The sequence below is a fragment of the Vigna unguiculata genome, chromosome 9 (genome assembly GCF_037176805.1).
Source record: "Vigna unguiculata cultivar grain cowpea cultivar isolate G323 ecotype 2 chromosome 9, ASM3717680v1, whole genome shotgun sequence".
Lineage (NCBI taxonomy): Eukaryota > Viridiplantae > Streptophyta > Magnoliopsida > Fabales > Fabaceae > Vigna > Vigna unguiculata.
In genome coordinates, this window is record NC_140800.1 from 27,852,477 (window position 1) to 27,924,565 (window position 72,089).

Below are 72,089 nucleotides of genomic sequence, written 5' to 3' on the forward strand. Positions count from 1 at the left end.
GGAGTTGACACGTGGCACGTACTGTTCAAAAACGTTAACTATTTAAACACCGTTAGTGAAAAGGACCAAATTGACCACAATTTGACAAAAATGAGGACCTAATTGAACATAAAACGAAAATAGGGACCAAATTGAATAAAATTAACAAAAATAGGAACCAAATGTAAATTTAAGCCTTTTTATAAAAAGAGAGCACTAAAAATATTTTAATAATAAAAGGTTTAATCTATAAAAATATTTTTATTAACGAAATTTCATTTTTATAAAATCACACCTTTCTAATCCTTTTCTCCAGGTTTTCTCTCTACCTTCTCTTCTCAATTCTGACCTTAATCTTCATTTGTTTCAAAATCAGAGACCGTAGGATCAGTCCTAGTGAGGAGCTCTACATAACCATTCGATCAAAGACATGAATAGAGAAAGTTTTTATTTTGCTCTCTTTCAAGAATTTTAGCTCTTGGATTGCATGTGGGTCCTAGGGTGATGCATGTGACTTAAGGTTGCTCTTAGTGAATCTTTATTTCTCTATGATCATAATGCTATGTTTAGTTTTCTAATCGGGGTTCTGATTGGTTGTTTAGGTGACCATGTGTGGTATAGAGCTCTAAGGAGTAGTAGTGTGAGAAAAGGCATTTTTCTCATGTGAGGAAAGTTAATTTTGGCTTTTCACGTCAATTTTCATTCCTAATTGTTGGTTGTGTACTGAGATTGTGATTTTGAACCTGGATTTTTAACTATCTCTTGATTTTAGTTGTTTAGACTAATATAAAACTCGTTGATTGTGAAATCAATCAAATACGTCAAAATTTGGTAATGTGATGTTCCTTATGATATGAAACTGTGGAATTCGTCCTTTTGGTTGAGATTGGTGCTTCTACTTGTGATTGATGTGCTATTGAATTGTTTGAAGCATGAAGTGAACATTTGGTTTAGTTAGCACTACCAGATTGTAAAATTTTGTGTATGTATTATGCAAACTCACTGGGTGAGTCCTATTCTTATTGGCCAACTACCCAAAATGATTTTGATAAAGAGTTAGGGGACTTGCTCGCTAGGTGAGTAGACTCTCGCTTAGGGTACGCCAAACTTGAGTTTTGTAGTGAGTCAAGGAAAAGGGACTCGCTAAGCAAGTATGTTCTCGTTGGACGAATTATCCTGCAACTAGTTCTAGTGTTGGACTCATTAGGCGAGACATTCAATCGTTGAGTGAGAGAACCTTCAAGGCCTACTGATTGAGCGAATGAGTGATTTCGTTGTACAAGTCTATAAATTTCAAAGGTGCTCTATTTGCAAGAAAATTATTTGGAGATAAAGTATGTGAATGATTCAAGGAGGTATTCCAAGGTCAATGAAATGTGATATAATGACTTAATGTTATAATTTAATTATATGGTCATATCATAAGCAGGAAGAGTTTGGAAAGTGAGTCTAAAATTATGCATTTGCTAAGGACACTCATTTGGAAGCTATCCTTATACTCTACTAGACTCTTAGACTCATATAGAGGAGAAAGTCTAGGTGGTGAAGAGGGAAGGAGGTTTCTATAGCTAGTTCTAAGGTTGTGGATTCATTTTCTTTCAGGTTATAACTGAACTCACCTTGTCATGAGAGAGGGGAACCAAGTACCATTATTGTCAAAAGGTTATAGATTGAATATTAAAAAGGTTATTATTGTATTATCTTTACTTGTGTGAATAGAAGGTTATGGTGTGTAGGCCACCAACCCCTCCACCTTCGCTCTCTTCAAACATGCCTAGTTTGGTAAGGGCATTATAGACCATGGCTACAACTCCATAACAATAAAGTGCATCTATGGCACAACAACATCATATTGCCCTTTTATAGATCGAAGTTGCAAGGTTGGTAGATGAGGCCTTCATTTGGCTGCATTGCAATAGTTGAAAACCACTAGGGCAACAATTGAGGTTTCTCAACCATGAAATTCTCAATTAGTTGAATGGAGTTTGGAAAACTTTTTGAAGCATAGGCCAAAGAATTTTGATCGGAAGATGAGCCTAGATGAAACAAATCAGTGGATGAAGGATTTGGAAAGAGTCTTTGATGCTAAGCAATGCTCGTGGGAGAGTAGGTTATGTTATAAAATGTACACGCTATCTAGAGAGGGAAAAAACTAACGGGCCAAACATGATGCTCATAATGGGTGAAAAAGGGGAACTTGTTACCTATCAAAGTCTATTTAATATGTTTACCTTTACAATATCTTGATATAATCTTAGGAATGATGGACTTTAATAATATATATGAATTCCTTGCATGATTTATAAGTCTAAATGGTGATTGTTTGGGGATTTCTACAATTGCATATATGAAATTGCTATCATGTGGTGTGTTCAATTTTGAATGGGGATGTGGTGCATTTGAATTAAATTGCATTATGAGTACTCTGATGTTGGTATAATATTATGCATAATTGGTCTGCTGGATTATATGATCATGTATTCCATGTATAGGTTGGACTACACTTAAGTGAGGTTATATTTCCCAAGTTGAATGCATGAATGACTAGGTTTGATTGATGGGTAGAATATGTGATAATGCAAATTGTGGTATGTTTGACTGCGACAATATGTAAGAAGTATCCTAGATGAGTAAATGTGATGTTTGATGCGTTAGAGTCCACTGTGTAGTGCATAAACTTGTAATAACCTAATTTACTGATGTGGCATATGGCGACGAGAATGTTTCCACCAGGCGATAAGCCACAAATAGAGGGGCCACTAGGAGTGTGGCGCCTAGCGGCAAGGAGTTACCGTCAGGCAGTTTGGAGCACGTTTTTGCCTGGCGGTGCTTAGGCAGCGCCAAGCGATAGTGCAGGGGCAGGGGTCCGTTGCAGATGGATTTGCATGGATGATCTTGATGGCTTGGTCAAGGATATGTTGGATTAGTTATGAGCTGGGAGGTTCGTAATGGAGATGCGAGATGCGTGATTGATGCGGGCGGGGATGTTCGTATCTATTGTACTCTTGTGTGGGGATACGAGCGAGGAGGTTTGTATCTTCCGTGCTCACACTTGAGGCTACTATGAGCGGGGAGGTTCATAGTAGGTGTTCACGCATGTTGGACTACGAGCAGGTAGGTTCGTAGAGCTGGACTACGGGTGGGGAGGTCCGTAGAGTTGGACCACGAGCGGTAGGTTTGTGGGAGCATGATATTCCCTAAAGACTAAGGTGGTGAATGGATCTTTCTCATATAGGTTATGAGATTGGGGTGGAATGTTATAAAGAAGTCAATAAACTAAAATTGGCTAAGATAGATTGGGTGATGATTAATTCTTATATTTATTGATTGTAATGTTTTTCTTTCTCAACTCATGTTTTTTATTTGTGTTTGGCAATGATCGCGTGAATTGTCACGCGGCAACAGATGTGGATCAAGGTGAGCACGCTTATGCATAAGACAGTGCAGGGCAGACTATGGGGGATTTTTCTCTATGTTTTATTTTCAGGCATTTTAGAATTAGTTTTTTATGATGCTTTGCCCTACTATGAACTTGTAATAAAGATGGAGCAGTGTAATTGAACAACAACGATATAAGTTTTAAATTTTCCCCGCACTTGGGAACTTTATATATATTATTCTAATTCCAAAAGAAAATATATGATATATGCTTTGTCTAGTAATATCAACCTAGGGTGTTACATTTATAGTTAAGCACACCCTCCCACACTACTTTGATAGAAAATTTTCAACTTTGCCTTTTCCTCTTCATAGAGTTCCCACAGTTCATGCCTCAATGTATTACGGGATGGGACTTCAAATCGTGTTTGTAAGGACCATACAAAGTCATTGAAGTCCTCATCTTCCATAAATCGAAAAGAAAGCTTTGACTTCATAAACATCTTCACCAACTTCATTCGAGATGCATTTTAGTCAAATTTAGAAATAATTGGTGAAGGGCCAACACTAAGCCCTTCTGTAGTTGATGATGAGAGTTTTTGCCTTTTGAATGCTTCTCTATTAGGATTTTATTTGCATCTCATCAAATGACTCCTCATCCTAATTGTTGCAGCCTAATATTTAATTAAATCACAACAATAATTGCATTTAGGCTTCTTCTCAGAATAAGGCTTTTGTTTAGTAAAATATCCCCACACATCTTACCGATTTTTACTATGCTCAATTGATGATGTAAGGATACAAGGAGGTAAAGGATCAATTCCAGAAGTAGTTGGTGTTAGAGTTTCTATAGTTTCTAGCAATGTAGAATCCATCTGATTCATCAAATGATAACTGAGAGTATGGGAACTATGTTAACAATATCAAGTAAAAAGAAAAGGAAACATCAATTTAAAAGGGATATAAAGTAGCAGTAGCAAAACATCATAAAGCATGTTAAGCACAGGTGAAAAAAATCAAGTCTGAATCTTGGACAAAATAAAAACTACTAAAAGAAAAAATAATGTGCAACACTATGAAATCTTCCTTTTCACTGAAAAAACCAAATTCTCTTTAACAAATATAATAGTAATTTAAACAAGATGAGAATAATAGATCTATCTCTCTTACACACTTGAATTTTCATTATAAATAAGATACATGGAAACCTACAACAAGAACTTTTCATCCACAATTTTATCATAATATAGTATGATATAATGTGCTTTCAATAAAATTGCATTCAATACTAACAATAGCCAGTGTGCTACCAAATTCAGATAAATTACCATCAGGACGCCACAAATTCCATTTGAAGTTGACAAGTCAAAAACTCAGCATCTAAGTCCAACTTTTAGAAATGCAATACACTTATCAGATTTTAATACCAAAGTTACACAATAAGGGTACAAACATCACTATCCATACGGGCTGAAGATAACTGAAGAATGCCATTTAGATAATATGATGAAGGATTATCTTGATCCTTTTAGAAGATTAATGAATATGGTGATGACTGATTAAGAAAACCAAGGAAATCCCCACTGGACATTAAGATAGCAAGCTATCTAGATGTGAAGGTTCCTTTCCAAGGTTATAGAGAAGAGAAGAATGGATTGATTCAAAACAAATAAGAGTGGACAACACATAAAAAGATTTAAACCCAAGTCACACACACATAGGAAGAAGAAAGTATAAAATGGAAAGGAAAGGAATGATGAAAATGTGAGAAGCACGCCACTACAAGGATAGGCTAGAAGAAGCCATGGCAACCTTGAAGATGAGTGGATGTGTGTCGCCACTTGAATCAATATTCAAGATAAGGCTTAAAAGCATTCATTCCCTAGGGAGGAAGACTCCCACAATAGTTGATACACAAAGGTGTTTAATTTCTTCAAAATGTTCAATCCTTGTACAAGTGTTAGAGGTCCCCTTAAATAGAAGTGTCTATGGGCCTCTTAGCAAAAACAATTAAGCTAAAAAGGATTACAATGCAAATAACAAAACCTAGAGTCTAGAAAGTAGGTCAACAAAGGAGCACATGGACACATTCTAGAAGCCTTCTTGGCCAAGGCAAGGTGGATGCTCTTTCTAGATATTTCTAGACTTCTTGGAGGCCAAGGCATGTGGTCATCCTTCTAGATGTTTTTAAAAAGTTTTGCTCCTTCTCTTTCCTCCACATGTGCTCTCCAAAAGCCATCTAAATGGGCCACTTGTCCTTCCTTGTCCCACCTTTTAATGAACCTACAAAACAAGTTAATTTTGAATTAGCATGTTGGCTTTAGGTTAAGCTAATCTTTTGAGTCAACAAGTCAACCCAAAGCCATGGTCAACAAGTCAACTTAAAAATAGTCAACCAAGCCAACTTAATAGAATTTTAAACTAAAGAAAATAAAAGCAAAGGAAGAGATCAAGGAACTCCCTTTCTTCTAAGCATGTGCCATGGGCCATCATCCTTGGTAGGGATCAATCCTTTATCATAATAACAACCTTTAAAAGGTTTAGCTCCACAATGATTGAATATTTTCACATTAATGAAGAAAATAACTAATGTGTAGACTTTTGTACGTCTATACTTACTACAAAATGTAGGCATTTACATATAGTGAGAAGGACTTTCTTTGTTTCTTTTTCTGCTCTAGCATGGGTTGCTAAAGCATGATCCAAGCATTATTAAATCACTCAGAAGTGAAAATCATACCAAAAGAAGAGGAACACTAATAAGAATAAGATAACACCTTTTCATCAAATTGATGGACAACAACAAGTAAAGGCATAAGAACTTCTTTAGATATAAGCTCCAACTATGGCGGTATTGGCTCCTTAGCAACTTTAGGATTCAAAACACACTACAAGATGAAGGAGTGAATTTAACATGAGACAAAGCAACCAAAGTCCACCAATTATCTTCTACATTTAATCCTAAAGTTATTATAAAATGTTATTATAGAAAGAAGTACAATCCTAAAGTTCAGAATGTGGCTAACCAAGACACAAATGCACATGAGAATAAAATTCTTCCTAACAGTAAAGACATGTTAAAAATAAAATGTTTCAGAAAACAAAATTGGCAAAGATTCCAACTATTTTAGAGAAAAAATTGGCAAAGACATTTAAAATATTTTTCCAATTGCTAAAGAAGATAGTGGAGGGTGGAAAGGGATACATGTGATTGTAAAGTTGCCTGGTAAAAAAGTTTCAATTTTTAAAATATTTTCTAGTTGATATCTTTTTTAAATGTTCAGATATATGATCCTAATAATTTAGCCTTAATTTTGATTACCACACAATAGAAAGGTCAACACTGAGAACAACCAAGAGAAAGCAAAATGGCTTCTTCAATGGCACATGTTAAAATGGGAAGAAAAAGACTTTAGGAATCATTTAGAGGTCTCATTAGGAATCATTAAGAGGTCTCATTAGGAATCATTGTAATTCTAGTAGAATCACATTCAACAACATAAATGTGCAAATATCATGAACTACTATGGTATACAAGAGAGATCATGAAACAAAGCAAAAATGTCACTTTAGCTAGTTATAGTTCCTTAGTTAACTATGTTTCACATCTAGTTTTGTTACTTTTCTTTAAAGGTTCAATTTTCAATCCGAGTAGTGCTTATTTACCATTATTGGTGTTCTTTTGTCTTACCATTTTACTAACCATTTTACTTGGTATGCTATTGGTGTTAGTTGTTGTGGTATTGTTCTTCAGACTAAAAGGGGCTATGTAAATTAGTGCATGCTTCCTTTACTGCATGCATACAATAGTTTATCTTTAGGATATTATGAGATGTTTGTTTCCTATTTTTGGTTTTGCTTCATTGATTTTACATTTCAAAAACCTATATTAATGATTGTACATCATATACAACTAAGATACATATTTTGTTTCTTTCAAATTAATATTAAAGCACCTAATCTTGGGAGCTGGATTTTCATAACCACTAGGAAAATAAATTACATGTTTAATGTAACAAATAATTGAGTGGGACAAAATGTAAATGTTAACCTTAATCGACTTAAAGTCAAAGGAAACACTAGTGCATTTTGGGCTTTCTAACTTGGACTTTATGTCTTGGTTATAGTGAAAACGAGGCATATAAACACGTGGTGGCAATTTTGAAATATATCAATGTTTTATGACTCGATTACTAGTATAGTTGATGCATAACTTAATCTTCTGCCTTGGTGTTGAGAGACTTGAGGCCTAATGTCTCTCCAAATTTTCCCTTTTCTCGCTACTCTGAATTTTTAAATTTAAAACAAAAGGTTTATGCCTCGATTGTGACTTACTTGAGGCACAATAGCATATATGCCTCGATTTCTAATTGAACCGAGGCAGAAGGTGGGTTAAAAAACCCAAAAATTAGAATCAGTTGCATCTACTCTAGTGCGGGAACATGAAGAAGAACGTCTCTGTTTCTCCATTCCCTGTTTTCTCCCTCTCTATCTATTTTTGCATTTTCGCAATTAGGTTTGTTCTTTCATTGTTTTCGCTTCTTCTCCTCGTTCTTTCTCTTCTTCTGTGTTTTTTTTTTTCATTTACTTTTTTGTTGCCACAGATTTTTAATTGAGACAAAAGAAGAAAACGAAGAAGAAATTGGAGGGGGTGTGTGATCGGGTCCTTAGGTGAAGATATGCCTCCACCGTTAGTTTCTTTCTCCTTTCTCTTTTTCGCATTTCAAACGTTAACTTTGGGGTCTAGGTGATTGTTCAGTTCCACTAATTGAAGAAATTCAATTACATTTTCCTTGCCATCTGCATTTCGGGAAGTGATGGGACATGTTTCATAAGCCAACAAATGGTATTTTGTAAAATTATAGTGGTTCCTTGATTATGAAGTTTGGTTAGCAAACTAATATTATTGTATCTGTGTTTTTTGGAAGAGACAAACATTTAATGTCTATTTTTTCACCTTGTTCATTTTATGTCATTTATTGTCATAAGAGACAAGCAGTTTTATTGTCATTTATTTTAAGAATACTACAAGGTTTATGTATGGCCGCTAATCTATGGATCATGTGTATACTAAAGAATTGTTTCATTTTATAAAAAATGGATGATGAAATGAATGTATTGGTTTCATTTTCAATGGATTCTAGAGTTGAAGCATTATGGACATAGTGTCCCCATAATTTTGGTTAGCACAAAGCTTGGTATCTTTGTTTGTGTATACTTTGATACTAGTATTGTCATTCATTAGATGCTCCCATTTGGCTTATCTATGATTATTTATTGATTTCATTTATTTTGGTTTTATTACAATGAAATATATAAACTTAACCCAATGGATTTCCTGTCTGATAAATATTGACTCTAGATACCCATACAACATCTTTGATATTCATCTTAGAAAAATGGTGCAACCATACTTTATTTAATTTTATATTTAAAGTATTAAGTATAAGCATGAAAAAAAAAGTAATAGAAATTGAAACACCATAATATGAAAATTGGGTACGTAACCCGACCTAAGCTTTAGGTTAGTAGGAGGAGATTATATTTTATAAAGGATAAAACCTAATAATATTTATAAAACAAACACTTTCAAAAGTAATAGCTTGCTTCGTCGTGAACATTTGTCCCGGTGGAGATTAAATCTCCACTTACCATTTCATCCACTAATATACAACATTGGAGTATCTTCACTTGAACGACACAACGTAAGGGATTTGAAATCGGAGAATGTGCAAACAATGCAAATTGGAGAATCGTGATTCATGCATCCGTTAACCAACAATCTCATAAGTTCTATGATGGGAAAGGCATTTGGATCAAATTTTTGTTGATGTCTCTGATAGGTTTTTAGTTTTAGTTTTATTCATGCATTGTATACTTTTATAGGCATGCCCTGCCTCTAAATATATGTATTACAATTTTCAAATGAAGCAAGGAGAAAGCAGGGAATGAAAAAACCTTATAATATTTATAAAACAAACACTTTCAAAACTAATAGATTGCTTCGTCGTGAACATTTGTCTTGGTGGAGATTAAATCTCACTTACCATTTCATCCTCTAATATGTAACATTGGAGTATCTTCACTTGAACGACACAATGTAAGGGATTTGAAATCGGAGAATGTGCAAACAATGCAAATTGGAGAATCACGATTCATGCATCCGCTAACCAACAATCTCATAAGTTTTGCGATAGGAAAGGCATTTGGATCAAATTTTTGTTGATGTCTCTGATAGGTTGTTAGTTTTAGTTTTATTCATGCATTGTATACTTTTATAGGCATGCCCTGCCTCTAAATATATGTATTACAATTTTCAAATGAAGCAAGGAGAAAGCAGGGAATGAAAAAATATCGTATTAAAAACAATTGAGGCACAAAGATTATTCGTATTTTGTTTTTTAATTTTAATCACTTTAGGCCTCGGTTATTTCATAATTGAGGCAGTACGTGACACTTTTCTAATTTTTTTAATGCATATTAGGCCTCAATTGCCCTAGGAACCGAGGTAGTAGCAGTTGGATATGCCTCGGTTTTCAACCGAAGCAAAAAGGCAACCCTTTTTTTCCTTGGCTACATATGCCTGAATTCTAAAACTATAGCCAAATGGCCAAAGTAACCGCAGTCAAAACCTTTTCCTACACTGGTGAAAGCACCATACCACCAATCTTTGTTATTCCCTGTTAATTTTGAGATGAAGTAATTAGTGAAGCAAAGAAGTATCATGGTGCTGATGCCGACAAAGAGCAGTGGCAGATAGCATGGTGGACAACAACATATAGCACGACGGACAATGGCAGATAGCGCGATGGACAAAGTAGTGGACAGTGGATAACACGAGACGTGAACCAATTTTGAATTGGGCAGTTTCTATTATTGGACAGAAAAATAAAAGAGTGGTTTTAATTATGAACAATTAACTGAACTTAATTTTTATGGGTTCAGTTTTTTTAAATTGAACTATATATGTGGTTCATTTATTATAGTATAATTTAGTACTGAACTTTGGCAAGAGGATTTTGGTTTCCATAATGTACATTCTTCTTCTTTGGTCAATGTATAGATCTATAAAAAATCATATCAATCTTTCATTTGCTTCTAGTGGAGGATAGTATTGATCTATAAAACAATAATAAGGAAAACCAAGAGAAGTAAATAAAATTACAAGGCCATATTCCTTAGCATCCCAATTCCTTAATAGAATTATTCTTCAAGGTCTCCCCCATTTTTTCTAAAGCTTCACTAGCCTTTGGGCTACCTGATTTCATCAGATACATCACTTGTTCCACCAAATTTCCACACACCAATTTGAACCTTATTAAGGACATTATAGAGGATGATCCCATTTTTGAAACCATGCCTAAATTCTTCCTCAAAGAGCTCTACTGAAAATCTTTAGCTGCAATAACTCAGCCACTTTGCTGCTTCATACCTTCAGAATGCTGCATTTCAAATAATTTTTATCTCAGAATAACTATTTCAAAAGAAACTAGCATGATAACTCATTAACCATCGGTAAAAGCATATTATTAGCAAAAAAGGATTATAATTAAACACATTCATGGAAAAACATGACAACTAGACCTGGAACAGAAAATACTACATCGAAAAGCAACGGATCTAGATTTCAAAACTTAAATTTTGACAAAAATATCATAAAAAAATAACATAAAATTACCAGCTTCTTATGCTTTTATAGATTCCATATACAGATCTTCGAGGCAAGTACAATGTTGTTGAAGCACATCTTTCACCACGGATGCCATTGAAAAAGACAATGTCGCTATAAGAAACAATATCACACACCAACCGAAGCTTAAGCTAACATTTTTATCCCCCACCACATATTATGCTCAATAATTCAACTCATCAACATTGTCCTCACCAAAAGTTGGATTCCACCAAACCTGAAAAGAAAAAAAGAAAAAAATTAATAAGTAACCACGATGTTTCAATCCCAATCCTAACAATTTTTAAATTATAATTAATGATGAATTTCCACCAACACAGAGAGCATCAAACATAGAATCACGTCCGAAGCATAATTAATGAACAAAATTGAGAGAGGGAAAGTGAATCTAGAGCGAAGGAATGGGATTTATTAGACATGAAAGATGAGTAAGAAGGGAACGTTGGGGAGTCATCACAATTTAGAATAACCCTAATAATGTAGTCATCACAATTTGCAATAACACTAATAATGTAGTCATCACAATAATAATAGAGGGATGTAGAATAAAACAGAGGATTAATACCTAGATGAGAGCATCGATGGTGAGCACATATTTGGAATTTCAACACAATCACAACAATCTTGAAAGAACCATGAACCCAAGCACAAATCAGGAATCACAAATCGAGGAGAAGAATGACAAGTTAAGAAACTTAACACCGGAAAAAGAGTTTATAAAACCCTAGCCTAAACTAGAAGAAAAGTGGAGTAGAGAGGGATGGTTAGTTACCATATAAGAAGCTTAAGGTAGAAGGGGTTTGGGACAATGCAAATGACGCAAACAAAGTAGACGACACAGACAACACGGACGATGGAGCTACACGAACATCATAGACAAAGTAGACGACGACAAACCCCTAGCTTGCAATGCGAGTGAAGTTGAGATGTGGGTGAGAGTACAGAGTGAATTTAGCAGCTTAGGAGGGAGGCTTGTCTCAATGGAATAAATTCTCAATGGAGGAAATTTCTTATTTTCATTTTACACACAATTTTAGATTCAAGAAGGAGGGTTTTAGGCCAGGCTATGGTTTTTAATTTTAGCTTACACTTTTTAAAGACAACATCTAAATAAATGTGGCATAAAAGATCTACGTTTTAAAATTGTGGTCTTTGACTGTTCTTAAAACACATCCATAAAAGCGTGGCCTATTCTATGTTTAAGCTACGATTTTTATATCCGGGCAAGTTAAGTGTGGTCTAAGGCCAAAAATGTTGTAGTGAATATTGAAATGCTATACTTTCTTCTCTTATATTCAGTTTGCAAATTGTTTTAAGAAGCTTTATTCTCATTCCTCTCCTCTTTTCTTATTATTCCTCTCCTCCTTTCTTCTCGTTCCTTCATTCTCCTTTTTTTAGAGGCTTTCTTTCTATTGTAGAAGATGTTTTCACGTTTTCAGCAATAACTCGGTATAAAAGTGGTATTTTCGCTCTTTTGTCATTTTTCTTTTGAGATGTCATAGTTTTGAAGATGTTCTTGTAAAATAGGTTATGGCTGCCTTATTTTTTTTATTTTTTTAAAATAAATTGGATTCATATGATTGTTAGGTTTTTCTTCAGTGTCCCGACGTGTCAACTAATAGAGTCGTGTCATCTTTGTCGTGTCTGGAACATAGTCGTGTCTCGCCTTAGGATTTCGTGCATGCCTACATTGTGTGTCTCCATCTATGATGTGTGTCTAACATGAAAAGCTTTTTTGTCGTGTCTGTTGATGCTGGTTTTGATGCATCAATAAATTACCTCTCAAATGGATACATCCATCGATATTGAATAGGACCTCCTATTCTTGCTTCATAAGGTAAATGAATAGGTACATGTTCCATTGAGTTGAAAAATGCAGGCGGAAAGAATTTTCCGAATTTACACAATGTAATGACAATATTTTGTTCCATTAGTGACTTTTCAAGAGATGCCACATTCACGTTAAATTTGATTCGGCTATTGTTGATGCAGGGCAGATTGGATCCAAATAGTGTGCAAATTGGGAAGTGGAATTTGATTTGGTGCAGTGGCAATAGCCAAGTACATGTCCTCACCACAAGGTCTCTTTAGTATTCTCGGTGGCAATTTTGTGGCAACAATTAGTTTGTCCCTTTGGAGCAGTAAAGCAGTGCAAAGTGAATGTGCAACCATAATTCTAGATCTGTTTTGGTCCAATTCTTGAAACAACAAACCAAGCCATATTTGATTTAAGCATTTTGGCAACAGCTGGTCCATTTTTGGAGCAACCAAATCTATTTTTACGTGTTGCATTTCATGGTGATAGTTGAGTGTTTGGTGAGAGTTAGAAGCTGCAACATTCTATTTCAACCTTCAATGTCTGGTGCAGCAGAAACACAATTTATTTGTCACATATTCACTCTCTTTGGTTTAACCCTTTCTTGCTTTTGGTGCTTTTTAGTTTGTCTTTAAATTTCACTGGCTTTGTCTTAGAGTTTTCCTTTCCTTGGCCTCCTGAGTTGAGCTTAGATTCGTTACATCTTTCACTTTGATGTTGAATTCTTGATGGGTTGATTGGAGGTTCTTTGAAGAACTGAACAGGAACTTGAGCGTGAGTGAATACACTTTGAGAGTGAAACATGAGTGGAATTGAGTGTAAACACGTAAAGAGTGGTGAGGCCCATTTGATAATTTTATCTACATTACTTTTGCTAATCACTTACTATGTTTTATGTCAGTTTTGGTTTCCTCTCCTTCATTGCAGGAATTAGCAATTTTGAGCACTCCACAATGTTCCATACACGTTCGACCTTGATAGAGGATATCAATTTCATTGTGTCCAGAATCATCAAGCTGAATAGCAAACTTGTGGAACATAGAAAGGAGCACAAACATTATAGAGGATCATTGCCAAGCAATAAAACAAGTGCTATTAGGTGCACCAAGTATGAAGGATATGGACACGAAAATTATCAATGTCCTAATTGGAATGCAAAGTACATGACTCTTCAAGAACTCTAAGATTACATTGTATACTTGAAAGAGGTGAAGAGGAGTGTTAGAAAAAAGCTCGAAGTCAAACAAGCGCAACAAGCAAAAAGGGAACGTGAAAAGGCGGAAAGAACACTAAAGGAAATGTGGGAAAAGGCAAGACAAGAGAGAGAATAAAAAGAGAACGAGCTAAGAGAGAAAAAGAAGAACGAGCGACAAGAGAAAGAAATCCTTAAAGTGGGATTGTAATGTTCTAATTGTTGTTCCCATTCACATCATGATTTTTCATTTTCATTCGGAACACTTACTCACCCATCTCTTTTTGTCTTAATGCCTAGGGAAGACTTACACATTAAGGAGCAATGGCATAAGCAATGGGGTGAAGAAAAGATGATAGAAAATGTACCCACAACATGAGCAAAACATGAACCTGACTTTAATCATATGCTTGTGTGTTTGTCCTATCATGAAAATCCTAAGGGATTTCAGGGACACTCTTTTTCTATTTTGATTACTAGGGGTTGTTTTCCTTTTTGTTTCGTTGTGGATAGTATAGTTGTGTTGAAACTCTTTGATGTTTTCTGCAGGTTTATCTTTGATTCTGAAGGACAATCTCCAAGCACCTTGATAATAAGAGTCGTAAAGCACCAAAATTTGAGGTCGAATTTTCTCCAACCCGGAGGCGATGATGGAGGCATGATTCGGGATCGTCACATGGATTTCAGAGCAGTTGATGGGATCATGCCCAATACCTTCAAAGAGATCTCGGATTAGCTTCAAATCTTAGAATAGGAACTCTTATAATTTTTTTTTGTAATGTTTTTGTTTGGGCTTTACGAGACCTTTAGTTTTGTTGGGCCTTTTGGTGTTTGGGCCCATAGTATATAAGCCCTTGTGAGACACATTTGTATTCAGATTTGAGTTTTATGAAACAGTGAGTTTTCTCTCAAGTCTCAAGGTTCTCCTCAGAACTACCGATCCTTATCTTTGAATCTCCGATTCAAAGTGGTGAATCTTCCTCACTTATCTTGGAATCTCCTCCAAGTGGCGTGAATTCCTCCCATTCTGAAAACCCCCAAATCGACGTCCTCCATTTTCCCCATTCGTTCTAGGGTTCATACCCATTTTCGTTCTAGACGAATCTCACCGCCAAATCCGAGACAATTCTTTATCAGTTGCAAAACAAAAGAATCAAGCTAAATATCTAAGTATAAACAAACATGATCAAGTCACTCAAGAAAAAATAGGAATGACACATGGCGGTCCATCCTTTGCATTAAGGCTCAGGAATGACACATGCTAAGGAATATTACTAATATTTAATAATTAAAATAAGAAATAAAAAAAATGCCTCATTTAATATAATACCATTTCCCAGAAACTCGGGAAATTTAAAACAAAAATAGTAACCGTAACATAGTTCACTATCGTTCTATACAAAAGTCAATAAAGTCCAGCATAATTAAAGTTACATCAAAATCCAAAATTAAAAATGCTTTCAAAAGCCCAAGTAGCCCCTGCTCTCCGTCTCTATGCATCTCGTGGCCCACCTGTCACATTATCTGCTCCCGGATAACGAGTTATCCGATCATCGCCATACACACACAGAAAGGGTGAGCTATGCACAATAGATAAAAACACACATGAAATAAATATGTTACCCATCCCAAAATAGCATAATTAAATACCTCATTGTTTTCAAATTACCCATCCATGATCTCATAGTCCTTCATGAGTCATATACATGAACTAGGTATTGGGACTTCACTATGCTCCCATGAAACTAACTCATTCGTGGTCCAACCCTATGAGTTTATCCCGCTCATAGTCCTGCCCTACAAACTCTTCGTCTGTAGTAAATCATCCAAGCCTCGTAACTTGGACCCTGGCACGCACGCAATCACCATACTATGGACTCCTCACCCAATAGTAGCCGACGGGAACATAATAGTTCCTTGCCCATCGTGCAACCGACACATGTAATCACCATACAAGGACTCCTCACCCATTAGTAGTCGACGGGAACTCAACCAGTTCCATGCCCATCATGTGTCCAACCATCAAGCACATCCCATACCCCTATTGGACTTAGTCCTTCAAGCCCAACATCACACCACATGCATATACTTCCTATACTTAGGAAAAAGTAGCCAAATCACACACACACAAGCACACACAAACATGGAAATTCGCATAAACTTGCTTAAGCCAGAGACTCTCGCCCAATCTAAGCCCTCAGCCTCGCTTAGGCTAGTTCACCTCGCTTGAGCGAGTTTAAAGCAGTGGCATCATCACGTTATCTCGCTTAGGCGAGATCCTCTCGCCTGGGCGAGTCACACCTTCGCTCAAAACAACACACATACCTCGCCTAGACGAGTATTCGACAAAAAAATCACCAATGCACTTCGAGAACTCGCTTAGGGGAGCCACTCTCGCCTAGGCGAGAGTGTCCATCGCTCAGAACTCAAAACCTCTCGCCTGGGCGAGATATCACGCTCAAAACCCCAGGTTTCCTCACAATCTCACTTAGGCGAGTGCCTCTCGCCTGAGCGAGAGACCATGTCGCTCAACCCTTTTCCTGGTCGCTTAGGCGAGAACCACGAACCAGAACCCAATGTGAGACTCTGCAACTCTCGCTTAGGTGAGGTGGACCCGCTTGGGCAAGACTTGCAGGGTTTCGAGTCTGTTCATGCACACAATTCACCAAACCAATACCAAACCTCCACTCAATCATTACCAAGACAATGTAATGGCAAACAAACATCAGAATCATGCATTATATCCAAGTAAGCTAGTAAAACACAAGATTTAGGCTTCCATAACCATTCCATACCAAAAACCCTCATTCCCAAAACATATAATGCATAAAAGGGTTTTGCTATGTAAAACCACCCAGCCAAATGATTACTTTGATCACACATACATGAATTCACCACACTTCGATTACAATTGAGAAGGCAAACACACAGAACCATCATACATATCCTGAAATTTTCAAGCACAAAGGACACCTCCCCTAACTTGGAATTAGTGATCAAAGTTGAGAAAGACAAGACCCTTGATTCACAATTGCCTTCTTGCTTCAGCCCTTGCACACCCAAAACTCAACTCACACTCTCAATCTCGTGCTCCTCTCTATACCAGTTCACCACACTTCCAAAACCCTTCCCTTTACCTAAAAGTTGGCTTTTATAGGTGTCTTTAAGATGGGTTTTAAAACTAAAACGAAATTGGGCTTTTGAGTGTGTTTAATTCTCCTTTAGGGGTCATTATAGGATGTTTTCCAGCCCGTCTGGGCTTCCCCTTCTAGGTTTTCTTTTGCCCTCTCATATTCCCTCCAAAACTACACTTTTAAAAAATAAAGTTCCAATTTCATTCCCAACCAAGTTTGAACCCATGACCACTTAGTCATCATTCAAGTGCATAACCAATTCAACCAAGTCATGTTAGTGATACACTCCAATCATGATAAGCTTACAATACCAATTCCATACTCATACATATTATTAGAAATCAATAATAAAACAACAACACATAATTGGCATATATAGGACTCGAACCCAAGTCCTCTCACACAATCAAAGTACTCTCAACCATTTGAGCTAGCACTTTTCCACATCATATTAAACAATAATTAATGCCATAAAGGCGCTTTCTACCCGCATTTATTAATTATTTATTTATTTAATTAATTAATTTTCACGAGTCTTACACAGTTCAACACACGATTAAAACGTAGTTGCAAACCTGATAAAATAGTAATGAAAACATCGTTGATTCCTTGATACAAATGAAAATATACCAATCATAGGTCACAAAATTAACTAGCTATCATTACTCTATTGAACTCCTGAAGCAATCAACTAAGCGAAGATTAGAACCGAAATTCAATACGCAATTAAGTAAAGCACACATTCATTCATTTGTAATGGCATCATTAAGCATGATAAAAGCCCTAATTTTAAACAGAATGCTTCATCCATTAACCACAAAAATAGAATCTGAATGAAGAGTAAGATAGACTCTACCATACGAAACGGTAACCTAAAGGTTTCAATTCATTCTCTCCACGGGTAACCATACCTTTATCCTTTTGCACTCCTGGGCAAAATTGAGCAATTTGAAAACTTGTTCTAAGGTATTTTATTTCACATCAACAATGGATCAAAGGAATGAACCTTACTTGAGACAAATCAATATTCTAGAAATCAAGTTACCATGCATAAACAAATGGAAAGATTCTATTTTTCACACATGAGTTAATCTTTTGAATTCATAAGACAATCAATTATGAAAGAAAGCACTCAAGTTAAATGTGTATTTTCTCCCCAAAATTCTCTCTAGTGTATTGGCTTGTGTTTTCACTCAAAATACTCATGCAACTAAACACTCATAATACTTAACAAGACTCTGAAATTCACAAACTTTCAGAAAACATGCATTCAAAGATCATGAGGACTTTTCACTGGTTATGATGGGGCCAAGGCAAAGGTAGGAAAAATTTAGAATTTTTGGGTTTTTGAAATAGTAATGTTGGAAGAATAATGGAGCAAAATTTCAAAAACAACTATTTTTCGTTTATTGCTTTGTTGCTCTCTCTTTTTTTAGAAAGCAATTATTTTTTTCATTTCAACACTTTTTCATCAACAATATTTTCTTTTGCCATTTTTATTAACTTGTGGGTGAGGTACTCACCCACACACTTTATTCCTCAACCAATCATATCATAATCCACTAGCTCCTTTCTTTCTTCCTAAGATAAGGAAAAACATGGTCTTTTTCTTTTTAAGGGTTTACAACGGGCTTAAAACAAGAAAAAAGAGGTTTAAAGCTCAAAGGGGCTACCAATGGATTAATATCAACGTGGGCTTATTTGGCTAAGTAGCTAAAAATAAGAAATGCCTCGGTCATATAAAATCATGCATATTCACCAAAGTTGCTGATGGAGGCGTGGTTCGGGATTGTCACATGGATTTCAGAGCAGTTGATGGGATCATGCCCAAGACCTTCAAAGAGATCTCGAATTAGCTTCAGATCGTAGAATAGGAACTCTTATAATTTTTTTGTAATGTTTTTGTTTGGGCTTTACGAGACCTTTAGTTTTGTTGGGCCTTTTGGTGTTTTGGCCCATAGTATATAAGCCCTTGTGAGACACATTTGTATTCAGATTTGAGTTTTATGAAACAGTGAGTTTTCTCTCAAGTCTCAAGGTTCTCCTCAGAACCACCGATCCTTAGCTTTGAATCTCTGATTCAAAGTGGCGGATCTTCCTCACTTATCTTGGAATCTCCTCCAAGTGGCATGAATTCCTCCCGTTCCGAAAACCCCCAAATCGACGTCCTCCATTTTCCCCCATTCGTTCTAGGGTTCATACCCATTTTCGTTCTAGACGAATCTCACCGCCAAATCTGAGACAATCCTTCATCATTTGGTAATCAGAGCTCAGTTAATTATTCTTTTGAGATTGGTCTCAGATTTTTCGTTCTCCTATTTGTTTCGTGGGTTGGGTTCTGGTGTTATATTGCATTCAACGTATGCGCTCTTTCTCATTCACTAAAGCACCCAGGTGCTTGAATTTACCTTCGGTGTTTTCGTCCAACTTGCTTGGTCTTTTCTTCTACTCACGGTGATTATGTTGACGACTTTTAGCACTCGAGGTTGCATTTGAGTTGTTCAATTGGTGGTGGGTTGTGTTGTTTCTGTTAGCGTACATGGTTGTTGCTGTCTAGATTCATTTGGATGCTAATCATTTTTCGGTGCCACTACAAAATTACCTTTGGAGTAGTTGCATACCACTTGATTAAGAAATTTCCCCAACGGAAAATTATAACTGTGAAAGTGTAGTTTGAGGAAGGTGATTGAGGTGCGAATAGAATTGACCACTTCAGGCTTAAGGTGTTTTGTCTGAATCTATGGCGATTGGAGACAAATTAGTTAGTAGAATTCGATGCATACCAAGTGTTTGTGAAATTGATTCAGTGAAGATAAATTGTGAATTTAAGATGGGTTGTAGGAAGTGTTGTGGAGATTGGCCAAGGTCGAGGTGTTAGCTCAAGAGGTTGGCCAAGTGGAGAAGATGTGCTAAGCTTCTTGTATCAAATCTGTTGATTGAGATGGCTGTTTGTAGTGAAATGTGTTAAGCAACTAGCTTTTCTTAAAGGTTAGTTTGTTTAAATGGAAAAGCTGCAATAGGAGTTGTTTCAAGCGATGCAGTAGTGTTTGTTCATCAGCTTTCTTTCATCGGTGGCAACAAACTCAAATTGGCTAGTGCTTTGCGGGTTCAATATAGTAGGCCAACTTTGAATCTTGGACATGGTAGAAGTAGTTGAGTTTTCAAGTGGAACGTGTTGGAGCTAGACTGACACGTCGTAGAAGCACCTAATTTTTGGTGGAAATGCCACACTACCGCAACCATTCAATGCAGTAAATTTTTTGAATTGATGGCAGCCATATTCGATTTTCATTATTTTGACAAAAGCTTGCTTAACCCACTCCTAATTCTCCAATAGAGGAAAATTTTGACCACAATAATGCCAACCATTGCAAGTCTCGTGTTGCAAGCGGTGGCAATTCAATAAAGCAAAAAGCAGTTTGATCCATTCGGTGGCAGTTTTGGTGAAGTAGCTTGGACTTCTTTAGTGCACAATTTAGAGTGTTCCAAGTGGTGCAGATTGGGAAATGGATGCTGCTTTCATTGGTGTAGAATATTTGGGGTTCTGGCAGCTTGGAGTTTGAGTGACTACAACTAAGTGGTGTGATGTTTGATTTGGTGCAATCGCAGTAGCCAGTTTGTTGAGGCAACAAAGTAGCGTGAAGTTGGAGAGACATGTTGAGGCAGCAGAGTAGCGTGAAGCCTGGACCCTTCGTTAAATTCTTACCATTTGACAGCCTCATTTGGTGTAGAGTTGTTTTGAAGCTAGCTGGATTGGTAGGCTATAATAGCCAACTTGAAGCATAGCATAGAATTGGAGTTGGTGAAGCGCTGTAATTTAGTTTAGTGTGCCAGTTGAATTGGTTCAAGCCTGCCTTAGTTATTTTGTGCAGTAGAGACATGTTTGACAGCATCAATTGCAAGTTAGTGCAGTAAAAATTGTGTAGCAGTTGGACTAAATGCAAGAAGCTTGCGGTGTGCAATATTAGTGTTGTTGAAACGATGCAATTTGGCAAGTTTTTGGTGCAGTAGATGCCTGTTCGAATCTGCCATATGAGTTGTTTGAATTTCCAAGGTTGGATGTAAAAGCAAGTGCCAAATAAATAGCTTGAACTTTATTCGGTGCCAACCATATATGCTTTTGGTCCAATCAGTGCAGCAGATTGCAAGAGGTGTTAAGCAAAACCGCTTGTCTCGAAGGTGCGTGTTCAACTTGCAAAGTTGTGCACTAGGTGTTGCTTCAAGCGGTGGAATTAGAAATCGTAATGCAGGAAAAATTGCCTCATCATCCAATCCACTGGTGCAACGCTAGAAGGAGCTTGAGGTGTTGTTCTTGAAGGGTGGAGTTTGGAAAAGTGAATTGGTGCAATAATAAAAAAAAAAGGCTGGCCAATCTAACCAAACTTGTGGTGTGCTTCTTTATTAAGCTGGAGGTGTTATTCCTTGATCCGTCAATCATGACTTTTCATTCCAATCCTTTTTCCTTGTTCTATGTTCACAGAACTACGCAAATTTGAGGCATAACCATCAGGCATTGTCAACTTAGTAATCCATTTATACACAACAAATTTTTCTTCTTTACATAACACAAACTTTGCTTTAGGCTTCACAAGTTTTCCATATGGTAGTTGTTGTAATTCTAACTCCTTTCTTCAGTAATATTTTTTTAAATCCATTATTGCCTTCATATCATCTTTGGTCTTATCTTTGATATCCATAACTGTATTAAAGACATTGTCGAACACATTTTTTTCAATATGCATCACATCAAGATTATGCCTTTATAGGTTGGAATTCTAGTATGGCAATTCCCGGAAAATGCTTTGTTTTATCCAATTATGAGTTACACCTTAATCATGACACGAAAATTGTAGTTCCCTAGTTACTTTAGGAGGTTGAGAATGTTCAACTCTATTCTTCAAAAATGTATTCTTATTTATTCTATATGCATGATCCATAGGCAAAAATTGACGATGACAATCAAACCAAGAAAACTTACGACCATTGTCCAACTAAAAACTTTTTGAATTATTCATGCAATGTGGACATGCTAATCTTCCTGATATACTCTAAGCAGACAACATACCATATGCAGGAAAATCATTGATAGTCCACATTAATGCAGCTTTCATGATAAAGTTTTGTTTTCTTGATATGTCATATGTTAATACACCTTCAATCCATAATAGTTTTAACTCATCTATTAATGGTTGCAAATAAACATCTATTTTTCCTTTGGATTTTTTTGGCCTAGGAATAATCAAAGTTAAAAACATGTATGGAGTAGTCATGCACAATTCTGGTGGTAAATTGTAAGGAGTTAATATCACTGGCCAACAGGAATATGGTTTTCCTGATTGACCATATGGTGTGAAACCGTTAGCGCATAACCCCAATCTTACATTTCTTGGTTCAACTGCAAATCAGGAAATATTTCATCAAAGTGTTTCCATACTTCTCTATCTGACGGATAACGCAAAATTCCTTCCTTTCTTCTATTTTTATAATGCCGCCTCATATGTGGAGCAGAACTCATTGATGAATATAATCTCTTAAGCCTAGGAATGTGATGAAGGATTGACCCCAACCAAGGATGGAGACACATGCTTAAGAAGACTAAGCATGTTTAGAAAGGAAGTTCACTAATCCTTCATCCCTTTCATTTGTGTTTGTTATTTTTGATTCCCTACGTTGACTTAGTTGAATCAACTTTAGTTGACTTGTTGACCTTTGACTAGGTTTGACTTGTTGACTATAGTTGACTTGACTTAAGTCAACATGCTAATCTATGTTTACTTGCTTTGTAGGTTAATTAGGAGTAAGAAAGCAATGCTAGGTGGCGCGTGGTGATTGGGGAGCATAAATGATGTGGATGAGAGAGTAAGGCATAAAACATAAAGCATAAAGTAGAAGGCATGAAGCAAGTGTACCTATGTACCTTTGGTCTCCTTTACTTTTAGCACACTTTGGCCACTTTTTGGAGACATATGAGACACATTCTTTGTCTCCTTTTGTGCTAGAACGAAATTAGCCTTGCACACACCATAGTTAGCTCTTTTGTCTCTCATTTTTTGTAACCTTATTTGACCTAGTTTCTAGAAGCTAGGGTTAGGTTTTTGTAGAGACATCCTTAGGTATCTTTTATTTGCTTAAAGGCCCTTAAACTCTTCTATATAAGGGGTGCTCCTAGACATGTAAAAGGGTTGAACATTTTGAAGTAAAAACACTCTTGTGTCTCAACCATTTTTTTTTGTGAGAGTTTCCTCCCTTGGGAGTGAATACTTTTAAGCCTTATCTTGCATAGCAAGTGGCGGCACACATCCACTCATCTTCAAGGTTGTCATGGCTTCTAGCCTAACCTTGTAGTGGCGTGCTTCTCATATTTTTACCATTTCTTTCCTTTCCATTTTATGTTTTCTTCTTCCTTTAATTGTTCTTGGTTTTCTATGGTATATGTGCTTTCCATTTCCTTTTTGTTTTGAATCAATCCATCATCTTCCTCTCTTGAGCTTTGGGAAAGGAACCTTCACATCTAGATAGCTTGCTATCTTAATGTCCAGTGTGGATTTCACTTAGCTTTGTTAATCAACTCACACCATATTCAATAATCTTCAAAAGAAACAAGATAATCCTTCATCATTTGGTATCTAGAGCCTAGGTTATCTTGAATATGGTGTTTTTCATGTGCTAACCTTGTCTTGTTGTAGCTATCTTTGTATGGTTCAAATCCACTTCCATTGCCCACAAAAACAATGCTGGCAGAAACAGTTAACGATTTTAAAAGATTAAACTGCACCTGCTCAGTGATCCAAAAATTACGTTCTTGATGTCAAAAGAAAGCTCTGTTATTTTAGTTTCTAACAAAAAAGGAACCAATGCATTTGGAGTTTTGTGGAGAGAGTTATGATTGAAATAGTAAGCAAAGGTCAGAGCTGCCAAGATCATCGCGAATCAACGTTTTTCAGGTTATGTTGGGCAGTTTTGGCTACTGTTTTTGTTACTCTTCTTACTCCTAAATGTGGTTGGATAACATTACTTTGGATGCCTAGTCTTTGAGTCTCAAATCCATGAGTTTAAATGCATGATAGCTACATGTTTGTGTCTTTGTGTATGTCATGTTGAGTCTTTAAATGTGCCTAACTTTTGCTTGAGTCATATGTCATATGTTAACTTGAAGTTTTCTTATTCTTGTTTTTCCAAGTATTTGAATATTGCTTTCACTTTATGTCTTGCTTGATGTAAGCTCCATGAAATTGATTTTGGCCTAAAACTTGAGGAACTAAGTGTCCAAGCCACCTAAAACTCTTTCTCACCATTTTATGAAACTAGTTGTGAAAGAAGAAAATTTTGCACCAATTTTTGCCTAAAAATCGAGATCAACCTTGCTCCTTGGTGAACTAAAAGTGTGTTTTTCACTAGGTGTTATGCTACTAGTTTTCATACTTGAGAATTGGGTGATATTGGCTAATTAGTTCCATGCTTTAACTTGGTTATGATCTTTCTTGGTGTATGCATGATTTACGACTTGAAGATGCTTGTCAAGTGCTTTCCATAGAGTCTTTAAAATGTGCTTTTCTTGTTTTAGTCTTGTTAAAAGTTTTGTCTCAAACTTTTCTTCTTTAGAGTTTAGCTTTCCTTGTTTTTGTGCTTTTCTTGCTTGTCACTAGGTGTTCTTTGTTTTGTCTTAGTAGTTTTCTTTTCTTGAAACTCTTGGGATGTTGTGGCCGAATCACTTGTATTGCATTTGAAAGGTTTTGAACAAGTTTTTAAAAGTGTTTGCTTCACTCCTTTGGTGGATTTTGAGTGCTAGCCTTGCCTTGTTACTTTGGAAGAGTGATCTAAACACTTGGGTTACATTTTGGGTTGGATTTGGTCTCAGTTTTCATGTTGTCTAACCTCTAATCCATTTCTTTTGTCACGGATTTGAGTGTTTTTGTTGTAGGAATCATGGCAAGTTTATCAAATGCACCTACACCAAACAAAAACAATACATTGATGAGATTGCTTCGGGATTTGGAGTTGTCTAGGAAGGAGGCCTTTGAACAATTGAGAACAGACAAGGAGCAAAGTGACCTAAGAATCCAAGAGCACATTCAAAGGCTTGAAGCTAGGGAGAAAGAAAGAGAGCCTAGGAAAAGAGGGCATTTTAGGCGCAACCCATCACAAGACATGTAAAAGGGTTGAACATTTTGAAGTAAAAACACTCTTGTGTCTCAACCATTTTTTTTGTGAGAGTTTCCTCCCTTGGGAGTGAATACTTTTAAGCCTTATCTTGCATAGCAAGTGGCGACACATATCCACTCATCTTCAAGGTTGCCATGGCTTTTAGCCTAGTGTTGTAGTGGCGTGCTTCTCACATTTTTACCATTTCTTTCCTTTCCATCTTATGTTTTCTTCTTACTTTAATTGTTCTTGGTTTTCTATGGTTTATGTGCTTTCCATTTCCTTTTCATTTTGAATCAATCCATCATCTTCTTCTCTTGAGCTTTGGGAAAGGAACCTTCACATCTAGATAGCTTGCTTTCTTAATGTCCAGTGGGGATTTCACTTAGCTTTCTTAATCAACTCACACCATATTCAATAATCTTAAAAAGAAACAACATAATCCTTCATCAGAATGAGAGGTAAATAATGCATTCTTTTCACATGAACATCTTTATGTTTACCCCTACCCACCTGTTTTGTCTTGTAATGAGGTTTGTGACAAAACTTACATTTTGTTAATTATTTATCCTCATCTGAGTAGAACAACATACACCAATCAATACAACCATCGATTATTTTTGCAGATAAACCAAGTTTTGAAACTAGTTTTAGGGTTCTACAGTAATCTTCTGATACAAAGTTCTCTGCCGAGTGTGTTTATATTAAAAGAGCCAACGTTTGATTGAAAGATCTTTGGGACATGTTTTCCTCTTATTTAATTGTCAACAATCTAACAACAATCGATAACTCGTGTGATTAGTACATCCTGGCCATAGTGGTTTTTGTGAAGCATGCAATAAATCATAAAAAGTTTTTGCTTCAGAATTTGGAAACTCTTCATTTTGTTGACCATAATTATTTGAAAACTCTACACCAACAGCTTCATGGATCATGCGGTCAAAGTCTTGATTATGATCCTCATGTGCACGTGTAGATGAATTTGGATAAGTATTATACACATCACACAAAGTTGGATCAATTTCTCCATGACATGTCCAATATCAATAAGAAGGCCCAAATCCCCTTTGATAGAAATGAACTTTAACATCTTCAGAATCTAAGAAGTTAAGATTTTTGCATTTACTACATGGGCATCTAATTTTACCATTTGACAAGTTTGATTTTTCTAGAGCAAACGACACAAATTCAGTCACACCATTTAAAAATGCTTCAGTGTACCCCTTTCGACCAGGTAAGAGTCTAGTATACATCCAACTACAGTTTTCATGAACATTCATAGTTTGTCATGTAATCAACCAATGAAAAGTTTTAATAAGTCACATACCATAATATACCAAATATCTTTCTACTTCTTCCCTATGTACCAATTTTTGATGTTCAAAATTGTATTTACAAGCTTAGAATTTTTCACTTAGCACTTTAATTTAAAATAAAAAATTCAATTTTTCATTTCAAACCTAATAAAAATATTCATTTTTTTATCACTCATATATGATCCTTAATATTATGTCACAAGAATAATTTTTAATCACAATAAAAGAGTCAAATTTACATTTCAAACTAATAAAAATATTAACTTTTTTATCACTCCTATATGATCCTTAATTTTATGTCACAAGAATATTTTGTAATCACAATAAAAAAGTCAAATTTACATTTCAAACTAATAAAAATATTTACTTTTTTACCACTCCTATATGATCCTTAATTTTGTCACAAGAATAACTTTTAATCATAACAAAAAAAGTCAAATTTACATTTCCAACTAATAAAAATAAAAAAACCAATGACAATGTTAAAGTTAAGTTCAATGTATTATTCTCGGCTGCCAAATTTTTATAGCTTTGCATCTATTTTCTACCTCATACATTTAATTACCACTCCTACCTATATTTATCTAACTAGCAAAATTCCTCACTCAAAGTGAATTATTAATTTTATGTATGAATCAATTAATAGCATTACACGTGTAATTATTAAATAGAAAACATAGACATTGTGTTAGTTAATATTAATTTCGAACTCAAATAGCAAGACTGATTTTCGAATCTAAAGACTAAAGGCTGAAAGAGTGCGTCAATTTGGAAGATTTCAGGTGAGAATGCTTGGCTTTCATAGTTGCAAGAATGTAGAGTTAGGGTCACAAAGTGTTTATGATAGAACCATCTTGTAAGATACCACTTCTGAAATTTTGGGTAACGAAGGGGGGAAAGGGGAAAAATTAGGTTTGAAAATAAAAATCAAAAAATCAAAAACTAAAATAAAAATAATATAATAAAAATTAAATAATACAGTGACCGATTTGGTAACTAATTTTTTGTAACCAAAAAATCAATCACTTTTTCGGTTACTAAATCATAAAAATATTTTTTGGTTATTGATTTTGTCACTAATAGTGACCAAATTTTCCAGTCACTGATTTTGGTCATTATTCACCAAATTTTTAGTAGTGTGTTAAGGATTTGCTGATCAAAAGTTATGGAGAAGAAATGGAAGGTGTGCATGAGGCTTTAGAACATATGATTGCCATAGAGAGTTTAACCTTAATTGAACTTCCATACCTTGAATCCTTGCGTGATTGCTTTGGAAACTTTTCCTTACTTCATGATTTGACCATCCACAACTGTTCCAAGTTGAGGTGTCTTCCACCCTGCCTAAGCCATAGTGTGGAATATTTGACCATTTCTAGTTCCACTAACCCATGGTTAGAGAAGGATGTGAGCAAGAAAAAAGGAGGTGAATGGCCAAAAATAGCTCACATTCCTTGTTTAGATCTTTCCAAGTAAAGGTGAATATTACAATTGGTTCTTACTAAGGTGCATTATGGATCATATTACAATTGTTTTTATCAATGGAATTAGAAAGTGGGTGATGAAGTGACACAAGTTCTGATATTCAATCCATTCCTGAGCACTATAACAAGTTTTCTTTCCACTATAACAATGCTTACAATGAAGTATGGTTATGAAAACGTCTATTGTTTACGTAAAAATGATAAATAGTTAATGAGGAAAATTTTCTTAAAAGAAACTTGTCATCTTAGTAAAAACTAACTTATGCATATTTGTATTCTTGAACAAGTTAAATAAGAGGGCTTCTAAAAGGTTGGGATTTCTAGGAATTTTGCAAATATGAGAAATACAAAAGATATATGAGATATGTTATATGGAGAAACTTGTCATTTTATTTTTGTATTCATATACTCTACATATACAGAAAAATACAACAGAATATCAAATACCAAATATTTACAATATCTCAATATTAATTTCTTAAATCTAAATAATAACTAATTTCTAAAGCAGAAAGATATCTTAACAATTGGTTTAAATAAAAAAAAAGATATTAAGTAAATATTCTCAACATTCCTCCCTACTTAATATATGTTTAATTGAATTTCAAATCTTCAAATTTGATTCTCCTTCTTTTGTGTTTGTAATTTTTACTTCTTTCTTTCTTCCATGGGATCACATCTTCTTTTAATTTGACATTTTTAATTTAATTTGATTCTCCTTTACCAATTTTGGGTTTCATGATAGTACATTGGACTTTTGATGAATGTCAAAATGTGAGCCTTCAAATAATTTCTTCAATTTGACATCAAACTTTTTCAAGAGATATTCATCTTCATTTTATTTTGATTCTTGGTTTATATTTTCTTTATTTGGAGCCAATTTCACCTTCACCAAATCCAAAGCAAATATTTTGTCTTTGATATGATCTTTGAATACTTCTAGAATGTTAGCATGTTTGACACACAATGTTTGTTTTCAAATGAGACCTTATAACTTTTCTCTAACATTTGAGCAACACTTAACAGAATTTGAGTAATCTTAAGAATATATATGACATTAAAAATTAATTTGACACCTAAATAAATTTTAATTTAAAATATTGTTCTTATACCTTTCACTACAAGTTCTTCACCATTTCCAAATCTTGCTTCAAAAATATTTGATTTGTTGAGCTCTTTAAAAAAATTTTGATCCTGAGTCATGTGATTTGTACACAACCACTATTTATAATAAAACCTTTTGTAGATATGATTATTGTAAAATATGATGTTGTAAGAAGTAATTTATCTTCTGATTTGTGCTTTACAATCTTGACATCTTATCTAGGATTTTGAAATTTTCATATATTTTCCACATGTCCCAATTAACCACATTTGTGGCATTTTACATATGGCCTCCACCAACACTTGTTGGGTTGGTGATTATTTTTCTTAAGAACTAGATGAAAAAACATGTGTGTTGTTGTATTTTTTTCCTTTGTTGTTCTTGACTATGAGAGCATGTATCCCTTATGTCCTAATAATTATGGATAGATCTTTTATGTTTTCTAATGAACAATAAATGTTTCATATTTCTCTGGCATCGTCACCGGAATTTGTTTGAGTATTCCTTAATTGTCTCAAACACTTTCATCCTTTGTAGCTCAAACTCCCTTATCAAGTTTAACTTTCATGCGTCAAATATTTTTTGTGAAACATCTACAAACAAGCATGATTTTGCCTTTGTCTTTCCCATCTCTTTTCTTTTACATTTTGATTTGTGCCATGGTGAAATTTTCGTAGAACATAGTTTTCACCATAAAGAATGGTATACCAATTTGGGAGAAATTTTCTTTCATTCTACAAGCTCTGTAGGAACAATGACTCTTGAGATCACAACTTATGGGTTTTCTCATAAGGGCATTTATTAGGAAGAGATTATCTATGTGACCAAGACATCAAGTTTATAAATTTTTTTCTTATATAATATTTAATTTTGTTATTTTCACCCTATATAAGATTTAGATTCACACATGTATTACAACATAAAAACTGAATATTAAAGTCCTTGTATCAAAAGGAGATTTGTTTTATACCTCTCTCTTCTCAATTTTCTTCAATCATAAGTAGGCTTCAATGAATTTTAACATATAATAAAGCTAGGATTGTATTATTTTCTTGTTGCAAGGTATTTGGTCTTCTATTTATATGCTTGACTTGGTCCCTCTGGGCATTTTGTCTACTGTGGTTGAATTCAATATTTTCGGTGTCTGTGAAAACAGATTCTATGCAAGTCTTATTTCTTTCAATGAAATTCAAAAAAATTTTGATAACTTTCTCTATAATGTTAGTTAGTTTGAACCCTTTTATCCTTCTTTTTCTTCTCATCATCTCTTCTTTTTCCTTATTGGTTATGCGACAATGACATCCACCATCGTCTCTGGTGATACTTTCAGCCACAACTACACAGTTCCTAATGAAAACCCATCCCTCATTTTTATTAACCCAGTCCTTGATGGCCCCAATTACCAAATATGGATGGTCTGCTTAAAATTAATAAGATTTTCAGATAGTATAAAAGATATCCATCCACCATCATTATTCTTAGCAAATACATCATTTTACAGGAAATTGTTCTGACTGTTTGAGTAGTTTAAATGTAATGAGATATATGGAGGAAAAACGAGTTCAAGGTTCTCATTAGTCTTTTTCTGGTACTGAATTAAAATAAAAAACAAAGCAAAGCAAACTTAATGAATATAGAAAAAGTCTCCATCACCTTCAACAAAGATTTTTCGAATTTTTATGGCATAAGGAATTTCAAGGATGAGTTAACTTTATCAACTAAACTGATTTCCAGAAAATCATGCTAAGACATACAGCAGACCAAAGTCTTTCAGCTCATCACAGTGTTTGAATCTCGTTACTTGAAATATTGGTAAAAAATATTAATTCTGTGAGTTGTCCTAGGCTCTATGAGTACAGAACACTCTTTCCTTTAACATTCTTTTTCATGAAAAAAACAACAAATGACAGATAACGGAAGGAAGAATTGAAAATCGAGAAACTCGTAGAATCACGGGGACAGATGAAATGTAACAAGGAGGTAACTAAGAAGCATTGATTATTAATTATAAATATAAAGGCTGAACAAACACAAGCAAATGGTGTCTAAGTAGAAAATACTGGAAATAGGTGGTGGTGGCAGCTATATCCCATTTCCAAATGGATAACAGAGAAAGAGTACATGCATGTGATTTATTTGGTAGTGAGATGCATGCACTGATGTTTGAATTTTGTCTCAGCAAATCTTGGTACAGAAGCATCGGCGGCGGAAGCCTCTGCAGTTGCCACCGGAGAAGCCTTCGTTCCTGCATACCAGAGCACAGTTATGGTCTCCGGTACATGCACCCTTGAACCCATGGCTCTGTGACTCGCACACTCTTCCCTCCGTCTGCACCACCACCTCTGCCACCACAAACACAACACATAGAACCTAGTTAAACAAGCGACATTATTATGTAATGAAAAAAGACAGAGAAGAGATTAATCTTACGGGAAGCAAAGACCAGAAGAAGGAGCAAGAAGAAAAAGCCACATGATTTCCTCATCTCTATGTTCACCAAGTTAACCTACTCTCTCTGGGGCAGTGTGTGTATGCAATAATTGTAATGGGTGAAGAAAGTGTCGTTATATAGTGAAGTGAAGAAGTTGGTGGGAAGAGCGCGTGCATGACGTGTGAGATAATGGTGTGGAAAGATTCAAAACCAGGCAGAATCAGTGGCTCAATGTTTGAGATTTGAAAAGAGAAGAGGCATGTTCACGTGAAAATTTCAGAGAGAAGTGTACCTATGTGCATGCCATTGTCTGAAATGTAAGAGCTTGTTTTGTCATTTTATCTGTGTTAATGAAAATGGGGTGGTGAAGGAGTAATGGCTATTTACTGAGGTGGGGGATTCACGATGTACAGTTTCACGTGACCTGCAACTCTGGGAGAAGAAACAGACAAAAACTAACAAAAACCAGATGCTGATGCCTTGCTAAATATTATTTATGTTATCTTAAACACCAATGGTAACAATAATGTAAAAATATATATATTTGTCAAACAAATAAAAAAGAAAATGATGTATGGTTAACATCGTTTTCCAACGTTGGATTCCTCTGATTCTTGCTGGTGTAGTTGTCCTGAAGCTAGAACTTGTGTATTATCAGAATGGCAGTGTAGGTTTCATTATTGTTATAGACAATTTAGAAAAAATGGGCCAACTTACCAGTGTGTGTTTTTTTCAGTAACTCTCAATCTTCACTTCATTGATTAGATTGGAAATCGAGTTCTAAAATTTCTGATCTTTTTATTATAATTAAATATTATGAAACATTTATTGAGAAATATATATGAACCGCTAAACTAAATTAATTAATATAAATTAAATAACTAATAGATATTTTATTGTTAATAAATTTATGAATTAAAAAAGTTAACCATTATTGAAAATTAAATTAGGAAAATGATTTTTTTCTTAAATATGAATGAAAAAAAAAATTTAAAAATGTGATAAATTTGATTAGTAATAAAGGCATTTAATACCCTTCTAAAAAATGTAAACGTTTATAATTAATCGAAAATGTTTTTAATGAAAATGAAGTGATATGAAGATTATGAATATTTAGTTTAAATTTATGAGTGTAAGGCCCACTTAATTATGCATCAATGTTTAAGGGTCTGCCCTAATCAGTTGGGCCTAAGGCTGGTCCATAGGGTACCCAAAATCCCTAAACCAATCTAACCCTCTCATTTTCTACTCACTTTGCAAAATCAGTCCCTTGTTCACTTTTATTTTCCCTCAACAGAGCTCTGTTAGGGTTTGGACCTCATTCATCTTCAAGCGAGCTCGACTCCATTTCCTTCTCATGTAAGTTGGTTCTTCATCCGTACCTTTTTTATTTCTAGCTCTATTGTTGTGATTCTAACTAGGGTTCACCTTGGTAACCCCGTTTTGAATCTGTCCCATTATTTCCAACTCTCGAATATGCTTTTGGAGTTGTTGTGTTCGTTGGCTTAGGTGTCGGAGTTTTTTGGCTAGCATTCTTCCACGTAAGGGAAGCTATGGTTTCGCGTTTTAATGTATATTGCTTGTTTTTCAACTTTGTTTCATGCTTTTGGTAATTGTATGGTGTTTAAAATGATATGAATATGTATTGTACATTGCTCTAGATGAATCTTTGTGTTGGCCTGCATGAACAGTGGAGGAAATCTGATATTCTCACCCAAGCAAGTGGGTCTCGCCTCAGCGAGAGTATCAGAAACCCTCTTAGGTGCTTGCGCGAGCTGTCGCTCAAGCGACGAGCTCCAGTTTTGAGCGAGAAGCCATCTCGCTCAGGCAAAGTCTCGCCTAAGCAAGAAAATGCGAAAGCACCACTATTCCACTTTTCGAGCTCTCGCCTAGGCGATAGGAGCTCGCCTAAGCGAGAGAATTCTCTCGCCTGAGCGAGGCCTTATAGCCTGAGCGAGAACTAGGCGAGAACGTGCTCAGGTGTTGTTTTCTCCTCTGTTCTTGGTTGATGGTCGCATGCTTGATTAGATTATTATGTTGAAGCTTTGAATTGAGTGATTATGCATGTATTTAAATAGTTCATGAGCTGGAATTGATGAGTTTGGTATGATATTTCGTATGGAACATGATTGGATGGTTGGTTATATATATTGACATGAGATTGGTATGTATGATAATTTTATGTTGGTTGGTGAGACATGATTTTGGTATGGTTTAGGACGTAATTCCATGAATCTCTAGGTGAGATCTCATGGTGGTGCCTCATGGTCAGGACGTAATTTCATGAACCCTTTTTGGTGGGAGCTCATGGTGGTGCCTCATGGTTAGGACGTAATTCCACAAAGGTTTCATGGTGGTGCCTCATTATATAATTTAGTAAGGATTCAAGTAAGGATTGCATCCTGAAACTCTAAAGAGTCAATGAGTCTCACATAGAGCGTACTGACTCAAGTGGTGAGAGTAGCAGGAGGCCCTAGTCTTTGGCAGGATAATGGCCTTAGATGTTTGAAGGCTAACCTTGTGCGTGATAGGATGAAGCCCTTTGGCAATGGCTCTGCAGAGCAGTAGAGGCCACCACAAGTGCAAGCATCGAGTGAATCCGACTAATTATATGTATCTGGATAATTGAGTATTAGAATCTTGCTTGTTGGTCATCACATGCTTGGTTGTTTTATGTATCTTTGTCTTTTAAATTGTATGCAATTGTATGGTAAAACTTTTTTCACTCTAGCCTACCCTTTCTGTTTGTTTGTGTGTCTTGTGTGCAGTCTTCTCCTTTTGTGATGATCATCAATTTATTGATGTGAGCAGATGTGGGAACTCCTCATGGTCCTCAGGGTGATGGAAACTCTACTACGTAGCTTGTCTTGGGTTGGATCCCCTTGCTCCAAGTTCCTTTTTTAGGCACTATGGCCTATGTACTACCTTGCTCCTTGAGCATGTATTCTGAATACTGTTAAACTCTTATCTCGTTTTGTTAATGGTATCGTGGTGTGCCTTCGTTTTCTTCTAAGTATTATGGACAATTGTAGGGAGTGACATTTCTACTCCATGACAATGCCCTTTTATATTATTCTGTGTGATGTTTCATTTAATTACGTTTATTTATTAAATGGGACGTTACAATGAGTATTATTAAAAATGATGTAAAATATAATTAAGAAGAAAAATAATTATTAATTGTTTTAAATTATGTTAAGATAAAATTAATAAAAGTATTTAAAATGTTAAAATTTTATTTTAAAATATGAGAATTAAAATGATTTAAATTATTACGTGATGAATTACAAACTTGTTTATAATTTAGATATGCTTACATTTTCTAATATTAATATCATTCATTTAAATATGTAGTGATTTAAATATCTTATGGTGTGAGAGATGGCAAATAAACCTGCCTCTGTAGGTATTGTCCAAACACATCTATGTTTTGATGGGGAATCCACGCATTAACTGGGTATGGGTATGGGGAATCTCTGACTTTTTCAATTAGGTATGGGGATGTACATATCCTCGCCATAATACTCGTCCCTATTTAAATTATTAAAATATTCACAATTAATTAAGTAACTTTCTCTTTCTCTCTCTCACTATATATATATATATATATATATATATATATACTTTCTATTTTTTATTTCTTCTAATTATTTGCTTTGTCATGAAACGCATTCACATTTCTATTATATTTTTCATCTTATCATAACCTTTATGTAATTATGTTAAAATTATGTATGTCAATTAAAAAAATTATGTCTCACATTTGAATATTTCAATTATTTTTTAATATTTTATTTTTTATATATTTTTCTTTCATATGAGAATGTTTAATACTCCCAATTAGTGACGAAACTTGAACAAAAATTTTAGGGGGGCCAAATTATATTTATTATATATAAATTATTTTTTCTAATTAAAAAAGGTTTTCATTTCCTCAAATTATTTTCTCTATTCAAAACAAGCACTCATATAAAATTCAACAAATATGATAACAATTGTAACATCTCGTCCATATATTACGGTTTTAAATAAAATAAAATAGAAATAATACGTCAGCGTCATTTATTAAATTTCATTTCCCAAAACATAGGAAATTTAAAACTTCATTACATAGTCAAATAAACTAAATCCAAATCATAAACTAGATTAAATCATAAGTATCGCAAATATGAGTGGCAGGGTGGTGGGACCACGAAATTAGGTCTGAATGCATGCAACCAGCCGCACACTTCTCCTTCTACATTCTTTCCAACCTCCATTTTTTATGTTTTAAGCTTTGGAAGGTCACCCATGGAGGCACAAGCTAATTTTTCACGTTTTCCATTCGTTTTTCACGTTTTATGAGTCTTGGACAGCACATTGAACTTGTATTAACGTTTTCTACTGTACGGGCAACATTTATATTGAAGTATTCTCATTTTTTGTTGTTGTTTTTGTTGTTGCCCCTTTCTTTCCTTGCACTTTTTCGATTCATGCACCAATTTAGGTTTTCTGCATCAATTTGCACTCATTTGGATGGTTGAATCAAAATTTATGTTGAAGCCTAATTCGGATTCCATGAGGAACTAATTTTAGGTGTTGATTCTTTGCAGATAATGGATTGAAACCTTGAGATTAGTGTTTTGTTCGGTGGAGTTATCTTAATCTCTCAAATCTGAATTTGCGTTTGGGTTTAAATGAAGAAACCATTCTGTTTTTGCTTAATTTGCAAAGTGGAATCATTGTGTGTTCATGCTTAGTGAACTATAGCAGATTCATGGATGTGTGCTTTGCTTAATTGCACTTGAGTTCGAGTTAATTTGCGCTTAGTAGTTAATTCGGGTTCCATGAGAGTTAATATAACCATTTTGAGTTGTGATCCGTGATTGGTGGATGTTCATTTGAAGCAAGGAATCAACGCTGCTTTTACATTGATTTTAGACGTCTGCATTTAAGTTTTCAATTGTGTGTTGCATCCGTAAATCTGCCAAACTCCCCCTGTGTTGTATTGTTGTGTTCGTCTGGAAATTGAAGCTTTGAACAAGAACATTGGTCGTTGGGAGACGACTTGGTTCACTTTCATATACTGCATTTTATCTGTTTTAATTTGGTGGGGTACAGCCTCTATCTCACATGTTATGGACCACCTGTCAAAATTTCACCTAAAGCGGACAATTAATGAACCCGGAAATGCAGTTCTACGAAAATTGCGCGAACTAGAAAAACGGTGGCGCCTAGCGCTCAGAAGTGAGGAAGGTGGTGCCTAGCGCTCAGAAGTGAGGAAGGGGGCGCCCGGCGGGACTAAACTATTGTCTGACGGTTCCTGTTGCGCAAAAAGTACGAAAAGCAACGTTTTTCGTGAACAGAACACCACACGCGTCGCCTAGCGGAAGTTCTTCACCACCAAGCAATTTTTTAACACTAACCCAGAAAGTGAGTTGTTTTAACATGAGTCGCATGGCGGCAATTCATGCACCGTCAGGCGGTGCATACAGTTCTGGAAAAATCCCAGATTGTTCTGCATCTACTTAAACCCTAAAACCCCAAATCAACAATTCTAGCATTCGTCTTGACATAATTATATTGTTCACTCATCATATTTATTCAATTCGGACTATTTTTATATAATTATCACGTATAGAATTTAGTCTCACCCTCACAAAATCCCAAAAGGCGTCCCGAACAGTCACAAAATGCAATTTCCACTACTGCAGCGTCTATCGCCTGGCGGCAAGTATGCGCCGCCAGGCGGCACATCAAATTCTAGGCAAACCCCAGATTTTTCCCGCACCCGTGATGAACTATAAACCCCCAAATCTCGTCCCAGTCAATCAAGCGCATAAATTACAAACAAATTGATTTCTTTCATACCTATGCATTCAATAATTCCATAAATCTCAACTTCGTTATCATTAATTTCAAAGAATCAAATTAACAATTTGACCCCAATCCCAACACGACCTCCCTTCACTTTAATGCTTCCCAATCAATCACTTGAATTCATATAAACATAGTGATAATCATCGATTTCATAAGTTTATACATTCAAATCATGCACAAGAACCTTGCTCAATATCCAACCATCACAAAACCCATAAAGAATCGTTGAACAAGAACACAAGGCTTTGCGTTGCCTGGCGGAGTCACCCTTGCCGCCAGGCGGTTTCTGGAAAATTTCTGGAAACTCGACCAGTGGAAAAATTAACGCAGAAATAGGCACCCAATCATACATCATACAATGTAAAATCATACAATTTCATATAGACAAATAAAGCAGCTCCCCTAACCTGGATTCCTTAGCTTAAAACTTGAATAGCCCTTGGTTCTCCCTTGCTTCCAATAGCCTTCCTTAGTTCTCCTCAATTCAGCCTCAATGCTCTACTCAATACACTCACCTCACTCTGATTTTCGTATTCCTTTACCTATCCAACAAGACCAGCCACAAAACCTCTCTCTTTCCCCCTTAATTGGCCACTAATTAGTGTCTTAATGTGGGTTTAATGATGCAAAACGAAAATACAATTAAACTAAGGTTAATGTCATTCAATTTGTTGTCTTATGATGGTTTTCCAGCCCTCCCTTGGCTGCTAGGGTTTCCTTGCCCTTTCACCTTCATACCAAAGGAAATTTTGGCAAAAAAATAAAGTTTGGTTTGGGTTCACTAAGGCTCAAACCCATACCATGCCAAATGTCAAATAATTGCACAACTATTCAATCAATTCATGTTTCGTGATAATTTATATAATTCTATGATTATATTATCACTCCTCATGATTCAACATATTATCAAAAAAATTAATAATTAAATAACACACAATTAGCATACATTGGACTTGAACCCAAGTCCCTTTAGTTAACCATTTGAGCAAGTATTTCTTTCACATCACATTAATCAATTTTAATGCCATAAAGGCTCTCACTACCCGCATTTATTAATTAATTATTTTTTAATTAATTAAATTCCACGAGTCTTACAATATAATATATATAAAAGTGTAACATAAATTTTATCATCAACAATAATATATTCAAAAAGACAAAAGTTACATTTAATTAAATGCTCCTCTACGCTCTTTCAATGATTTAAAATCTTCAATAACTGAATCAAAAATGAAGCTTGTTGCAATATCTCTCTCAATATATATTATCATAGTGTTTGCTAAAAATCCAGTCTTCATCTTATTTCTCTACCTGTTATTGATTATTTTCATTGCAGAAAAGATCTTTTAGTTGTAGCGGTAGATCTTTGTAGCTGTAGTAATTTTTGTTTAAGTTCCGCCACCAATGACGTAGATGCATTTCTTTCATCTTCATCATAAGTCTTCCTCTTGAAAAAAGAATCAATTCTTTTACTCTTTACCATAATGTTTCTAATATAAATTTTTCAACTCTCTAAGAAAAGATAAAATTATGACTACCCCAAATTAAATTTTAAAACTAAGACTCAATATTTTAAGAAAACTAATAACTTCTAAATGATTAGCTTCTCTTACCTTAGTGTAGATTCATAATCTTGCTCTTACCTTACACAACTTCAAAGCCTAAAATAACTCTATCTACACAAAGAAGAGTTTGATCAACAATTAAAACATCATTTTATGATCTCTAATAGATAGATATATGCCTAGAGTGTAGAAAAGTCACATACAAAAGAAAAACATATTGCTTAAAAAAAGTTAAAAAATAAACTTACTCAAAAGAAGAAATTATTCGGTCTAAAATGATCCTTAACTCCTCAATTTTTCTGTGGTGCAATTTGATTTTAGAAATAATAAGAAATTGATGGTGAAAATTGATATAGAAATAAGAGGAGAGAAAGAGATGGAAGCACGACAAAGAGAGAAATCAAATAAAAAGTAGAAGAAATTATATAAAACGTGATTTTTAAATTATAAAAAATTCTTTTAAACTAAATTAATATAATTAAAATAATAATATATAAATATATTTTTTAAAATATATAAAAAATAAAATAAAATAAAGCGTGGGTCCCCTTGTCAATACAATGGTCCACCCCTACTCTCAATTTAAGTATTTAATAGCACAAACTTTTCACTTACTAGTTAATGTATAAAAAAAAAATTCCTTACTTATTATTAATTTTTGTTTCATTTGAAGAACTTTTTTGTTTTGCTAAAACAATTTTTGTTATTTCTCAACCATTAGGTATATATGTTGATATTTAAAATGTTTTCTTAGATCTCTAAGGTATTTTTTATATTATCATACCCTTAATTATACATTTATTTTCCTTTATGCGATTTCTTTCAATAGTCTCTCAAATTGTTTCTAAACATTTATTAATTTTTTAATATTTTTATTTGTTGTTTACTATTTTGATATATTTTATCTAATTATTTTTTATTTTTAACTCATTATCAATCATACTGTAATTTTTTTCACCATAATTGTATAAATAAATTTTATTTACTACAATATAAAAATTTAATGTAATTGCCATGAATATTTTCTTATCACCATCCAACATATATTGGAGCTCAAAAGATACAAGATCTATGTTAAAATTTTATTATTATGTTTATTATTTATTCGTTGCATCATTTTGATCAAGTGATGTATTATAACTTTTATTAGTGTATAAAAAAGAGATTCATTATAATTTAAAAAATTGAAGTAAACAAACATTTAAAATATATTTTAATTTGAATATTTGTTTTCCATTTATATTTTTTTAAAAATACTTTTAAATTTTATCAACTAGGTTTCATTAATGTTTGCAAATTTAATAAATGTTTTGGTTCTCATGAAATTTTATTTGGTATTTTAATCTAAAATGTAAAAAATTATAATTTATTTCAAAGTATTTGATATCGAAGAAACAATCATCCTCCTAATATTGAATATTTCATAATATTATGTTTCATTTACCGTAATTTTTTATTATTTTATGAAAGTTAATTAAAATTAATATTGAAGTAGTAAGAAAACGGGTACGAGTACGGGTATGAGATTATACTTGTTACTCGGTAAGAATGAGGATGAGACAAAAGTTTGATACCCGTTAAGTTTTGGTATGGGGATAACGAAACTCGTCCTGCCTCACCTCGTTGCCATCCCTTGGTGTGACATGGGTACAAAGATTTCTTTTAAGAAAAAATCATGTATTATTCATCGCACATTTAATGGTAGCTAAGGTGAGAAGAATGTTGTCGTGTTTATCTTGTAGTTCTGTAATAACATCTATTTATATTAGTTATATAAGAAGAATCAAAACAAAGGTAATATTTATTGATAATACCTTCTGTCATCTTACTATGCTAGATCATCAATGATTGTATTTAAGTTGCTATATTAGATGACTTTTTTCACTAGTTACTTAAAGACGTAATGTTATTCTATTATAGTATTAGTAATGTTGTTACATGTCTATATATAATATAATCTTATTAACATACGCAAATTTAAGAAATTGAATTTATAGCACGTAATTTATATTTAATAGCAAAATAATTCACATAAAAAAACGCAGCAACATTTTTTTAAATAAAGGAAAACGATTTATATTGAATTCTTTATTGATCAACATAAATGAGATAATTTATATTGAACTCTAGTGTCTAACGTAAATTATCAATTTTACATCAGACATTGTAAGTGTAATACCATAGGTGGATATTACTTGGTAAAACATGATTCAATTAAAATAAGAATAAGATTTAAATATCTTATACCATTTCCAAATACAGAAAAATAAAAATTGTGGATAAAATAAAGTTACTTCATAAATACTTTATTACAAGTTCAAAATCCAAAGCCAACCAGAAAATAAAAATTACAAAGTTCCAAAGCATATGTCTTTCATAAAATTTTGCCATAGCTAGCCATCGCTCTGTCTCTACGCATCGCCATTGTAACATCATAGGTGGATATTACTTTATAAAGCAAAATTTATAAGTAAAATAAAATTCCATATGTCATATCATTCCTAAGCGCGGGAAAATTTAAAACTTTAATAGTGGTAACATAACAATACTTCATAAATACTTTATTACAATCCATAATCCAAAGCCCAAATAAAAGGAAATTCCAAGATAACCAAGAACAATTTCTAAAATAAAATCTCGATAGTTATCCCTGCTCCATCTCTACGCATCGCCATCCTCGCCTAGAATCACATATGCTCCTGTGTGACAAGTCACACGATCATCGCCAAACACAAACAAAAAGGGTGAGCTTAAAAGGAATAAACAAGCATAAATAATAATATAAACACCTCACCCAAAATGACTTAACCAATTTCCCATCTATAAAAACCTTTACACTAGGAGGTACCTACACAACCCTAGTCTCATAACCTATATGAGATTAGCACATACTCAATCATGATCTTAAGGATTTCATATGCTTCCACAAACCTACCCGCTCAAGGTCCAATTCTACGAACCTCCCCGTTCGTAGTCTAACCTCTACGAACCTCCCAATCGTAGTCCAACACACGTGAACACATCTAGTTATCAACCTCCCTACTCATAACACCCTCGAGTGTGAGCATGAAACATACAAACCTCCCCACTCGTATCCCCACACAAGATTACATCCAATACGAACCTCCTTGTCCATATTAATCACGTGTTTCCAACTCCATTACGAACTTTCTCGCTCGTAATCCATGCAAGCATATCCCAAACCAAAAACCCTCATAACGAGCCATGCAAAACACGCCACAATGCAAAATGCCATCGAATTATCGCATGGCGCAGCCTAAGCGCCCCAGATGAAGTGGCAATGGAGACCATCTGGTGGTCCCAACACATTGTAGAGCACATTTCAGTAAGGGCTTCCCTGGGTAACCCATCTCCTGACATTCCAATCTGCATCGTCAAGCGCTACACCAATAGCATAACAACTTCTGGTTTTTGCACCCCAAAGCAAGTTTTGGAAAACCAATAATACAGGCACTCATCCAGAATACAGAACGCACGTCTATATACACTAGTGTGACTCAATATAGAACTTCCTACCTCTTTTACATCAATCCTAGCTACATTCTCAAGTATTCACCAATTTAAGCCATGCTACAAGTGACTTAGACAAGGAATACAACATGCTCATAAGAAACTTTCAAAAGAACAAAAACATAAACTACTACTGCCTACAACTCATGCAAGATCACATCTTACCTCAAACAACACCTAACACATTCCATCTATTCCCATCCCATCGCGCAACACCAACCCAAAATGCACACCTTGTTGCGCTCCACGCATCGGCAGTACCTACTTGTCGTCAAGTGGTGCATCAGAGTTCTTGGATAGAACTCAGAATTTTGCATCTGTGAAAAAAATCCACAACAACTCGACCCAGTCAATCAATTGTATGAAACAACATAAATTCATGTTCCCAACAATCATACATGTCCAATTTAACACATACCAATACAAAATTACAACCATTTTTTGTGGCTTCTCAAAAGCTAATAGGGTTTCTAGGTCTCTATTTAGTGCTTGCCATCATTCGAACCCTCATCCATCCAATTATCAAGCATATGTACAAGCACCAAGCCAATACATGTTTCATGACATTTCATGCACATATTTGATTATGAGACCACATTAAACAATCATGCATACATGCAAAATAAAATAAATAATAAAAACATCACACTCATGGCATAACAAGATTCGAATGCAAGACCCTTCAACACCACCCCCACACAGTCAACCACTTGAGCTACCGTTGCTCCTTTGCTATGACTTGACAAACTAATTCTCTTAGAGGTACTTCCAATCCACAATTATTGCTAATTAAATATTTATTGCTAATTAAATATTTATTAATTATTTAAATTTTCCAGGTCTTACAGTAACGTCCAACGTAAATTTCTTTTTAATTATCACATCTAAATTCACTTTCTCATTTCTAACTACTTGAAAACATGTCGAAAATGGTTCTGGTTTGGAGATTCATTTTTTACCAAGTCTTCTTCTTTTGTGGTGTGTTTCTCATGGGAAATTTTTTTATCCAATATGTTTCTTTGTTGAGGTTTGTTTTCAAAACATTGTATTTTCCTTTATAGCCATGTCTATTTTTTGGGAAACTCAGACATGACTTTACATGAATGTCATTGTGTTTGTCATTATAAGAATATGTTGTAGCGGTAAAAACAATTTGCACCTTTTGGACTTTCATGACATTTAAGGGTATTGAAGTCGATGATGAACTGAAAATTATATATTTCAGTCTTTCTTCGACTTCAATGCTTGTACATCTCAATCTCCTTCCTACATTGCCCAACCTCTGTCTCAAGTTTGGCTTCTTTGTTCACTAACTTGTTTTCTACTTTATCAAAATCTTTCATTTGATATGCAACACGCACAAATAAAGCAAGCTAAGGAATGCAAATTTCATTGTAGCTTTTTTTATTGGTCGCAGACTTTTTTACATTAGACCTGCTATACTCCGACGTAAATTTACGTCACATTTTTTCCGTGCGACCTAAATTTACCTCTCTTGAATACCAGATGTAAAATTCATTTGCTATGTTAGTTGTACTTTATATTTCACTCTTTCTTGTTTGAATGTGCGATCTCTATAAATTTCCTATAAATCATGACATGTTGATCATATATGTGCTAACCAAGAATATATCATTATTTCTCATTACATCGCGTGCTTTAGTTGTTTTTACATGTTTCTATTTTCAAAGTAATAGATTATCTAATACTCTTACACATTTTTGTATGTCAACTTCTTAATTTGATACCAACAAACTAGTTTCAAAAATTCAAATTTTATTTGTTCCACATCCTTTGGTAATTGATATTTGATTAAGATCAATCTCCTTTGTTTGTTTCTTTTTGTCATGAAGAAACTAATTACAAAGACGTTCAAGAAAATGACAAACACGGTCATAATTGAGAAGTTTAAATGAAATAATAACTTCAATGTGGATTAAGATCCATGCCTTGTTGATAGAACATTGACTTTGGATGCCCTTATCTAGTATGATTGCACACTTATAAATGCCAATTATGAGAATTGATGAGGAAAATAATCATTCCCTAATTCCTTTGTCTCAAATGAATATTCTTTAGAAGTTGGTGAGTGAAGGAATTGTTGGTGCAAGTTGGCTCTAGAAGAGGGGGGGGGGGGGTTAGGGTGAATAAAGCATGTAGACATTTTATCTATTTTGCACAGATGTAAAATAATCAAAGTAAGTGTATAAAGTAGACATTGCACACACAAGACCTATATTGGTTCACCTAGCACATTGAGGCTATGTCCAGTCTCTTAAGCAACTTCCTTAAGATATTTCACTAATCAAAATACTTTATTAGAACAAATATCACCTCTCCAGGTTACAACGACTATCAACCTCTCCAGGTATCACACGTATAAACTTCTCCAAGTATCACGACTATAAAGCTCTTCAGGTATTCTTCTAAATCTGCCCCTAAGATCGAGAACTCTCAAATGAAATAACAATAACAATGCTCAAACTAAGATAGCACAATCAAAGCTCATAGGTATACCTCATAATGTGAAGGATTTTACAATGGTTAATCACACAATCCAATATTTCTCACAACTAATAGGATTTAACTCTATAATCTCAATGTGTAAATCTCCAACTTGTTATTTTGTCTCTGTTCAACCATTCAGCATCCCTTTTTCTTCATCTAGGTCTTGGTATTCATAATCACATTGTAGAATACTATTGTTGATGTGTTTCCATCTTTGAATATTTTCTCTTTACTTTAATAGCTTCATCTATTAGGAAAGTCTTGATAATCATTGTCGCAACCGGAATCGCGACGGGAAGGCGAACCGAAAAAATAAAACGGGTTTAAAAAGAGATTTGGAGTCGCCACCATAGTTATTTTTGGAAAACTATGGAAAACCATAAAAATAAAACAAGTCTACGAAAAACCAGATTTCAGATCCGGGAGTCGGTTACACGTAGGGAAGGTGTTAGCACCCTACAGCGCCCGCCCGAGGGAGGTACCTTTAATTAAAAATGCAGAGTCGATGTGGTTTTCAAAATGTTATTTTTTTTCCCCAAAAATAATAAGACAAAAATGCTAAAAGAAACAAAATATATTTTTTTAAATTTTTTGGGCCCGACAAGGATTGACCTTGGTCCTACGTATTCTCATTAAAGATGAGAAATCAGGGTTATGTAGTTCTTTAAAAGATATTTGAAAAACAAATGAGAAAAAGATTTGATTTTTTTTAGAGGTGAACCTGACAAGGACTCGCCTTGCTCCTACGTATCTCACGGTGGAGAATCAAGGATCACATAGTTCTATTCAAGGACTTTTTGTTTGAAAATGGTGATGTTTTTTTTATATTTTGAAAATTTTATATTTTTTTGTATTTTTTGAATTACTTGAAAATACTTGTCACACGACGCGGGCGGTCGGACAGACACTAAAAGGGAAAGAAAATATTTTTGGTATTTTTGAAAATGAGTGTCACACGGTGCGAGCGACCGGACAGACACAATAAAGTGAAAGAGAATATTTTTCATTTTTTAGATTTTTTCTATTTTTTTTGTAATTTTTAATAATTTTCAAATATTTGGTTTTTTAGGAATAAAAAAAATAAAATAAAAATAACGAAAATAAATAAATAATAAAAAAACAAAATAAAAATAAATAAATAAATAAATAAAAAGAAACAATTTAATTAAGAAGGGTGAAAGTGGAAAACAAAAATATGGGGGTACATGAGTAGTTAGTGGGGGTGCACAAAATAAATACAAGGGGCCAAATACAATAGACAAAGATACGGGGGTGCAGGATTATCACATATGGGAGGTCTACGAAGTAAATGAGGTGTTTGTATTAAAAGATGGGGTGTGGCAAGTAAAATATAAAACAAGCCCAAAATAGGAATGAAAAGTGTGTGCAGGGGTGCGAGATTAGCAATTGTGAAGGTGCACGAGGAAGTGAATAATGCAGCGACAGCCCAACAACCAAAAAACAAGGCGGGAGTGCAGGATCGTAAAAAATGGAGGTGCACGAAGAAAATAATGGCCAAACTCAATGTATATGGTGAGAAAATTAAAAGGGTGAAGAGGCCCAAATGTAACTCTTTTCTACTGCAAAACAGACCACAAGGGTTTCTTTTTCACCTTCAACGCAGACTCTCTAAAGTGAAACCATGGCAGCTTCCTCCTCCACCATCTCACGCAAACGGCTTCCATGGAGTTCCTGCAGCAGGTCCCCGTGACTTCAGCGGCATATGCTACCACCGCGCGTCCAACGGCCGGCGTGAGACGCCACCGTCGTCGCCGGCGACAACTCGTCTTCGAAATGCACGAGACAGGGGCATCTTCTTCCTCGCGTAACCACATGACAACACCAATCCCCTTCGCGGCTGCGCGGCCCTGCCCGTCGGAGACTACCGTCAGCGATTCCAGCCGCCGTGCCAGCCACCGAGACTGTTTTTCGTTTCGATTTGTGCTTGGGTGTGACTGATTGGGAAACAGATCCGTATTTGGGTGTGAATGGAGATTCTCGGTTTTTTATTTTGGTTTTTATGCAGATGCGAGATGAAGATGGTGATGGGTTATTTCCGTGATGTTGGTTTGGTGTTCGTGTTGGGATAATGGAGTGGAGTGAAAATGAAAAGAAGATGGATTATGGTGGTGTAGTTGGAAGAATGTGGGAGAAGATGAAAGTAGGCATAATAACCGTGTGAATATGTTTTTTATGGTTTTTTATGTAGGTGCGAGATGAAAATGGTGAGCAAGAATGAACAAATCCGATTTATGAATGGAGTTTATGAATGAGTTTTCTGATCTTTCTTTTTTGTTGCAGGGAGAATGGAAACAACATTAAGTAACACGTTTAATTCATAAAACACATCTTCATGATGAATAATCCAACAGATAAACAATGATATAGGAACACAACATCAGTTCACGCCAACATCAATCATTTTCATACCTAAGTGCTCCAAAGTGTACCTTTAGTGGATCCTTTCTAATACCCCTGGCAGTTTCTTCTCAATGATGTTCCTTTTCTCGTCACCGATTTCTCTTGCTCTCTGAGTTCTAGTGCCTTCTTCCTGTGTAGTAAAAAAAATAGAATCCCTCCTATCATGAATCTTCTCCTTTTTATTATGTAACTATCTGCACCTTCCAATCTCGAAATTTGGGATAAGGCTGAGAGCATATGTTGCTTCCTGCTCCTTCAGCCATCATGACCATGTTACAGGTCATTCCCAATACAAAACCATGATAGCACAGCAAGCATGGGTCTGATAACAAAGAGACCTTACGTTACCTCTTTCTTTCCCTTTTTCCTTCTATGGATGGCAACGGGGCGGGTACGGGTTTCGCTATCCCATACCCATCCCCGTAAAAAAAATTCATCCCCATACTCAAACCCAACGGGTATTAAACTTTTGATCCATCCCCATCCCCACCGGGTAACGGGTATAATCTCGTACCCATACCCATTTTCGTACTACTTCAATATTAATTTTAATTAATTTTTATAAAAATAAAAATTTTATGATAAAGGAAACATAATATATCAAATATTCAATATTAGAATGATGATTGTTTCTTCCATATCAAATACTTTAAAATAAATTATAATTGTTTACATTTTATATAATAATACCAAATAAAATTTCATGAGAGCTAAAAAAATTATTAAATTTGCAAATATTAATGAAACATAATTGATAAAATTTAAAAATATTTTTTAAAAAATATAAAAGAAAAACAAATATTCAAATTAAAATATATTTTAAATGTTTGTTTACTTCAATCTTTTAAATTCTAATAAATCTTTTTTTATACACTAATAAAAGTTATAATACATCATTTGATCAAAATGATACAAAGAACATAATTGATATTTTAAATGTTTGTTTACTTCAATCTTTTAAATTCTAATAAATATCTTTTTTATACACTAATAAAAGTTATAATACATCATTTGATCAAAATGATACAAAGAACAAATAATAATCATAATAAAAGTTTAAAATAAATTATAATTGTTTACATTTTAAATTATAATACCAAATAAAGTTTCATGAGAACCAACACATTTATTAAATTTACAAATATTAATGAAACCTAGTTGATAATATTTAAAAATATTTTTTAAAAAGTATAAGTGAAAAACAAATACTCAAATTAAAATATATCTTAAATGTTTGTTTACTTCAATCTTTTAAATTCTAATGAATATATTTTTTATATACTAATAAAAGTTATAATACATCATTTGATCAAAATGATACAAAGAACAAATAATAATCATAATAAAAGTTTAAAATAAATTATAATTATTTACATTTTAGATTATAATACCAAATAAAATTTCATGAGAACCAACACATTTATTAAATTTGCAAACATTAATGAAACCTAGTTGATGAAATTTAAAAATACTTTTAAAAAAATATAAAAGGAAACAAATATTCAAATTAAAATATATTTTAAATGTTTGTTTACTTCAATATTTTAAATTCTAATGAATCTCTTTTTTATACACTAATAAAAGTTATAATACATTACTTAATCAAAATGATACAAAGAACAAATAATAATCATAATAATAAAATTTTAACATAGATCTTGTATCTTTTGAACTTCAATTATGTTGGATGGTGATAAAAAAATATTAATGACAATTACATTAAATTTTTATATTGTAGTAAATAAAAGTTATTTATATAATTATAGTGAAAAAATTACAGTATGATTGATAATGAGTTAAAAAATAAAAAATAATTAAATAAAATATATCGAAATAGTATTATACATAATGAAAATAAACAAAAAATAAAAATATTAAAAAATTAACAAATGTTTACAAACAATTTGAGAGACTATTGAAAGAAATCGCACAAAAGAAAACAAATGTATAATTAAGGGTATGATAAGTTGAAAAATATCTTACAAATCTAAGAAAACTTTTCAAATATCAACATATATACTCAGTAGTTGAGAAATAAAAAAAAATGTTTTAGTGAAATAAAAAAGTTATTCAAATGAAACAAAAACTAATAATAAGAATAATAAGTAAATGATTTTTTTTATATTACCTAGTAAACGAAATGTTTGTGCTATTAAATACTTAAATTGAGAGTATTAAACATTTTCATGTGAAAGAAAAATATACATTAAATAAAAATATTAAAAAAAATAGAAATATTCAAATGTGAGACATAAAATTTTTTAATTAACATACATATTTTGAACATAATTACATAAAGATTATGATAAGATGAAAAATATAATTGAAATGCAAATGAGTTTCATGATAACCCAAATAATTAGAATAAATAAAAAATAATATATATATATATATATATATGTGGTTATTTAATTAATTAGAAATATTTTAATAATTTAAACAGGGACGGGTAATATGGCGGGGATATGTACATTCCCATACCCATACCTATACCCAGTCAATGCGGGGATTTCCCGTCAAAACGGGGACGGGTTCGGGCAATACCCACGGGGACGGGTTCGGGCAATACCCACGGGGACGGGTTTATTTGCCATCTCTATTTCCTTCATTTCATTTTTTTTCTTAAATAATAAAAAGTAAAAAAGGAAAATAAATAAAATAAAAATAAATGAAATAAGATTAAAACGAAAAAAAATAAAAAAATAAAAAAATAAAAAAATAAAAAAAATAAAAAAAATAAAAAATAAAACAAAATAAAACAATATAAAAAAATAAAAATAAAAATAAAATAATAATAGAATAATAAGAAAAAAAAATTAAAAAAAAAAGATGAAAAGAAAAAACAAAATACATTATAACCCGGACAAAATTGGGTGTTGACAATCATAACAATGTTTGAATTATTCATTCTTTCCTTTATTAAATTTTTTCAATTTGAATTTCTTCGCTCTTTAATTCATATTACCATTATGGCTTTGAATGTAGTCTTCAAGATATTCTTCATACTAATTTGAAATCTTCTGCATATTTCCTTGCTCATGATTGATTTAAATTATATAAGATATTCGTCAATATTCACAATCTTAAACTAGCATAGATAGTCTTCACATATTCTTCTTCTTAAATTAAATCTTCAATCAATTAGATATCTTTTAATTCTTGATAATAAATCTTAATATGATATTCATTGATTTAATCTTCCTTTTCAATATTTGGATTATCTTTGATCAAATGATATATCAAGCTCAATTATTTGTCTTGTTTGATGGGTCGTCTAGTACCCTTTATAGACTTAGTTTACTCAACTTTGATTTTCTTGTGTTGTCTAGTCAACTCACATTTAACTCATCTGCTCAGTATACTCGTCTAACTCATTTGATTTAACTTTCATCTTGTATAGACATACTTTGACTTTTACTCATTGATAATCTTAGTCGGATCTTATCTTGACTCATCCAATCACTTGGTTTTACTTTCAATTCATTTGGTAAATGTAGTCATCTGAAATTAGAACTTGTCTATTGACTTCACTCTACTGATTACTTCATTGACCTGATTCATCTTTTTCTTTTAACTCTAGTCGTCCGATCAACACAAGTTACCTTATCAATTTTGAATCGTCTAGTGAAGTTCTTTATTTTATCGTCGGGTCAATTACTTTTTCTTGATTTATATACTCTTCACCTACAAACTTGTTTCATCTAATATTTGTTAATATACTTTCTATAAATCTTACTTCAATTCATGAGCAAACATAAAATATATTCAAATAGATTCCAGATAAACTCACAATGTTTAATCACAATGTATAGTTAATGTGTTTTAGATATCAGATAACCAATATGTAACAGCCTGATAAACTTTGTTACATAACCCCTGTTAACACACCTAGCATGTCATTTAATAAGGCATGAATAGTACAATTATCAACTGGTGTCATGACTTCTCAAACGAGTCTAATGGAGTGAAGCTAGATGTACCATAAATAAGTTATACTTTACGCAAAACAAAGAATTAAGCATATATTGGAAACATTTAATTCCTCCATTTGAGCATCTTCGTTCGCCTTTGTTTGTGTCATTGCTCTACCATTTAAGGTCATCGTTGCTCCTCCATTCGAAGTCGACGTGGGTCATCACTTTCGTCCATTTGAAGCTGCAATTTTCATTGCGTAACTCCTTCCTCCGCACCACCACACAATCATTCAATCACATCGTCTCAAAGACCCAATCATGGGACCAAAGAATCTAGGGTCTTAGTCATTTGTGCAATGGGGCTATCGCAAAAACCTTCCACCTCGTTGTCGCTGCTTTGTCATCCATCTCATTTATTGTTGTTGTAGTTGTCGCCCTCCCTTGGGTTGTTGGGGCTCCACTAAGGGTTGCTCTACTTGCATTGTTGGTCTCTAAGTGGTTTTGCAAACACCCTCTATCTGTCAACTAACTACTACTACTTGCTCATCCATCCCATCTATTGTTGTCACCCTCCCCTAGGTTGTTAGGGGCTTCATTAAGGGTTTCTTTACTTGCATTGGTGGTCTCCAAGTTGTAACCACATTACTGAAAGCTTTTTTTCTCCTCATAATAGTTAGTTTTTTAAATTTTATTTAATTTGAATATATTGGATTATTTAGAATTAAATTTAACTTTCATTTGAATACTAATTAAGATTATATTTGTTGTTGTGCATTGACTATTATATGTTGAACGTGATGTGACCCCAACAAGCCCAAGCTCAAGTGCATCAACAAGCCAAAGCCCACATCAAGGCCCAATCACTAGAAGCATGATGAGAAAGATTCACATGGGCCTCTCACAAGATGATCAAGTTAATCATGGGATTTTTACATTATTCACATGGGCTAAAGAAATCTCTAAAATATGAGATGATGCATGAAGGAAGTAGTCTAGATTTAAATTGGGCCATTGTTTCGGCCTTGTTTTCTAGAATAATAAGTCAAACAATGTGTAGTTGAATTGATAAAATTGGGCTTGGTTAAGCCCAATAGGAGATTTGGTCATGAGCTACCAAAGGTCCAAGGTGGACTAACTGGAAGTCAACATTCCTTCCTACACCTCATGGATTCAATGCATCCACGGGCTAGGAATGCTTCCTTCTTTTCCAAGGCATCATCCAATGGCCATGAGCCTTGCTCCTTCTCCAAGCCATCTTCCACGGCTAAGATTGAATGCCTTTCTCATCCAAGGGCTAAGAGTGCTTATGTGTATTTGCTTTCATATAAAAGCCTAAATTTTAGGCTATTGTAATCACTCCTGAAATTTCTAATAAAATGTTTGTGTTAAGATCACTCCACTCTTCTATTATTTTGATAGCATACATGGCTAACCTTCTCCTTCATTTTCTCTAGCCATCTTCCATACCATATCTCCACTTTTACTCTTCATCTTCACCAAAAACCTCCATTGTCGAGAGCTCTTCTTGCTCTTATCTTCATTTCTGCTACATTTCATCTACTTCTTAGTGTCTTCCATGGATCTCCTTCCTCTCCTACACCAAGGACGTCCATCAGAACGTGTTGGTTAAGTATGAGGGTGTTTGACCCTTGGTAATGTTTTTAGAAGTTATTATTTCACGTGTCAATGTTATAATTGTATTGTGTCTTAATTTCATGCTAAACTTCAACTATCCATTTGGACTATTTAAAAATATCGAATGCATGCATAAATGAAGAAGAAAATTACAAAAAAAAAATTCAAAGTAGGAGTCACTATAGTGGAGACTCTATTAGTGGGGATACAATCTTTGAAAGGGAAGAAAGATTAAGACTAGGGAATTCTTATCAGTAGCCTTCTACAATTAGAAGGCAAAGAAAGGAACATACCCCTAGAGAATCTAAGGTTGACCTACCCTACTTTTATGGAAAAGATAATGTAGAGGCATATTTGGACTAGGAAATGAAGGTGGAGCAACTTTTTGCATGGTCCTAAGTTAGTGAAGAAAGGAAAGTGCCTCTAGCAACCCTTAGCTTTCAAGGGTATGCTACGTATTAGTGGACCTCTTTAGTCCAAGAGAGGCTCCGCGACAATGGTCCTCCAGTCCAGTATTGTAATGACCTCAAGAGTGCCCTTACAATGAGGCATATTCCCCCTACTACAATAGGAAGCTCATGGACAAACTCCAAAGGCTCTAACAAAAATCAATGTTTGCGGAAGAGTATAGTAAAAAAATGGAGTTGTACATGATGAGGGCAGGGATTGTAGAGCGGGATGACATTACTCTACCTAGGTTCTTAAGTGGTTTAAACCTTGAAATAAAAGACAGAGTTGAGCTTCTACCTTATAGAGATTTGAATTATTTAGTTCAAATGTGTATAATGATAAAACAATAGTGCTTGAGAAAATCTTCTCCTAAAAAATATCAAGCTCACTCCAATTATTATTGTAAGGATTTTAAAAGAGAAAAGGAATCACCACTTAAAAATCCAACCATATATAAGGAAAAAGAAAAGGGCAAGCGTGAATCATCCACACACACACACTAGTAATATTAAGTGTTTTAAGTGTTTAAGAAGAGGCCATATAGCTACTCAATATTCCACCAACAGAGCCACAATCTTAAGGGGCATTGATTACTATAGTAGACAAGAAGAGTCTTCATCTAGTGAGAGTGAGAGCAAAAATTTGCAAGAGTCTCATGGATAAGATGCATAACCTTATGGAGGGAGATCTTCTCATGGTAAAAAGACTTCTCAACAATCAACCTAGTGTGCTCATCACATAATGAGAGAACATCTTTCATATCATACAATATCTAAAAGTTTAGATAATAGATGTTCTCTCATAAGTCAAAATAAAGTCAGCTTTAAGGGTTGCATTAATAAGTTTGTACTTAGTTCTCTATCACCTTCACAAGTGGTAAAGGATCAAGAACAAACCCATTTAAAAAGAGAAAGTAGAATGACAAAAGCATGAAGAAAAATGAGGATTGACTTGTCTGAGACAAAAACCACTATACAAATAATTTTTCTAGTGTCAATAAACATTGTGTTGAAAGTCCTTTCAAGATCATATTGAAACAACATAAAGAAAACATTGCAACCAATAAAAATGCTTCTACCTACAAATATCTGTATCATTCAATTGAAATGAGGTGTATGGACATTAGGAGCCACATATTGTTTTCTCTTCTAAGTTTATTTGTAAAAATAATACTTTGTTGTTTAGTATTTATTATAAGATGATCTCTGATCTTGGAGGAAGAAGTAAACAACATGAACTATAATAAAGGGTGTATGTCATTAAGAATCATGTAGATTTTGAAGACAAATAATTCTCAAGAGAAAGGGGATGATGACATACGCCCATTCATGCCATCTATTAAATAAGAGTTATACAATAGTTAGAGCTTAGATCAAGAGCTTAGAGGAGGTTTGGGGTTCATTGGGCCTTCAACAAACTTTTTGGGCCCAATATCATCTTTGAATAGGTTCAACTCTATTAGATAATAAAATGTATAAGGTATATTTCTTTGGGCCCTATACTTGGATCAAGTAGATTAGATTTATTTTGGCCTTGTATTTAGGCCTAGTATATTAGGATTTCATTTGGGTCATTTATTTCGACCTTGCTTTGTAGGATTTGGTCTTCGGTTGAGTATGGATCATGAGAGATCACCTAAGGTTTCAACTGGGCTTTAATTGGCCTAATCAAAATCCTCACATTTACCTCATTTTGCACATGTTTCAAATGCATGGAAAGTGTGATATCCATATGGCACTTGATCCATACTTTATGCCACTTTTCTAGGAGCACATGAGGGAATTCACTTGAATTCTCCTTCACTTTTTCATCATGAATTTGGAGACCTCCACTCCTATAAATTGAGGTCTCCACCCCATTGTAATTTACTTTTGAATGCTTAATGAACCTTTGTTGAGATTACTCTAAACACTTTTCTTTAAGAGTCACATAGCTACATCTTCTCTTGGAGCTTCCTTTAGCCCATTTCCTCTAGAATTAGCCTAATCTTTCTAGTGAGCCTTCACCATACAACATCTCAATCACCAAAGACTGAACATTCTTTGCTGCTTTCGCCAATCTCTGCTCAACTGAGACTCCATTTTCCTTCCACATATGGATCTTGGAGCCATCAAGTATGATATTTCTTTAGTGTTTTTAGAATTTTTCTAGTCTAATTTTGAGTTTGATTTTGTTGTTTTTATAATTATGGGAATGTCAACATATTTATTAGTTAGGTTGAGTTTGTCTTTTTTAATTATAGGTTAGGAATTGCTTTATTTTGTTGTTTTAGATTTGATAGATAACTCTAGTATGCTTTAGTAGTTTCTATTTATCTAACCAAATCTCTGATGCAATTTTTAATTTATTTTTTTGTTTTGAATTTTTCAACATAATTCTTTTGTTGTTTTGAATAATTTGTAGAGGTTTTAAGATTCTTTTGTTGTTTTTAACTATTTTCAAGTAAACACGTTGTTTTATGTTCTAGATAAAAGCAGTGTGCTTTGTTAACCAGATTTACTTGCTTTTGTTGTTTTAAGTGTGTTAAAACTTTTCTTTTGCATTTTTAAGTTGTCTTAAAGAGTCTTTACTATTTTCATAGTTGTTTAGCTTTTATAGTTGTTGTTTAATTTTGTTTTCTATCTTTTTAACTTAATGTCAAATTTTTAAAGATTTTCACAATTTCATTGGAGTATTGTTTCATTGTTGTTGTTGTTGTTTTCTAATATGCATATAACTAAATAGCCCATTTTCAGTTTGATAGAGTCTTAGTTGTGATAATTCAATCATTCATAGATAGTTTGAATAATTAGTCATGAAAAGCTTAGTCTAGATTAGTTTTTACATCTTACCTGATTTCTAGTTTAACTAGAACTTGTAATGACTCTAGCTTGCATAAATGGTTTCAGTCATAATTCTTGTTGGGATATTTGGCAATTCTTGTTCTTTAGCTACTTGGCCATATATAGCCTACTTTGACCACTAAACCTAGTTTTGAGTTTTTTTGACCTATTTTTGTCGATTAATAACCTTAATAGCTATAAAACCATGTTGCACCTTGCTAATGAGTTGTGAAAATGTTTTGGAACTGTCTTAGGATGTTTTTGGTGAAATTCAAGTGTAAAAATTGTGCCTCAACAGTGAAAAATTTAGAAAAAAATGCTAAAAAGAGAAAAAAGAAAGTGGCTTGAGAAAGAAAAGAAAAGAAATAAAGAATGTGGTTTGCACTGAGAAAGAAAAATACTAAACAGAAAAAAAAGAGAATGAGAAGGAAATTGTGAAAGAGAGTGAAAATGTGAAATGAGATGACTCATGATCCTATGCTTGAATTTCTCATATTTCTCCCCATTTATTTTTCACTTATCTTTAGTACCTCAGCCTTGTAATTATTTTATGTTCCCTAGCCTTTTACCTTTGCCACATTACAAGCCTAAAATAAAGTCCTAATCGATCTTGAGTAGTGATTAAGCACGAGTAGTGGATGTTATAGGCTTTCCAAGCCTATACCGAAACTAGAAACATGATTTGATGTGTTGAGTGATACCCTAACCATATACACAAGAGAGAATGATAGTGAAACATTATCATGTGGGGATTTGAAAATTTGATCTAAGCAAAGTTTTTATTGAATGTTGTTTAACTTGAGATGTTTGACTTGTCTTTTACAGTTAGGCGTCTTAAAGTTGTTTTTGGTGCTTGGTTTATGCAGAGCATGATCAATTGAGCGGTACAACGGTGCTTCGATGATGTTGAGTTATTTGTGGTTTTGTTTTCTTCGTCCTTTGTCCAAGTGTGAAAACCTCAAAGTGTGGGGTGTGTTAAATGTCAAATTAGGCACATTTTGAGTATTTTAGGGCACTTATGTTGGGACTTTTCTTGTTCTTATTTTTTTTTCCTTTGTAGTTCATTTTCATTCTTTCTTCTAAAAATCTTTAGTTTTAGTAAAACATGTTAAAAAGGGTGTTTTTAGAGTGAATTTTAGTTTAGTGTGATTTGAGTTCTTAGGACTAGTTTAGTATAGTATTATTTTGACTCTATCTTTGAAATAACCTTATTGAATTAACTAACTTGAGCTTTAATTGTGTTTTCCAGTAGGTTTAAGATGAGAAATAAAGACATGATGAAGCCTAGAAAGTTGGCCAAGTAAAGAATAAAAGTTGTCAAAACAAAGTTCAAGTGACAACATCATCAATGTTAGGTGGAAGCAAACATAGCCAAAGCATCAAGACAATTGGATTCAAGGAATTAACATAAAAAACTTAGAGAAGTTAAAGAGGTTAAAGAAGAGTTGAGTTAGTCATTTTTTCTTTTCAACATATTTTGATCAATTCTCAGTTTTAGAAGTTCATTGTAACATCCCGACCGGATATTACGGATTTAAATAATAAAATAAAGAAAACAATAAATACGCGCCATTTATTATAACATCATTTCCCAAATAAAGCGGGAAATTTAAAACTTTATTAGATCAATAGATAATCCAAAATCCATAATCATAAATAATATTATAATTATCCAAAAGTCAAGTAATAAAAGTAATTACAATTTATTTGAAATCATAAAAATATAAAAACTTTGAGAAAAGCCTGTATCCTAGTCTAGCCCCGCTCCAGCTCTAAGTCTCACCAGATCCACCTGCAACGTCATCTGCTCTCGTGTATCGCGTACACGATCATCACCAAACACAAGCAGATAGGGTGAGCTAACAGAATAAAATATATACAATACATTTATATAGATAACACAATCACAACAAGGAATCCCATCCTTTGATTTCATATCACATGGCCATAACCATGTTAACTGTGTTCTACGTCTTCTAGTGAGTACCTTAAGATGTCTTGCTGCCATACCTATCGGCCACAACCAATAGAGCACGTGCAGGAAACCATGCTACGGATCACACACCGTAACACCAGGTGAAGTTCCCAATACGAACCTAGTTTGTAATGTCCCAAGACTACCAAACTCATCAGCTAATTACTAAGGAGGGCAATCTATCTGGACCCATCTGTACTGGCCACAACCAACACACTCACACCGATAACACTCGCCAACCCGAGCCACAACTCAAGAGTTCCTCGTGTTCATCCGCCATCTCAAGCCACAACTCAAGAGATGTTATTCTGAGCCACAACTCAAGGAATACCAACAAGCCGACCTTTAAGGTATCCTAGAAGCCTTGTAGATCATGCAAACAGTGCCAACAAACCCAAGTCCTACTGCAGCAAAATCGCCTGGCGCTACTCAAAAGGCGCCAGGCGCTGCTCGCTTCCAAACTGCCTGGCGGGGGACGCATACTGCCAGGTGCCACACGCCTAAGGACTCACTGACCTGCTAACTCCGCCTGGCAGAACCATCCCCACCGCCAGGCTCTACTTTGACCCAGAGCCCACTGTTTGTCCGTTGTCGCGTGGTGGTTCAATCACCACCCCCAGGCGCCACACCAGTACTTGCGCAATACTGGTTTTTTGTCAGGTTCACGCACACTTTGCACAAATTTAGATCCTCAATCCAAGCACCAAAACTTACGATGTTTTTCACCAATTTAGTTGAATCAATTTTCCAATGACTAACTTATTATCAAGTTTCCTACTTCCATTTAAATTCAACCATCCAAGTCTACAAAATTGGCTTTCTTAAAGTTAACCTTATTCATCCCTGCCATACCACAATGAACTCATATTGCTTATTCCTTAACCTTGGTTCTAGTCATTTCAGCCATTCCCAACTCATTCCAAGTATACTCCTCCTAGATAGATCACAACTCACTCTCATTTCAAATATTAGCTTTGGTTTTAATTTCCATTCCCTACGAGCTAGATGTTTACCAACACTTCACTCATAAATCTAACCCAATCACAAAATAGGTCAAGTTTTTAGACCCCCTTTGCGCAACTTGTCCAAATTCATAATTCATACTATGTCACAATTTATATACGAAAGTCTTAGAATAGCTAATACCATCACATTCTAAGTTAAGTCACCCACTTTAATTTATGTCTTAGGACTCTATCATCAATTACCCCAAGACATCACCAAATCCATTCTTCCAGTTCCAAGTAAGACTACAACCGAAGCCAACTTAGTGTCTGCCATCCCAGCCACGCAGTATCACTCCTCCTGCACTGGTGCCTAGCGACAAGCCCCATGCCACCAGACGATACATATATTTCTAGGCAATTTTCCAGAATTTCAATACCTGCACCTCTGACAATTCCCACCTACTTTCCTCTGCTTATCTTAGCGATTCCGCACATGAACATGGTAATAGCATCACAATTATTACATTATAAAAAATCTCCAACAACAATTTTCAGTGTAACTACGCCTATTACCCCCAATTCGTCAAAATCCCTAATTCTTTCAACCCTTATAGTCAAATATAGCTATTTTTCACTTAACTCTCATGCGCCACCATGCAATTTCACTATTTATGATCCCCTTTCCATTAATTGATAATTGTAACTTCATTTCCACTTATCACAAAGACCCAGAACCCAAAAAAATGCCAAAATCATGCCAACATGGCTCGCTTCGCTTGCCAGGTCAATTACCACCGCCATGTCGTTCATAGAAAACCAGAAAACTGGGTGGCATGGTCTGCGTCGCCTGGAAGCCAGGGATATGCCGCCAGGTGGTTTCTGGAAAATTTCTAGAAACCCAGAATTTGTCAGAGGAAAGCATGTAAATTTACATTATACATCATGTTATTAACAAAACGCTTAAAGTTTCGGGTTCAGCTCCCCTAACCTGGAAATCCTTGCTTAACTTGATTAATCTTTGATCCTTCCTTGTCCCCAATGGTTTGCCTTAGTTCTCCCTCTGAATTAGCTTCTATGCTCTCCCTCATTTTAATCATTCATTCTGCAAAATTAGGCATATAGAAACTTGTTATTTGCATCGCATAAATCATAGTGTATTTCATTCAAACATTTTATCATACACTAGGTGAAAACTGGGTTTTCATTTAGTCATTCTATCATACACTTTTATTTTTCCATTTAGGTGTTGTTTTAAGTAGAGTTAAGCCTTGGAACACATTCCATTCATGTTTCTTTACAATTTTACATATTCATTAATCATATTACAACATTTCCTCATCATTTGCTTAGAAGTTTGATCAATATTTTTCTCTAAAATTTGCCATTCAAACTAGTACAGTAGTGTATTTTTGTTTTCAATAGTTTTTCTATAATTTCTTAGCATCATTACATTGTTTTAGAGTAGGTTTTTCAATCTTTTTATCCAACACACAACCTTTGAAGTCTTTGATATTTGAAAGCACTTGAAAATTTGTGTTATAGCCTAAAAAAAGTAGCATAATCTCTATATGATTGCAAAGTTATCTAAAATATTTAGAGTGAATCTCTATCTATAGATTTTTGAAACCACTAATTTGAAACATTTTATTGATGCTTTTAATCAATTAAATCAAGCTCTTAATCAACTATTCTAATTATATTTTTAAAATCTTTGCAACATCTGATTGAGGTCATACCTGAACAAATAAACACATTGAATGTAGTACTCAAGAGCTATCTCAAGGTCATCTCCTAGTGACCAATGTTCTCAATAAAGATTCCAATTACAACACAAAGGGTGAAGGGGCGGTTGGCGGATTAGTGAACTCATAACAAAATTAAAACGCTAACTCATATTTTATAAAATAGTGGTGAAAATAGTATTGACTCCTTGATTCAAATGAAAATCCATCAATCACCAATCATGGAATTAATTAGCTTTGTTGCCTCTCATGATACTCGTAATTAAGCAACTAAACAAATATTGAAAACAAGTTCATTATGCAATTAAGCAATGCACACATTCTCGAATTTGTGACAATGTCATTAAGAATGAACACAACCCAAAACATAAATACCCACTTTGCAAATTAAGAATAAACATAATGGTTCATTCATTACACAAAATAGAACAACAACCTCAAGGTTTCATTTCATTCTCTTCAAGAAATCAATACATACAATTAGTTCTCCATGGATTTCAAATTACAGCAAAAAGAAAAATGAAAATGCATCATTCAAATGAAGAGAAGATGAGAGAAAACCTCCATTGACTCTCAGAATAAATAAAAATCTTTATACAAGTCCAATAAATTGTTATATATATATATATACACACACACACACACACACATATATATATATATATATGTATATATACATATATATATATATACACATATATGTGTATATATATATATATACATATATATATAGCAATGTATTGCAAAAGTAGTTGCACCAAGAGCGTGATTTTCTCCCCTCGTTTCGGATGCAAATATGGTGCACTGTTGCAACCATATATTTTAAACATTGGGATTGTTATGGATGTTTTTCTCTCACATGCTATGGATTTTGGCCAATTTATGCCCTCATCCACCATTTATAAATAGAGCATTATACCCCTCCCTCAAACATACATTTCCATACTCTCATTCATTCTCTCTAGTTCTCTCCTCCTTTCTCTTTTATATTTCTTCTCTCATTCTGGGTTTATTTATTTACTCTTTTTTTAAGAGTTATTTTGCTAGTTTTGAGATCCTTGGAAATTTCGAGAAGTTCCTGTTGTATCCTAGGGGACTTGCGCAATACACCGCAGATAAGTCCTTAAGGGCAGTGAATCTACACCCCTCGGAAAGTCTTTTTGGTTCATGATTTTTTCAACTACTACAACATAAACATGGTATTGGGATAATCCCTTTATATGCATCCCTAAATTAAACATATTAACCATTATACAAACATGTTGTTACCTCCTTAGTAAAAACCATATTCATATCTTATCATTAATCTTAAATCGCATTTCTTTACATTTCATAACTCATCATTCACAATTACGTTTTCTATACAACATAATTCGTGTAACATAATCAAACAATTCAATTAAACTTATAATTCAGTATTTTCTATACCAAATGTGTGTGTATGTGTATGAAAACCATATTCCTTTAATTAAAGAAACACCCTTTTAAAATCTATATTTTTTTAGGATTTCAACGAGAGTGACAAAACCTTCACTTGAGCTAAAACTGACTAATAGTAATCATCTTTACACTAGGAGTCTTTTTTTTTGGCAAAAATCACCTATAATTAAGTCCTTCCTATCGGATGCATTTTCACATGAGTGAGCAAAGTGTTGTTAGAGTGAAAAATGGAGAAACTAGAGACCAATATAATGTGTAAGACTTATTGCCAAAGTGATTCAATCAAAACTAATATGTTATAAGCCTTAACAAAAGTAAAACCCAATAGTTTCCAACTCAATAAGGATCAAATTGCTTCAATGCTTCAAGCTTACAACATTCTACATCCAAATCTACACATACATATCATGCAACAAACTTAAATTCAAAAATATGAAAATCATAAGGTTTTTCATTTCTAAGTTTCGATTTCCATTCTAAAACTTCTAACCATTTTGATCAAGCAAAACATGTCAAAATAGATTTAAGTATAAAAATACAATAAATAACAAATTCAAATCAACCTAAAATTTTCAACAAAAATTAAAATACACTTAATGAAATACTAAAATCAGAACCAAATCTCGATATAGTTCAGGTAAAATTTTAAATCACTTTATTAAATTTCCAAACACTTCCACATTTTCAAAGCTTTCCCATCCAATAATTTCACATCAATATACAATCCTTGCATAAAAATATTATTATGACCAAATTACATCCACATCATATAGTTATTGTACTCTACAGTACTATAAATTTTTTAACTAATTTGTGTAACCTAAAAATCTAACTATTCCAAGTAAAGTTTAAGTCCTAGTTGGAAATTAGAAATTTCTTATAAAAAATCTTAGTTATTATGGTATTAGGCCTAATGCCAATTGGGTCATTAGGTCTTAACTCAAAATACCAATTAAAGTCCAAGCTTCGAAGACGAGCTTTTAAGTGTAATGTTAAATATTTTTTTTAGCCTTAAGCTTTATAAAATCTAAGGCTAGGGTGTTATGTAGTAATAGGCCCAAGGTCGATTAGGTCATAGGTCGACCATTTATTAAGCCCGAGGTCGATCTAGTCTTTAACCTAATGTTAGTGGGATCGTTATGACGAAAGTATGAGGTAGTAAATGAGGAGTTTTAAGCTAATAACTCAGGTAATTGTTTAAAGACTTGGCAAGAGACGTGAATTAAATGGGGGAAATTGATGAGCATTGAAGGAGAGGCGAATCCAAGGTATTAGAAAGATGGGAATAAAGGAGAACCTTGGGGAAGGAGAAGGACAATAACACTTTGAATGCTCTGGCTAATCGGACTCTAGTCTTTTTTTACTAGAACATTTTGGCACTTCCCGTGGGGGTCGATGAAACACTTCCCAACGTCCAATTTTGTATTTTCCTAATGCATAATATCACGAACATTAGGATGGTAGTGTGGAGCATTCATGCTCTATGTTGTCACATGCCACCAACTCACGTTATTTGGCTCATTGTAATGGCTTTCGTAGCATCATGTCCCACAGACACACCTCGTCGAGACCATGCAAGATTTTATGGAGGAGAAGTGTGGCCTCACACTCTGCCTCACTTCAATCCTTTACATGCGTCAATACTCCTTCCAACTTTTCCACGTGGCATCCATGTAAGGAATTTCATGCTCTCGTACTCAACAAAGTCACATTTCATACCAGGTGAGAAGAAATATTTTTTATCTCTCACTTGTAAAATACAAATGAGCAAAAAAATTGAAGACCCTATTTGTAAATGCAGATAGGTAAAATTTCTATCATTTATTTGTAAAACACATGTGCAAAAAAAAAAAATTAAAGACCCTATCAATAAATGTAGATAGGAAAAATGTTGATCACTTACTTATAAAACGTAGGTGCAAAAAAGAAATGAAGACCATGTTAATGTAGATGGGGAAAATGTCAATCACTTACTTTTAAAATGCAAGTGAGAAGTAAATTGAAGACCCTATCTGTAAACTGCTGATAAGAAAGATTTTGATCATTTACTTGTAAGGCAATTAAGAAAATTTAAATGATGGAATTAGTTTACTTCTTTATATGGTTTTAGTAATATATGAGCTTCTAACTTTGATTTTGCAGTCATATTTAAAGATTAATTTAAACTAACAACCCATATCAGTTGGAGGCGGAAGAAGCCAATTTAAAAAGGCAATCATTCAAGGCATCTCACAAACAAATAAAGAAAATCAATCAAGGCATCTCACAAACAAATAAAGGTGATTTATCAAGGCACTTTATAAAATATTGGTGACCTTTCAAGGCACCTAGTTTAAAGCACTGAACCCAAAAATCAAAGTGACCTTTCAAAGTGCCTAGTGATCTTTCAAGGCACTGAACTTAAAAATTAAGGTGACATTTCAAGACACTAGGCCCAAAATTAAAGGTGACATTTCAAGGCACCTAGTAACCTATCAAGGCACTAAAAAATATTGGTGACCTTTCAAGGCACCCAAGAAGAAATAAATGGTGACTCTTTAAAGCACCTAAAGAAGATGAAAAGTGACATATTAAAGTTACCATAAAGAAAAAAGGAGACATAATATGATTTGCACTATTAAACAATGGTAAAAGGACCTCAAAGATAGTAAAAGGAGAAAGATGATCAAGTATCATCTTAAATGATGATCAAGAATCATCTGACAGTTAAATGATGATAAAGCATCATCTGTTCGATAAAAAGATTATTGGGTATCATCTTAAAGAAGAAAGATTATCATGTATTATCCTAAATGATAATCAAGAATCATCCCATTAGTTAAAAGATGATTAAGCATCATCTGGTTGGTGAAAAGGTGAGATCAAGTATCATCCTAAAGGATAAAGATAAAGTTTCATCCTAAAAGAGAAAAATGACCAAGTATCATCCAATCCAGAAAAGGAGGATCATGTATCATCCTAAAGGAGAAAGATTCACCTAATAAAAAAAATGATTATCAGGTATCATCCATCAAGTATCATCTAATTAAGTTATAATTAAGGTAATTGCATGCCATTTGGTCAAAACAACATTAGTGTGAATTTGAGGCATCCAGGAAAAGATTCGACTAAGAAACATTAAGGTAAGTGTTCAGTATCTGATTATAATTTTATCGATCACCAATTGGTCGAGGGTGTCTATTCAAAAAAGCCAATGGTAACATTTACGTTAGGTAGATACTTGGTTATTAAAATTTAATAATTAGGAATTGAAAGATAATATAATAGGGTTCTTTGAAGGGTGTTATGTGGTGGTAGGCCAAATGTTGATCACATCATTAGGTCATATACCAATTGATACAAGAGTGGTTTCTTTACATTTTATATCCTTTTTAGTCTTTTAGGCTAAAGGCTAGGGAGCTATGTGGTGTTAGGCCCAATGTTAATTGGGTCATTAAGTCTTAAGTCGAAGTACCAATTAAAGTCCAAGTTTGGAAGACGAGCTTTTAAGTGTAACGTTAGCCTTAAGCTTTATAAAAGCTAAGGCTTGGGCCTATGTAGTGTTAGGCCCAAGGTCGATTAGGGCTTAGGTCGATTAGTTTTTAGGCCCAAGGTCGGTCTAGTCTTTAACCTAATGCTAGTGTGATCGTTATGACAAGAGTATGAGGTAGTAAATGAAGAGTTTTAAGCTGATAACACACTGTTCGGAGACATGGCAAGAGACCTAAATTAAATAGGGAAATTTAACGAGCATTGAAGGAGAGGAGAACCCACAGAATAAAAAAATGGGCATAAATGAGAACCTTGGGGACGAGAAGGACAAAAACACTTTGAATGTTCGGACTAATCAGACTCCGATTTTTTGGCTAGAAAAGTTATCAAAGCAAATATATCTCTACAATTTTAGACTAGTTTGTCAAATGACCCATACAATCTTGTATACCTAAATATGCAACCAACTCAAGAAAAAAAAAAGGACAAAAACAAAGTTATTATTAATGAAAAACTTATTGATAGTTTATTTTCTTTTCTCTACTAGAATTATTATGATAAACTCAAATCTGAAAAATAATAAACAAATCACAAAAAACATAGAGATAAAACAAAGAAATATAATTATGGAGAAACGATATTTTTTTATCAAATAAAACTTGAATAGTTAAATTTTGTTATTTTCATATCAAGCTTGAATATTTAGACTTTATTTCATTATTGTACAAATCTAACTTACACGATTTTTAGAAGTATTTTTATTATTTTATGAAGTTTACTTTTCAAACCCTTTTTCAAATTATTTATTATCTATTTTTACTTTTAATGTAATTAATTTTGAAAGTTAAATTCTTACATATAAAAAGATAGTTATATATATATATATATATATATATATATATATATATATATATATATATATATATATATATATATATATATATATATATATTGTGAGATTTTTTATGAGGGAGATATCGAAAGATTAGAATATCACTTTCGATCTAAGATCTTAAAGTAATAAATATAGGAATCTTTCCACTTATATATTAGTTATTTTATTTAATTTTATCCTGGATGGAACTTCAAACTTACGAGAAAAAAAACCTCTGGTCCGTTCTCAAAATAAAATGAATGTAATGTACCTGATCAGGAAATAGCTTTAATGATCCCACGGACAGAAAATAGATTTGATACTCCAACGGTAAAAAGAAGAGAGTTTAATCACCTTTTTTTAGTATTTTCAAAAGAAACTCTTTAAAAATATTAAACTTACATAAGAAGGTAATTGTAATAATATAATTACTTATAAATATAACATGAAATAATCGAAAAATAAATAAATAAGAGTTTGATCATGCAAGAAGGTCCAGTTCTTGATGCATTAAAAGACTGAAAAAGGGTGCATAGAAAAAGCATATTTAAAAGGAGGTATAGAAAGTTAGATAGCACGGAGTAATGAGTGGGTTTTGTGATGAAATTCGGTGCCAAAAAAGTAAAGTGGTCACTTTGACATTGAAAATGTGTTATCAAAGTCCAATGTCTTCAGATTTCTGAATTCACGCATGGGACTCTTCTGCTATGCCAGACACATTGCATTCAAATCAATATTTCAGAACCATCTTACAACTGGGACCAAGGACCACAAACAAATATAATCTACCAACACTATTCATACACAATTCTAATCCATCTAAATTTATAATAGTGCTGCTAAGTTTCTGATTCATCATATTAATCAGGATTTTTCTTTTGAAGGAAAAAACTACCAGTTCAGTGATCCAGATCTTAAAGGTTAAAACTATTATTGATCTTAGAAGTTGCCCCATTTCTTCTAAATATTATTGGTTTGAATCGCTTCGCACGTTTTGCTGGAATCAGTGACTGCTTATGTTCTTGTCCCACGTGAAACCAAACGGCCCAAGACACACATAGAAAGAAGTTACATATGAGTATCAAAATTGAAAAAAAAAAAATCATAATGGCTGAAAAACATTTAAGGCACCGCGACATATTCTACAATTTCGGACCCATGATAGATAGTTTTATGATGTTTTCTCAGTCCTGTGAACAGGTATCATGGCAGATAAAACATAATTTTAAGCTGGGGTACAGACAAAGACAACATTAGATAAAAAGGCCCCACCAAAATTTACAAGAAATTTATACAGAGAAATAAAGCAATTATGTCCTCCATATATATAACAATAAGAATTCAAAAATCAGAAGCTCCCCTCCAATAATAATAATAATAATAATAATAAATAATCAACGAAACACAGAAGAAATATATATAATGAAACACATGGTCACGATTAAAATTTAAACTCTCCTCTTCTAGCAGCAGCAAAGTCCATCTTTGAACATCTTGGGTGGTAGAAGTGAATGCAAGAACATAACTGTCAGCAATCAATGTAGGTGCTGTTCATCTCCTTCCCCCTTGTGGATGTGCATAGCAATTATGAGATTCTCAGTCAGAAGAAGAGGGCTTGACCTTCAAGCGGTACAAGAGTTTCTTCTTCTTAGAGCTTTGGTTGTCAATGGTGAGAACCACTTTCCCAGGTTCACCAATTTTGTAATTGCTGCAAAGCACCGGTTCTTCTGATGAACCAACCTTTCTAGCCTTCTGAATGATCACAGTATAGCTTCCCTCTGAACTTGGCACAAACTCTGCACCATAGCTTACGTCCCACCCTATTACTCTGAGTTCCCAAGACAGTAGGGAGTTCTGCATCATCCCAAGTGAAACAAAATTTCAATGCATTAATTACGCAAATTGCTCACCAAGTAACAATTTTCTACCTACTCACACCAAGTCATAGTAATGGAATAGATATAGAGTAGGATTCAATTACTGATCTAACCGTTTTGAACTACATCTACACAAGATTTTCAGTTTTATTTATTCTATGATCCTATAACTAACAGAATTTTAATATTATAAGGTTCAGCTTTAACCATTCAACTCAACTCCAAAAAGACATTAATTGTATACATTGAAAGAATAGAATAATTATTTTTTCTGATCTTCGACTGATCCGTTGTCTTTTTTCTAGTTTAATAAATCATTCTTGGATGCTCTAAGATTCAACATGTCTTTTTTTTTTTTGTTTTCGGGCCGAATTTGCGGTAGCTGATCAATATGAGTAACCTAGCTAATCAGCATCACAGTGCTGTTTTCTAGCCTAGATGATGAAAACAAAAGGTTAATTAGTAGTGGAAAAGGATTTTGGCTCGTAGCTATATTTAGAACTGAAATAAAATAAGAACACTTATGTTTCCAATTCGAGTATGGTCTTTCCTCGTTTATTAATTATTCTTTATTTACTAATTATGGTGTATTGCCCGAGACATGTCATATCGGGGAATGGGTCTGCCTAAATCTGTAGCATGAAACAGGAGGAAAAGGAAAGGTATGATATTAAAATCTTGAGAACTGAGGAATCCTAGGAAAGATTCCGAATTCCAATGCTGCATTCATTGGATTCCCCCTCTGTCGAGATCAATCGATTCCGACAAAAAAACAAAGAGGAAAGACCTAACGCACCTCAGTAACAGGAAACTCCACGGTATGTTTTGCTGCTGGTCTCACTGTAATTTCTGTGACAGCATCGGAAATTCCGAATTCCCCATCTTTACTTAGTCCGCCATACTTCACCGGAAGTTGCTCAGCAGCAATATATCTGAGATATCCACATAACAAATTAAGCTACAAATTGGGACAAAACGCAAGCCAAACTGAAAACACGCGAATCAAGAAAACAGTGTATTTTGTGTTCACCTCAAAAGTGTCTCGGCTGATTTGGAAGGGCCAGCAAAGACAAACTTGCTTTTGGTTCTCTGAGTAAGAAAAGGACTTATCATCCTGTTCACTGCCAAGTACCACCATGGCACATTGATAAACACCTGCACCAACAAAACAAAGGAGAGTATGAAGAAAACATAACACACATTAAAATTGAAGGGAAACAAATAACGTATGAACGAATCAAGGTTTTAAATGCGATTTCAGATAAATGTAAAGGGAGGGTTGTTTTTGTCTCTGTATCGATGGCTCCAATGGCAACATTAGTCACAATTTCAAGAAGGCCAAACCATGGATGTAGTACTTCAGTGGTTTTCCACCTCATTTCTAATCAGAATTGAAGTTTGAAATGGGTAATCAGAGATTCCATTTCTATAATTTTAGTCAGAGAATTGTACCAAAAGTATAAGTTTTGTTCTTTCAAAAGTGTATAAGTTTTGGCAAGACCTCACTAACCAAATTTATCTGCAAAGAGAATGGGTTGAATGCATGCAGTACCTGTTTGGCTACAAACTCAGGATAGTTATCCTGAAGCAACTGCAGGGCCTGTTTGGTAGCTTGTCTAAGCTCCCACTTGGCAGGTCCAGGAGAGTTCTTGAGATCATTGACTTGAACAATGGTGCTTATCCCACCAGGGGTAAAATCAAGCTTCCTGATACTCTTCTCCAGGAACTGAATCCTCCACCTAAGGAACCTGTGCCTCTTCTCCTCATCAGAGAAACTCTTCTTGTACAACTCCTTGTTCTGAAACTCCCCATAGATGTTATAACACACAGGGTGACCCTCCTTGTCAAACCCATGCATGTACACCGCCTTCTCCAAATCATCCCCCAAATCCTCCTCCAACAGCTCCTCCATCCCGAACTCCTTCCTCCACCGAATCGTCCCCTTTATCATCGCAAACGCCTCCTTCACCTTGAAATCCCTCGCACGCAGAAACTTCAGCAGAATCACATCGCTCCTCTCATCAGCAAGAAGCGGCACTCCCCAAATCGAAACCTCTTCGGGGGAAGCCGAACCACCTTCCACCTTCGCTTCCTCCTCAGACACACTCACCGGCACAACGCTCTCCTCGATAGCCTCCACCGTTTTCGCTCCATCCTCCGCAACAGAACCACCATCGCTAACAGCCGCTTTCTCTGCACCAACCTCCGTTTCAGTTTTAGTTTCAGCTTCAGTCTCCTTCACTTCCGCAGCTTCTTTTTCTGTCGCTTCTGCCACGTCAGTACCAGCAGCAGCAGCAGCAGCATGAACCACGTGTTCCTTCTCTTCCTCCACGGGCTTCTCTTCCTCCTTGTTGTCGGTGGCATCTTCGGGTTTTTCATCTTTGGGAGAAAACTCGTGCTTTTGGAGTGCTTCCTGAATGAGTTGTTTGAGTTCTTGCAGTGCCTTCTTCTCTGTTTCTGGCAGGTCCGAGACAATTGTGCTTTCTTCCTTGAACGAACCTGATTCCGGAATGTTATCTTTGGAAACCTCCGTCTCGGTTTCTGGAATGTTCTCCTTCTCCCGGGATGCTTTTTCTTCTTCTTCTACAGACACAACAACGTTGGTGTCTGATCGCTCAGCAGGTGCCACGTCAGCGACCACCGCTTCCTCTTGAGCTGTGCTTGTCTTTGAAGCTTCTTCAGCCATGGTTAAGCTAACTCAACTCTCAACAACGACACTTTCTTTGATCTGAACAAACAAAATTCGAAAGGAAAGAGAGAATTCGATGTGGGGAAAGTGAGAAATGGAAAGAGGGAGTTATAGAGAGAGACCAGACTGTGCCAGCTAGGAATGTGGGCCCTGGCCCGGATGTAACGGTGTTATTACACTCTGTACCCAACAGAGTGGGCCTACCTGCAAGTTTGAGGGCCCAATCAGTTAGAACTGGGAAGTAACGGTCCCATTTAGGGTATGCATGCATTCACGTTTTGTGTGAGAATATTTGTTTAATTTTAAAAAAATTAAATATGTATTTTTTCTATCAATTTTTACTGAAAATTAAAATTAATCTTCTTTCGAAATTTTGATCTAATTTAGTCTCTTAATTTTAGAATTACGTAGATCTAATATTTTTAACTAAATATGATTAAGTTTATTTGACGTTTTAAATGTGTTTCATAATAATTTTTTAACTATTATTGAAAAAAGTATATGTTAAATGATGTAAATAACTCAAATATTATAATAAAATACGATTCAAACGTTAAATAAAGTTAACAACCAAATTTGATTGAAAAAATTAAATTCAGTTCTAGAATTAAGGAATTAAATTGAACTAAAACATTGAATTATCAGAGAAAAATATTTATAGAAAATAAATTAAATTTTGAGAAGTTTGATTGACCTTTGATGATG

The 72,089-nt window shown here is 34.2% G+C and overlaps 2 protein-coding genes, 1 long non-coding RNA gene and 1 pseudogene across 4 annotated transcripts; all 4 read right to left on the bottom strand.

Annotated features, from left to right (window-relative positions):
* Nucleotides 1-22,180: 22,180 nt before the first annotated feature.
* Nucleotides 22,181-26,611, bottom strand: LOC146883846 (uncharacterized; annotated as a pseudogene).
* A 4,603-nt stretch (nt 26,612-31,214) lies between these two features.
* LOC114162778 (defensin-like protein 1) lies at nt 31,215-31,783 on the bottom strand. The gene is made up of 2 exons (XM_028046754.2): nt 31,664-31,783; nt 31,215-31,575 (listed from the first exon to the last, which is right to left on the bottom strand). Exons 1-2 carry the CDS (start codon nt 31,716-31,718, stop codon nt 31,409-31,411), a joined length of 222 nt encoding a protein of 73 aa, XP_027902555.1. The 5' UTR covers nt 31,719-31,783; the 3' UTR covers nt 31,215-31,408.
* A 9,716-nt stretch (nt 31,784-41,499) lies between these two features.
* On the bottom strand, nt 41,500-47,932 carry LOC114164416 (uncharacterized). Of its 2 annotated transcripts, none has more exons than XR_014984539.1 (3): nt 47,578-47,932; nt 42,785-42,936; nt 41,500-41,787 (listed from the first exon to the last, which is right to left on the bottom strand). It is a non-coding gene; the product is annotated as an uncharacterized LOC114164416 (long non-coding RNA). The 2 variants fall into 2 exon arrangements; XR_003599540.2 differs by having other exon boundaries at nt 47,558-47,932.
* A 20,122-nt stretch (nt 47,933-68,054) lies between these two features.
* Nucleotides 68,055-71,470, bottom strand: LOC114163357 (patellin-3-like). Its single transcript, XM_028047620.2, has 4 exons — nt 70,248-71,470; nt 69,726-69,850; nt 69,492-69,627; nt 68,055-68,672 (listed from the first exon to the last, which is right to left on the bottom strand). Exons 1-4 carry the CDS (start codon nt 71,379-71,381, stop codon nt 68,415-68,417), a joined length of 1,653 nt encoding a protein of 550 aa, XP_027903421.2. The 5' UTR covers nt 71,382-71,470; the 3' UTR covers nt 68,055-68,414.
* Between the last annotated feature and the right edge of the window lie 619 nt (nt 71,471-72,089).

Excerpts from the sequence above, each read along its gene's own strand:
- LOC114162778 (XM_028046754.2), bottom strand. The coding sequence starts at position 31,718 with ATGAGGAAATCATGTGGCTTTTTCTTCTTGCTCCTTCTTCTGGTCTTT. Across the intron at positions 31,576-31,663 it reads TCTTCTGGTCTTTGCTTCCC|AGGTGGTGGTGCAGACGGAG; the intron begins GTAAGATTAATC and ends TTGTGGTGGCAG.
- LOC114163357 (XM_028047620.2), bottom strand. The coding sequence starts at position 71,381 with ATGGCTGAAGAAGCTTCAAAGACAAGCACAGCTCAAGAGGAAGCGGTG. Across the intron at positions 69,628-69,725 it reads TCAGCCGAGACACTTTTGAG|ATATATTGCTGCTGAGCAAC; the intron begins GTGAACACAAAA and ends TGGATATCTCAG. Across the intron at positions 68,673-69,491 it reads TGGAGTTTCCTGTTACTGAG|AACTCCCTACTGTCTTGGGA; the intron begins GTGCGTTAGGTC and ends GGGATGATGCAG.